This window comes from Panicum virgatum, chromosome 2K (assembly GCF_016808335.1).
Source record: "Panicum virgatum strain AP13 chromosome 2K, P.virgatum_v5, whole genome shotgun sequence".
Lineage (NCBI taxonomy): Eukaryota > Viridiplantae > Streptophyta > Magnoliopsida > Poales > Poaceae > Panicum > Panicum virgatum.
In genome coordinates this window covers 4,455,124-4,526,290 of record NC_053137.1, presented here as the reverse complement: position 1 = coordinate 4,526,290, position 71,167 = coordinate 4,455,124, and the positions used below count along the sequence as shown (strand labels likewise).

The window sequence follows — 71,167 nt, the reverse complement described above, 5'->3', positions numbered from 1 at the left end:
TCTCTTGCTGAATTTTGTAATAATTCGGTGAACCATATTTGTGGCAACGTTAGCGATGATGCGAGTGTTTGGCATTCACGTTTATGTCATGTTAATTTTGGTTTGATGTCTCGACTTTCCAGCATGTGTTTAATTCCGAAATTCACCATTGCTAAAGGTTCTAAGTGCCATAGTTGTGTGCAATCAAAGCAACCTCGGAAGCCTCACAAGGCTGCTGAGGAGAGACACTTGGCACCTCTAGATCTCATACATTCTGATCTATGTGAGATGAATGGTTTGTTGACAAAAGGTGGGAAAAGATACTTCATGATGTTAATTGACGATGCGACTAGATTTTGCTATGTTTATTTGTTGCGAACTAAGGACGAAGCGTTAGACTACTTTAAAATCTATAAAGCTGAAGTTGAGAATCAACTAGAGAGAAAGAACAAGTGTCTAAGGTCAGATCATGGTGGCGAGTATTTTCCCAAAATATTTGATGAATTCTGTGATGAGCATGGAATTATTCATGAGAGGACGCCTCCCTATTGTCCCGAATCAAACGGGATTGCCGAGAGGAAAAACCGCACGGTGACTGACTTGGTTAACTCCATGTTAGACACAGCTGGTCTTTCTAAGGCATGGTGGGGGGAGGCTGTACTGACTTCATGTCATATTTTGAATAAAGTTCCAAACAAGAATCAAGATCAAACTCCATATGAGATGTGGAATGGGAGAAAACCATCACTTTCTTATCTGCGCATGTGGGGGTGCTTAGTGAAAGTTAATGTGTCTATTCCAAAGAAGTGCAAGTTGGGACCTAAGACAGTGAATTGTGTCTTTCTAGGATATGCTCAGAGGAGCATTGCTTATAGATTCTTAGTGGTTAAATCTGAGATACCAGATGTGCATGTTGATACTATTATGGAATCTCATGATGCAATATTTTTTGAGAATATTTTTCCTATGAAAGATATGCATAGCAATTCTAGATTTTCGACAGAGATAACTCCTCAACCTGCAGTACCTATCGAGTCTTCTGAACAATCCGATGAACATGAGCATGTCCTAGAGGAGGATGACAGTGAAGCTCCTAGAAGGAGCAAGAGACAAAGGATTGTAAAATACTTTGGTGACGATTTCACTGTGTACCTTGTGGACAATACTCTCACGTCCATTGCAGAGGCATATGTATCTTCAGATGCAGATGATTGGAAAGAAGCAGTCCAAAGTAAGATGGACTCAATTCTTTCTAATGGAACATGGGAGCTCACTGAACGACCCTATGGTTGCAAGCCAGTAGGATGTAAGTGGATATTCAAGAAGAAACTTAAGCCTGACGGTACTATTGACAAGTACAAGGCTCGGCTTGTTGCTAAAGAGTACACACAAAAGGAAGGTGAAGACTTCTTTGATACTTATTCACCTGTCGCTAGATTGACCACTATTCGAGCATTAATTTCCTTGGCTGCCTCATATGGTCTTATCATTCATCAGATGGATGTTAAGACAGCTTTCCTAAATGGAGAGTTGGATGAGGAGATCTACATAGATCAGCCTGATGGATTTGTAATGAAAGGTCAAGAAAATAAGGTGTGTAAGCTTTTGAAGTCTTTGTATGGGTTGAAACAAGCACCTAAGCAATGGCATGAGAAGTTCGACAGAACTTTAACTTCTGCGGGCTTTGTCATTAATGAGGCTGATAGATGTGTGTACTATCGCTATGGTGGGGGTGGAGGAGTGATATTATGCTTGTATGTGGACGACATACTGATCTTTGGCACAAACATTGATGTGATCAATGAGGTCAAGTCCTTTCTTTCAAAGAGCTTTGATATGAAGGATCTAGGAGAAGCTGATGTTATCCTTAACATCAAGCTTATTAAGGTTGAGAATGGGATTACTCTTTCACAATCCCATTATGTGGAAAAGGTCTTGAGCCGTTTTGACTATATCGACAGCAAGCCTTCTCCAACACCTTATGACCCTAGTGTGATGTTGAGAAAGAACTAGGAATAATTGCCAAAGATCAACTGAGATATTCACAGATTATTGGTTCACTCATGTACTTAGCTAGCGCAACGAGACCCGACATATCTTTTGCTATGAGCAAATTGAGCAGGTTCATGTCAAACCCGGGTACTGATCATTGGCATGCACTTGAAAGGGTTATGCGCTATCTAGCAGGTACTATGAGTTATGGGATTCACTATTTTGGGCACCCTGCTGTGCTTGAGGGATATAGTGATTCAAACTGGATATCTGACGCTGATGAGCTATATGCCACGAGTGGGTATGTGTTTACCCTTGGAGGTGGTGCGATATCATGGAGGTCTTGCAAACAGACCATTTTGACGCAGTCAACCATGGAAGCAGAACTTACTGCTTTGGACACAGCCACTGTTGAGGCAGAGTGGCTGCATGAGCTCTTGATGGACTTGCCTGTGGTCGAGAAACCAGTGCCGGCCATCCTTATGAACTGTGACAATCAAACGGTGATAGTCAAAGTGAACAGTGCTAAGGATAATGCAAAGTCATCAAGACATGTTAAAAGACGACTAAAGTCTGTCAGGAAGTTGAGAAACTCCAGGAGTGATAAGTGTGACTTATATTCAAACAGACAAAAACCTGGCATATCCCTTTACAAAAGGATTATCACGGAATGTGATAGATAGTGCATCAAGGGAGATGGGTATGAGACCCGTATAAGTTGCCACAGTGGTAACCCAACCTATGTGATCGGAGATCCCGTGAATTAGGACCTGGGGAGAACAAGCTGATGATGAACTAAGGAGAGTAATGGTTAAACCCTCTCTAAGAAAAGATGCAATACTCTCAGTTGCTGTAAGGCAGGTTGGCTATTTGCCTTAATGTGTTTCTGTTGGTTCTAATGAGCAAAGGTGCTGTCCTACAGAGCATTCTTGAAAGAACACACCTATATGAGTTTGACTGTCTAACGTCACAGTCTGTGAAATTTGGGTGATCTCTAGTAAACTCATGAAGAGACCAGGGAGTACGACGTATATGCTCCACCCGCGGAGAAGGCTACTGGCAGCCATGTACTGGTTATGACTTTGAGCGAAACTTGTTCGCACCAAACTTGCAATTCAAGGCGTAGTCTATTGTTCAAGTTGTGGATAAGTGTAGCTTGGAGCTCTAGGTGAGAGTTCAACTTAACAGTCCTCACTAAAACACTGGTATATCAAACAGTAGTGAGAAACAGGCAAAATCTATAAATGGGTATTTGAGATCTGGTGGGGGATTGTTAGATTTATGGGCTTGGCCCATATAAATAATCCTAATAAATCTCAAAGGCCCATTAGTACTAAGAGGAGGTACACCATCTATTAGTCCCGTATTGCTAATGGACGAGGGTGTAAGGAGGTTTTCTCCCTTTAAATACGGATCACCTCCCTCATGGAAAAAGTGAACCATAGATCGCTATACGTGGAGTCACTAAGGTTTGGGAATTCATAAGAAGATTTAATCTGAGTTAGCGTTTTGCCTCCTGTCGTTGCTGCGCCGCCACCGTAGTCTTCTCCATCCCGAGCGCCGGCGTGCACCGGCGAACGGGAGAGCAGGTCTCCGGAACCGCTCGCTCTTGTGATCCTGCACCGGGAGAGGGTGAATAAGATTTTTGGGAAGCGCTAAGCGCGACTGCTCATCTTCTTCGCCACGGCTCGTCCTCCGTCCAAGTCAGGAGCTGCGGCGTACCGTCGTCTGCAACGCCGGTTGCTGCGCTCCGTTCGAAGGACCGTCTTCGTCTCGTCTGCACCTTTCGTCTTCCCGGCGGCTCCCGCACAGTACGTATTTTGTGATCAGATCTGTTTCATAATCATGTTTTCTGAGATCATGGTTATGATATACGTACTGTCTAGTATGTTAGAGTCATACATGCTAGGTTTAATTCTCGTCATGATAAATCTAGTTCGGAATTTAAACTTACAGTTGTCTATTTTTCCAACATTTGAGTTTGTGGAAGCTATCTGGTTGGCTCAACTTTGATGGCAACAGTATAGGATTGGGAAGCATAAGGGAACAGAATGTTGGCTTGCAAGGCATCTGCGCCTCAGTTTCTCTGAAGCAGCGTGCCAGAAGTAGAAGCGTCTGTTTGGAAACGCGAGTAGAAAATGCAAGTCGGAGCTATGAGCAGACAATTTTCCGGACATCAACTTCTTGTCCTGTTTGTACTACTTACCAGGAAGAAATGGGTGCTCGATCCTTTCACAGAGATTGTACATCTCATCATGTTGTTCCAATTTTTGCTTCTAGTTTGGACATTCGAAATTAATAAACCTTTTAATTCCCAGGAATAACCTAATACAATTTCATCAGCAAAGATAATCTAATACAAATCAGCTCTTCTAGTAGAGTATAATACTATATGACAGAGTTTGCTCTTGTCCACTCTCATGTTTTCCTGAGTGGACAAAAATAGGCTGTGAACACGAGTGTGATGGGAAGCAGAGTACGTCTGCAATCAGCTTGCTCTTCTCTAGGGCTGGCCGGCGTGACGCTTGCGGCTTGCCAACATAAGCTCCTCACAAGTCACGAGCAGTATGATATGATCTAATCGACATACTCTGTTTGCTTTTACTTATGAGCAGAATATGGAGATTGACATAAACTCGATGCACAGCTTGCTTGTAAACATATCTATTGACACGAAAGATCGACACACCAAGTTCGAGAGCACTGTTCGCCAAGCTCAGACTGCAACTGCTTCAAACTGAGGCGTGCCTGTCAATTTGACTTGTAAATTGATAAGGAATTAGCAAACGTTAAATTCGAGAGCGTATCGGCTGGATTTCCGAATAATCCTCACGCAGCGTATCGGCAACAGCTGCCGATACAGAAAATGACAAAGCGATCGAGATAAACTAGTATTAAAGCGATATGAAGGAATCGGCAAAGCGCTGCCGATGCGAGAGACAGCGAATCGGCTGGATTTAACCGATACGAGCACAGAGCGATGTAAAAGCCATGAAAGTATGGATTTAAACAAAGCTATGCTCAAAATAGATTTCATGGGCTTTATAAGATCTAGAACGAGAACAAAGGGTTTTACAGCCGATCAAATGTTTTCTGAGTAGGATAGATTTGATAGAAGCTAAAAAGATAGGAAAAACCTATAGATTTAGCAAATATCGATAAATTGTGAATAAATCTAAACGAAGTAACAACGATGCACCGGTTGAATTAAAGCTTAGATTTAATTGGTAAAAACGAAAGCTTACCAGCAAATCAAGTCGCTCGAATGTGAAATGCCATTGATCAACAAGAAAGAAGTCGCAGAAAAGGGGTTGGCGAAGTCACCGAAAAGAAAATCAAAGTTGCAAAAAATTGTAAAGGTTTGTTGTATTGGATGTGTATCAAACTTTCTACAATGACCAGGGACACATATTTATACCCTGTGCTAACCAAGTCGTAGCCAATTACGGCAAATACATACTTGACACAAAAGAAAAACTCTCTAAGCAACAATACTTCTTTCCAAACCAGGACATGTTAAGATACGTTCAACCTTATCTTCTCTCCGGTCAACAGAGTCTTCAATCGGCAATGAACCATTAGCCGACACCTTCCAAACCAGCAATCCATTTTTCCTTTTAATATTCATCTTGTCGCGTGTCAAAAAATGGCATCAATAATATCGATGGTTTCAGTTCTGTTTAATTATGAGCTTGGAAGCATGCAAGGTGAATGTGCACACTGAACTGAGAAAGGAGAGAAGAGGCATGGGTGTATTGAATTGGATTTGCATGTCGTTTGCCTTTTTTTCTGTTTTTCACAAAAAAATGTCTGTTTATTTGCTTGCTATATATGGTGTCTATTTTTCTTCTCTTCTAATTTATAGGTACTACTGGTAAATGGAAATCATTGTCGCAAATGAAATACAGCTACCCTTCTGTAAAAATTTATCACTCATTTGTGTGTTGGTTGATATTTCAAAGATTGTGTCGCTCTCCATGTTTCCAAGTATGATCTAATAATACACTTGGCTACACAACTTTTTTCTGAAAAGTGGCTACAAACATTCATAAGTTCATATCATTGTAGGTCTGTTTGTTTGCTGAATAGTTGGCGGTTGTTTCTCTGCAAATGTCCCGGTGCTGATGGAAAATGTCTATAACCACTGTTGTTGGTAGTTAGGCCTCGCGGAACAAGGGTCCACCCACGGTCCGCATCCGCAGCAAAGCCTGGGGGCACATAGAGGCGACCATGCCCACTGAGGTGATGTCAACTTATATTATATACCTCTAAACCCTAGCCAACTTGCCACACATCTCCCCCGGTCCGCCGCCTCCCCACTCCGTCCACTGTCCCGCCCGCCGCTCCCCTCCCCACTCCTCCACCGTCCCGCCGCTCCGCTCCCCACTCCTACACCATGTCGTCGCGATGATCGGGGTCCTCCGTGCCCGCAGCGCCTTCGCGCACCGCGCGGCGTTGTGCTCCGTCTCGTCCGCCTTGGCGACCTCCCCCCACACCAGATCGCCCTCGCCCTTACCTGTTGTTGTCTCGTGTCTGCTGCCCAGGAATTTCTGCACGATGCCGCTCCCTCTTGTTCACCTCGCCGTCTTTCCCCTGCACCGGCTCACCCTCGCCCTCACCTGGTGTTGTCCCGCGTCCCCTTCAGATTTGTTTTCACGCCACCTTCCAGTCTGACCAAGACAGAGCTTTTCACATATAACAAGCTGGAGGAGGTGAACGGCCAACGGGCGATGGAGGCGCAGTCAATCCGCGAGTAGCTCAATAGGATGCAACAAGAGCTCACATCAACTTCCAAATTGATGGAGTAGGTTTAATAAAAAAATTCTGCTCTTTTCTCCATTTTCATGAACTCTTATGTTTAAAATCTGAATATGCAGGACCCAGACTTCCCAGACAAAGGATCAGGTGGGCGTGACAGATGTAGTCACTGCTGCGTGTCTCGGTGTTGTGATTGCCACCTTTCTGGTGATCATCTACAACTTGGAAGTTGATGTACGCGCAGCTACCGAGAGGGCGACAGCAGCGGCCGAGAGAGTAGCCTTGTCGGACAAGTCCAACTCAGCAAGCAAGGCATAGTTTTTTTTCTTCAGGATGGCCCCTAACTCTACCTTTTCGAAGTGGAGTAAATTATGTTATGTGTTTTTTTAGTTCTAATTATCAAAGTAGTACTTACTTGGATGTGCTGCTAGTATGCGCTATCTTGAATTAAATGGAGTCTATCTCCTTGAATTTATATGTTTATAAGGAATCTGAGCTAGCAATTTAGTGGTAAACTTCTCTGTTTTCATATGGAATTTGTCGATTCGGAGCTAGCAATTTGCAATGGCATAAACATCCAAATGTGTCAGCTGACAATTACTACATAGGGTTGTTAGAGTCTTTTGCTAATTACATTAGTTCCTAACTTAGTTTTCTAGCTACAGTTAATAAGGATGGAGTAAGTAACTATATGGTTCAATTGGGAGGCTAATATTTACAAGAACAAGACTTTGTCACAACACAATAATACTACACAAGAGCATACACCCTTCTCTCTGCTCTTTCCTATCTAGCACTACCTCGTCTTATCTACCATCATAATGGATGAACGTCATGGTAAGGGAGGGTCTCTATTTATAGGCTAAGGGGACCATGGTATTAAGACAAGTATCCCCTTTCTGAAGAATTTTTAAATATTCTAATATTTTCTAATTTTAATTATTAGTATTTCTAGAGTGCTCCATAGAAAATATCTCCTTCTTGCATGGTGAATAATATTTTAAAAGATTGCCTTGCTCTTTTCAACACTCCTCCCTCAAGGCAAACTTCTCTCTAGAGATCGGGACGATGCCACATGTGTCCGGCGCTGGTTCCCCGACTCTGCTGAACTTGTAGGAGGTTGGAATGATGGCATGTGTCTAGCAGTTGCCATCCTGCTGAGGGGGCCGATGCCGCAACACCCCGTGCGCGGCCAGCTTAGCAGGTCATCGGGTGTGACCACCGGTCCGCGGGTACTTTTCTTTGGGGTGCCCATGGTAATTGATCCCGATAGTAGCCCTCGAGCCTGTTCACAGCTCGGAGAGTGGCATAGAGGCTTTGCTTTGCCTTTGTCTTGTTCCTCCCAACGCAGTGTGTGGCGTTGGGTCGATTTCTTCTACTGGGTTCGCAGGAGTATGTGGCGGAACCATCCGACTTAAACTGGCTTAAGAGCGTTGAATCATTGCCGAAACAGTAATTTCTTGTAAACGCACTTCAAACAGTTTAAACCATGTAGTCCGTCGAGTGTCCTCGGGACGACCCAAGTCATCCACGTATAACTTGAATCTCAACCATACATTAGGATCGCTTCCTCGAAGGGAGAGGATCCCCTTACATTTTACATAAATACTAAAAGGTACAGATCTCTCTCTGAAACCCATGTTTCTCTCGTTCCCTCGCCTCTCTTCCTCATGAAACCCTAGATTGGGGGGCATGGCCGGCGGTGGCAGGGCGGGCGGTCCTTCTAGCACCATTGACGGATGCGGCGCAAAAGGGGCGTGGTGTCTTCGGGCGTGGCGGGCAGGGGCTCGGCGGCCAGAGGCGCGGCAAGTAGGGGCTCGACGGTTGCCGAGGCCGCGGTAGGCAGGGGCGCGGCAGCCAGAGGAGCGACGGGTAGGGGCTCTGTGGCCGCCGTGGCCGCGGCATGCAGGGGCGCGACAGGTGCGGCGGCCGGCTGCCCTTCGGCGCGGGTGGCAGGGGGCGTGGCTCCCGGCTGCCCCTCGGGCGGTGGGTGGGGGCTCCGTGGCCGCCATCGCCGCGGCAGGCAGGGGCGACGGGGCTGCAGGGCAAATGAGAAGAAAACTGACGATAAGGGAAAATTCTGTTGATTAGTAGGCTCCTTTCTGCTTCCAGAGGCAAATTGGTCTTTTCACTGGCCACTTCACGACATTTGAGCAACAAACTGACAACAATGTTATTGGAAGAACGAAACTAAAATTAATGATCATATGAGGCACCGAATTTTTTTTAGGGTTAAGGAAGGAATTAAGGTATCTTCTGATGTCATACAAGGAATTTTCTCTTACCTCGTTACCCACCCCTACTAGAAGTAATGACAATAACTCATCTTCAGTTCTGACCACAAATGCGATGAACCTGCTCTTCTGCACACCATGTTCTGTGCGTGTGTTTCCATCCTCCTAGCATATAAGCAAAGCAGAAGGATGATAGTCATGCTGGAAGTGCTGCAAGGATTGCATTAGGATGGAAGTGATGTGGATAGCAACTAGTATTACATAGGATTGGGAAGCGTCGGCAAATGTGATGTTGGCTTGCAGAGCATCTGTACCTCTGATGCGATGAAGAATCGTTCCACTAGTTACCTTGTCTTCATAGGAATAGTGGATGACTGGGCTGCAGCTGCAGCCAACAGCCGATCGGCAGCAGTAACCAGCTTGGCTGATTCTTTGGCAGAAGGCGAAAGGAGGATTACTAGTGGGGTTAGGCCAGCCGAACAGCTAGGCTAATCATCCCATCCAGAATCAGACAGCAGCCAGCTGGATTCAATGCAGCCGAACAGGGCGAGTCCATACAGACATTCATCATGAGCACACCCTTTATCTCATTCCATGCAACTACGCTCGGAGCAAGCCGTTTTCCACTCGGAAGTCGGAACTCTAAGATACTCAGGCGCTATGAACTGCTCTGGGAGGTTGCTTAAAAATAATAAAACAGAACAATCCTGAACGAAATGTAGACATTTCCATAATGAGTTCGTGACAACTGCAAATTCGTGGGTTGTTCAGTATTTGCAACCTCTCTGCGGGGGGGGGGGGGGGGGGGGGGGGGGGGGGGGAGATTATTTAGCTGCATTGTAGTGTGTAGTAGCGTCCAGGTGCTGATTTGGAGACTGCAGCGACAACAACACTCAGGTATGTGTTGCCCATGGCTCTCAAGCACGACGAGCTTTCCTGTTGTTCCCATCTCTATTCTATCTACTGCTCGGGTGAAACAATTGGCAAACCGGAAAGGCTGTGCATGTATTCAACCCATTACGACTTTTAGACTCGTGTGGTTGGTTTTTCTACTGAAAAACAAGACTCCAAGCTGCAAGCGTCGTAGCATTCTTTCCTTCTTCTTTGTGTTTATTTCTCCAATTTTAGTTTTTTTAATTTTATTTTTCATTTCTTTTTCCTTGTTCTGCTTTGTATTTATTTTTATTTTCTCCTCTTTTCATTCTAAAGCTCGTACACAATTAAATGTTCTGTGACGTTGAACCATTATTCGCTTTGTAAATTAAATTGTTCAGCGACGTTGACTCACTTGTGCGTCATACATTATTATTTGTTCTTTATGTTTAATTTTTTGTTTGTCAAAATAATTATTAGTTCATGTAGTTAAATTATTTGTTTCCAGAATTCGAAATTAATTATTTAGTATAAAAAAATTCTAAATAATATTGTGCAAATGTAAGCTAGTGTGGTCCTGTTTTGAAGATCTTGTCATAAAAAGGAGAATGGTGCCATCCAAAATTAATTTGGATACTCAGTTTAATGCTTATAATTTTTTTAGTTTCGAAATTGCATGCATGTGGGTGATGTCATCAGCTCAGTTCTCCTTACATCTTTTGTCTTTAAATGGGCCTGTTAGGGCCCAAAACACCTATTGGCTCGTTGCTTCAGGTGATGGTTCACTCAACCAGGTGTTAATTGGTAATCCTTAGGTGCCCCCAACTCTTTTTAGTTTAAAATTTTATACTACTTTTTAAAATGGAATATGATCAGAAAAATAATATAAAATTTTGAACTAAAGAGAGTGGGAGGAGCACCTAAGGGTCACTAATTAGGCCAGCTCAATGGGAGTTTTATGGATGGTTTCATAGCATTAAATATCATCAATTTTGCTGACAATGTAAAGAGAGAAGGATGTAGTTTTATGGAATGTGAGGAGAATTTTATCACCATAAAATTCATCTGACAAATTTCAAATATAAACAACTGTAGCATTGAGACTAACCTAAACTCCATCCTCAAAACAGCCCATAAAACTGTTTGTCAATGGGTGTGGTTGTGCGTCACTTCACTCAACCATAAGCTGAAGTGACGTACAACCGCGCCCATCGGCAAACAGCCCCCCGCGAGAAATAGAAACGATCAAGTACTAGTTACGGGCCTACATCTATGTGGAGCCCAAAATGGCCCAACACCAGACCCCAGGACAAACAAACAACCCACCGACTCCTATGTATCTTCCGGGGTGAAAAGAGTAAACATCTTCCACTTTAAAATTTATGCGGTGGACGAGACGAACGGTTCTCCTATCTCTCACTCCTACACGCTCAGATATCCATATCGGATTCAAATCGGCTGCAGTCGCGGTCTTCGACTGCAGCCGGCAGTCGACTCATCTGCGCCGTCCGGTTGCAATCCAACAGCAGCGCCTCAAAACTCCTCTCGCGGGCCGCGTGCTGGGCCTTAGCCCAATAAGACTACAGCCTTTGCCAATGAACGGCGATCTGCTCAGCTTTTTAGCGCCAATGGTCGCTGTTTTGGCGCCGGAGCTCGTCCTTTTGGCGCTATGGCGAGCCGCGAAACGGCAATCCTCTGGTGCCGAGGGCGAGCTGTGAGGCAGCGATCCCCTGGTGTCCGTGGTTGTTCGTCCTGATAGAAGAAGAGGTATGTAATCTGCACTCCTTTCTCTTCCTGTGTGTTCATATTGCAATGGTGGTGTTCTAATTTAGTCTCTTTGCTCGTCCCTCTCGTTAGATTGTGTTGGAACTGGTTGAGTGAAACTTCTATTTGCTTTCAACGAAATGAAATCTGCACATCTGAGATGGAAGAAAATAGGTGTGTAATGCCATGGTTGCTGCTTCTTCCCCCATGAGATCAAACAGATTTTAGTTGTTCCAATTATCACTTGCCTTTTGCTTGTAGGGAGGACTTGCTGCCTAGTTCGTTATCTAAAGTTGGCATGGAATTCAAAACTATAGATGAAGCTTGGATGTTTTGGATTAGCTATGGAGGCCAAAAAGGATTTGAGGTTAGAAAAAGGTACGCAAACAAAAGGAAGGATGAAACAGTTAGGTCCTGCAGATACGTTTGCGCAAATGAGGGTCACCGATCAGAAGATAAAAGGGGTCATCTAACAAAGTGTCCAAGAGCTGAAACTAGAACTGATTTGTCAAGTTCGCATAGGTGTTGTACTGGACCAAGAGAAGGGAATTTATAAAGTGGCCGATCTGGTTTTGGAACACAACCACATCCTTCATTTGCCAGAAACCTCGCACTTGATGGCTTCTCAAAGAAAAATTTCAGAATTACAAGGTTTTGAAATTGAGACAGCTGATTATGCAGAAATTAAGCCTAAAGCAGCACATGATTTGGCTAGTCTCCAAGTTGGTGGCTCATGTAATCTCAGTTACACTCTTCGTGACCATAAGAATTATTTACGGGGCAAACGCCAATGGAAGATGGCATATGGTCAAGCAGGGAGCATGCTCATGTATTTTCAAGATAAAATTGCTGAGAACTCGTCATTTCAATATGCATTGCAGTTGGACGAGGAAGAACAAATAGCAAACATATTCTGGGTTGATGCTAAAATGCTCATTGACTATGCTTATTTTGGTGACGTTGTCAGTTTTGACACTACTTTTGGAACAAACAAAGAAAGCAGACCATTTGGAGTATTTGTCGGGTTCAATTATTTTAGGGAAACAGTGGTTTTTGGTGCTATTCTCTTGTACGATGAGACATTTGAGTCCTTCAAGTGGTTATTTCAGACCTTCATGAAAGCACATAGTGGCAAGCAACCTAAAACAATCTATACTGATCAAGATTCTGCAATGGGAAAAGCAGTTAAGGAAGTATTTTTAGAAGCATGGCATGGTTTGTGCACTTTCCATATTATGGAGAATGCTGCTAAACATCTAAATGAAGCCGACGAGGAAGAATCCAATACTTCTCCCAAACAAAAAGCTGAAGACAACGAGAAAGAACCGAGTATTCTTGCAGATTTTAGTGCATGTATGTTTGAGTACGAAGATGAAGAAACATTTGAACAAGCATTTAACACCATAAGGGCAAAGGCGAGCAAGCAAAGCTGGTTGGATATTATATACATGGTTAAAGAAAAACGAGTTGAATGCTACATGAAGGATGTGTTTGCATTAGGCATAAGAAGTACACAATTGAGTGAGAGTCTAAATAGTGAACTGAAAAGGCATTTCAAATCTGATTTTGATATCATTCGATTTCTTAAGCATTTTGAAAGGGTGGTGGAAGATAAAAGGAAAAAAGAGCTAGATGCTGAATTTGAGTCAAGGAAGAAAATACCTAGAATCAAAATGAAGACACCTATGCTAATCCAAACTAGCAAGCTGTACACACCAATTATATTTGAAGCTTTTCAAGGTGAATATGAAAGGTCCATGGTAGCATGAAGGCAGCAATGAATATCTTGTAGCAATTGGGAGTCTTGATGAAAATTTTACATTTGAGAAGGAGTACAAAGTTACTGGTGATCCTTTAGAGCAAACCAGTACCTGCAGTTGTGGGCAATTTGGTAGAACTGGAATTTTGTGTGGCCATGCTCTAAAAGTCCTTGATTTGATGAATATCAAATCACTCCCAGAACAATATATTTTGAAGCGTTGGATATGAGAAGCACGTAGTGCAACAGTGTATGACAACCAAGGCAGAAACATAGTTGAGAATCCAAGATTAAATGATATGCTTCGCTACAAAGATCTGACTCGAAAATTTCTCAATTTGGCACTTCGGGTTGCCAGTCATCCACGGTGCACCTTGCTAGTAAACAACACACTTGATTCTCTTAGCAAGCAAGTTGATGAAGAACTCAATGCTTGTATTGGTACTATGGATCCACTCACTGTTCCCACGAATGTTACTCCTCCAAGTGAGGTGATTACAGCTCGCCTAAAGAAAAAGAAGGTGCAGACAAAAACCTCTAAGCGCAAAAAAAAGTTGGCTTGATAAGTTGCACAAAGGTACAAAGAAGGGAAGTAAGAAAAAGGGGAAAACATATGTGGTATGTAATAACACAAAATATGTTTGATTCTCTCTAGCTGTATTCAAGGGAGAAAGGTTCACTTGTATCTAATTATTTGATTCTCTTTCACTAGAAGAAACAAGAAATTGCAAAAGTGGCATTGGATGATGGTGCTGCAGTCCAAAATATTTCCCCTAGTACTTCTTGTCCCAAGGAAGGGATGTCCGAATCATACATGGCCATCAATACCTTCTCTCAACTATTGAAGGTAATATTTCAAAATAATGATCAATGTAGTGATGCACAAAGTTTTCTGTTAATTTTCTTTCATTTTGCAGGGAGCAACAACCGATCATTTTAATGTTGAATTGTAGTACTCAAGTTTGGTTTTGGAGAATAGCTTTTGGTCCTATGTTTCAAGTGTAAAGTTCAGTATGTGCCTTTGAGCTCTGCAGCCTTTTGTCTCTGTTTTAGTATGCCAAAGAGGCCTTTTGTTTATATTTCAATATGCCAAAGAGGCAGAAAATGGGTACAATATTTTGAACTCTGCAACCTTGTGCTCATTTATATGATAGTACAATTCAAAACACAATTTGCCATCTATGCAATTTGCAAAGTCATTGCTGCTTCCTATACAATCAAAACTTGCCCAGTTAGCTACCACACGCACAATTCACAGCACACATTCAAGCAGGATGTACAGAACACACTATATCTGGAAACTTCAGCTTTGTAGCCGTGCTCTCGTGGTCTGCTGCTCCACCGGCTCGGGCACTCGGGAGATCCACTGGCGCGGGCGAGACATGAGCCACACGCAGGGCACCGCAGCAGGCCGCGGCCGCTGCAGCCGGGGCGCGGCACCGAGGTCCAAGTAGGGGCTCGGCCGCCAAAGCGTGAGGAGAAGGGGCTCGGCTGCCGGGGCGCGAGGAAAAAGGGCGCGGCCTCGCGGTCAAGCTCCGCCAATGCCAATCCCAGGCGGGGAGCGCCGGGCAGCTGCAGCCTGCTCCCGGGGCGAAGAAGTTTGAGAAGAGCTCAATCTGCATTGAGGAGACGAGAAAGACGACGGTCGATGGTGAAGGGGAATAGGCGAGGTTATGCTTTGGGCTTAGATGGGCCTCTCTGATTGCCTGCTGCGCGGCCTGCGAGAGGAGTTTTGAGGCGCTGCTGTTGGATCGCAGCGGGACGGCGCAGATGAGTCGACGGCCGGCTGCAGTCGAAGACCGCGACTGCAGGCGATCTGAATCCCAGATATCAGGCCATCAACTGGCTTGGACCCGGCGCACAGCACGTGCGACATGGGAAGCCATTGATGTGTAAAGCCCTAATGGGACATATTCTACCGTCATGAGGTTTCAAACTTCAATTTTATTTCTCTCTCTAATGCTTCATCCAATTTCAATTCCGTTTAAACCATAATTCTTCTTTAAATTTTCTTCACAAAATAAGATCTCATATGCCTATACTTTTATTTTCTAATAAATTCAACAATATAATTATTCTAGTTCAACAGTTTAGATATACTACTTCAACATTCTAGATATACTGTACCAACATTATCGGATAACATGTTGAACTAACTTATTAGAAATGTTAAATATATTGTCAAGAGATATTGAACCTACTATAAGAAACTGTTTAATAAAAGAACGTTGAATATTACTAATACCATACCCCACGTGATGATATGCTTGTACTTTTTTTTATTAGCCACGTCAGTTCGCCTGGATGTGCCCTGCTAATCAACTCATAATTAGTCTAGACTCCGTATGCGCTGCCTATTTGAATATACAACATGTGGAAGCTGTTAGTGAATTAAAGATATATACACCTTCGGAAAGACAAATAGAACTCCCCACCCGCCCCACCACCAGACCAGAGTAGGGGTGGTAAAGAGCCAAACATTTTAAACTACAAAATCTAAGGACTGGGCCGTAAAAGAACCGGACTATAATTTTATATAATTTTAAACTAAAAAAAATAAAAATTTTGTTGAGATGTGAACAGACCACTAGAACCATAACTCATTACCACCCCCTCGACCCGAACCACCAGCATGGCGCTCCGCGCGCTGCTCGCCAGGTGCTCGGCGAAATGTCACCGCCGCGCCTCCGTCCCCCTCCTCATCTTCCGCAGCCGCCCCCTTCTCCAGCCTTCGCGGCGCCGCCCCCTCTCGTTCCACACCCGCCTCCCTCTCCCGACGCCTCTACCCAGATTCGCCACTGCACGCGGCGCGGGCGTGGGCGCAGACGCGCTCCCTGGCGAGCGACGCCGCGCGGGGCGGCGTCGGCGGGCGCGACGACGACGACGAGACGCGGGAGTGGGCGGTGGAGTGGGAGGACAGCGAGGACGACGGGTACGACCCCGAGGTACGGCCACGCGCGGTCCTACATGCTGCCGTTCTAAATCCTCTCCCCCAGGTTGCAGCGGGTTGCGGAGCGCGGCTCTGACCATGGCATCGACTTGTCCTCCAGATCGGGGACGGCGGGGACGGCGGCGGGGTCGTGCTGCGGGACGTCAAGTGGGGGGAGCGCGCCCTCGCCGCAGCCCAGGAGGTCCTCGCTGGCCACTTCGGGGATGACGTCGCCATGTTCGCCTTCAAGGTCTCGCCCAAGGGATACGTCTACGTGCGCCTGGACAAGCTCACCAACAAGTCAATGACGCTTTTCTTCAAGGCTTTAGCTGGTGTTCCACAGGCATTGCTTGGTCTCGTTTATGCTACTTATTGTTGTGCTTGCCCATGGGCGGTTCATAAATTGCACGATTGTGATTCGGCAGTGCTCCTACCCACTTTTCAAAAATAAAATAAAATAAATAAATTGCACGATTGGGTTCATTGTCACCCAATGCAGTTGACGGCTAGTTCTCTCCAATTTAGAGTTTGTGCATAGGCAGTTAAGAGTTTGTGTGAATGGAGTTGGCTGTGACCCACTGCAGCTAGCTAACACATAAGTTATATCCTTAGTCAGCAATTCACAGGTTGGGATTGTTATCTGAGAGTGCCCAATTTGATGCCTTGAGCATTCTTGTCCTCTCATTAATCATGAAATTTCGTGTTGCTGTTAGGATACAATGATAATGTTAGTCGTTAGCAACTTAGAATTATAGCATGTTCTGCATGCTTCGGTCTATCTGTTATTACTTATTAGCTGGTACTGTGATTGCATCTCTGTTCATTTGTGATCGTCGTGTCATGCGTTGCTGTATTATGTTGCTCTTAAATCTGTAGCTAGCACCAGATTGTCTTTATAATCAGTCCTGATCATCATATTCTTTCCCTTTTCTTGTGGGAATGTCAAAAGGTATGGGTGCCCTGATATTGAGGAAATAGAGAGCTTCAATAGGCTCTACAAGCAGAAACTGGATGAGATCATTGAAACAGGCGAAATACCCCTGGACCTTGCAGTTGAGGCAAGCTACCTGAACGAATTTGTAACCCAATTGATGCATTTGCAGCTCACTCGTACTTGCAGAAAAGTACTGATTGCTTTGGTCACTGCAGGTATCATCACCAGGTGCTGAGAGGCTTCTGAAGGTGCCTGAGGACTTGGATCGCTTCAAGGACATGGCTATGAGGGTGCAATACCTTGTCGAAGGTGATAGCAACCTTGACTCGAAGCAGAACCTACTGAAGGATGGCATCTTCTTGCTTGAGTCAGTTGACACTCAGGCTGACCACTGCGTCTGGAAGCTGGCAGATGTCAAGGAGAACAGAGCCGAAGCTGGGAAAGGAAGGCCACTGAACAGGAAGCAGAAAGACTGGAGGCTACAAACTTCGTTCACGTCAGTGAAGAAGGTGACCCTGTACTTGGACTCCAACTAGCAACGCCTATAGTTAGAAAGGTTTAGACTTCCAAACTATCATAGTCTAAGTCATGCTTGTTCTTCAGAGTTAAGAAAGAGCAGCATTAAGGCTGTGTCAGAATGGCGTGGCATAGTTTTTTTTTTTTTTTTTTTGTAGAGGCAGGTTGCCTTGTATGGGATCACAGTCTCATCTACTGAGATTGACTTGTTGAACTCAACATCAGGTATTTAGCTAAATGAACATCCTCCAACTCTTATTGCTTGCAAATTGGAATGAGTGTGTTCTAACTGTAACAAGTACAGAACAAGTATCCATTCTTATTCACTATTTCAGTCGTACATGTTTTGCAACTCTCATCACAAGTGTCTTTTTTTCTGCTGCAAGTCTGAACTTTCACAATTGACATCAAGCACCTTACACAGTCAGGCTCCACGCCGGCTCCTCTTGAGAAACCTTGCTGGACTGAACGGCGCAAGGTCGACGATCTTAGCTTTACCATCGAGGATGAGCTCTGCCAGGGCCGCGCCGGTGGCTGGATGTCATGACTACAACGGAGTCAAGACAAGGCGTCACCTTTGTATTACGTCTTCGCAAGTAGATTACGTATTCCATTCTTGTATCGCTGACCGGTGGGTCCAGCTTCTGTAACCAAACTCAGACTTAAACCCAACGGCGACGAACGCAGGGGACATGTTTTGGAATTGAGAAAAGAGAGACTACTCAAGGGTGTCAGGGTTCATCGCCCGGCCCGAACCCTACCGAATTTGATCTCTCTTGTGATCTCACGCTGCTTGATCCGAAGTAGCCACGGGTGTATCAAGTGGTATCAGATTCAAGCTTTCCTCGGCATCTCCTTTGATTCGTCGCCCACCCCGATCCGGTCGCCTCCACCCTCACGGAGTCGCCGACCTGCTCCGCCGGGAATCGATCGATTCCGGCGTCCCCGCCCCGCCATCGACTTCCAGTCGTCGGCGGCCACCGCATATCGCCGGTTAGCCGTCCCGGCGCCGTCGACCACACCACTTCGCGCCGCCTAGGTTTAGTGGGATCGGGCGATCGCGTCCTCGACTTGGGATTCCGCTTCCGCGAAGTCCGGATCTGCATCACGGGCGCTACGTCGACCACTTCGGCGCTGTGCGTGGGTTACCGGTGAGTGATTACTGCATTCCGTCGGTCTAGTGGATCTGCTCGGGCCTCGCTGAGGTGCGTCAAATCGAGCAGCACTCCCTTTACTTGCGGTGTAGTCACCACGGCGCCCCCTAAGCCCTCCGTGCAGACCCAAATTCTCCTCAATTCAATGGAGGAGCGTGCTCAGGCAGAGGATGCGCACTGGGATAGTGTCATGGAAAGCCTAGATTTGTTGTTTACCAAGGTGGCAACTATGGAGAATCGCCAGCAGCGCGTGGAGACACAGTTGGAGGTTTCAGCGCGGGTCATGGAACAGGTGTTGCTGGATCAACAAACATTAGCCAAACAAATGGAGTCCACAGGTAACGCAGTTGCTCAGTTAACTATCAACCAGATGAGATCTCGACAGGACAGACCTCCAAGCCCAGCCTCTAGTGACAGTACAGGGGAGATTGCCTTTCGTCAGCGGCAACACACACACACTGGGGGTACAGTTCCACAGCCTGGACGTGATGTTGTTCCACCACACAGAACACACCACAGGGACAGAACTGGACAGGGAGAGCAATATCATTCTAGGCATTATACACCCAAGATGCAGTTCCCTTCTTTCACAGGCTCTAACCCAAGTATCTGGAGGGACAAATGTGAGGACTATTTCAGAATCTTCAATTTACCAGAAAGTCTGTGGTCCACATATGCTTCATTACATATGGATGATAAAGCTGCCAAATGGCTCAAGGTCTATAAACTGAAGAATGGGTTAGGTGATTGGTCAACATTCATTACTGCAGTGGAACACAAGTTTGGCAGCAATGATTATAGGGAGTCTCTCAACCAATTGTTGGAGTTACAACAACAAACTACCCTGGAACAATACATATCAACATTTGAAGATCTTCAGTACCAAGTGGCTATGCACAATAGTGTGCTGGGAGAAGTGTTCTTTACAACACAATTCCTTAGGGGTCTGAAACCAGAAATAGGCAATGTAGTCCAATCCCAAATACCTGAAACATTGGACAGGGCAATGCTGCTAGCCAAAATCCAGCAACAGGTGGTGGACAAAGGGAAAAAGAGATGGTCCAAACCAGGGAACAATTACAAAGCAGCCATTCCTACTGTCAAGCAGGATGTGAAGGGTACTGCTACAACTAGTCCACTATGGAAGGAAAGGCAAACAAGAGATTACCTGAAAGCCAATGGGTTATGCTTTTATTGCAGAGAACCTTATGACGCAAATCATGCCAAATCTTGTACCAAAAGACCCCAACCCCAACTGAATGCCTTATCAGTTAATGGTTTGGATGCAATCCTAACAGAGGAAGTAGTACAACAGCTAGAAATGGAAGATAACCTAGCTTCAGAGTTTTGTCAATTATCCCTTAATGCATTAGCAGGGACTGCACAAGGGGAAGCACTTGTGGTGAGAGCCTTAGTACAAAACAAGGTTATGCTAATCCTGGTGGATAGTGGCAGTTCTCATAGTTTTATCAATCAACAATTTGTCCAGCTATTGAACATTCCAACACTACCTATGCCTGCACAACAAGTGAGATTGGCTAATGGTGACACATTGACAACAAATACCTGGGTTCCCAAACTGGAATGGTGGAGTAATGGATATACAATTCAGACTACCATGAAAGTTCTGCAGATGCCAGCTTATGATGCAATTCTAGGCTATGACTGGCTGAAGGCCAATAGTCCTATGCAGTGCAATTGGGCTGAAAAGACTCTGCAATTCCAACATAAAGATCAACAGGTTACACTTCAGGGTATTAGGCCAGTTGAACATGCTTTACCTGAGGTATCTATCACACAAGTGAGAAAGTGGGTGCATGGGAATGATGTCTGGGCCATGGTAGTGGTAGAAGAAGTACCTACAGCACACACTATAGAGCAGAACACTGTTATTCAGCAGCTGTTACAACAATACCAAGACGTATTTCAGGAGCCCCAGCACCTTCCACCACATAGGTTCTATGATCATCATATTCCTTTACTGCCAGGGTCTGCTCCTGTAAATTCCAAACCATATAAATATTCACCTCATCACAAGGATGAGATTGAGAGGCAAGTGAAACAGTTGTTGACTGCAGGATTGATCATCCCGAGTTGTAGCCCTTTTGCCAGTCCAGTATTGTTGGTTTTGAAGAAGGACGGCTCCTGGAGATTTTGTGTAGACTATAGGAAGTTAAATGACATCACAGTTAAGAACAGGTTTCCCATGCCTTTGATTGATGAAATTTTGGATGAATTAGCAGGGACAACATACTTCACCAAACTTGACATGAGGTCTGGTTATCATCAAGTCAGGATGAAACCAGCGGATGAGTTCAAAACAGCATTCAAAACTCATCAGGGCCATTATCAATTTAAGGTAATGCCTTTCGGCTTGACCAATGCCCCAGCAACTTTTCAATGCATCATGAATGAGATCTTAGCCCCCTTCTTGAGAAAGTTTGTCATGGTGTTCCTAGATGATATTTTAATCTATAGTCCAGATTTTGAAACTCATATCCACCATCTCACACTGGTTCTGGATAAATTGAGAAAGAATCAGTTGTTCATGAAGACAAGTAAATGCTCTTTTGCCCAAACCAAATTGGAATATTTAGGACACATTATTTCAGATAAAGGAGTTGCTACAGATCCTAGCAAAATTGAAGCAATGATTACATGGCCAGTACCCACCACAGTAACAGCTTTAAGAGGTTTTTTGGGGTTGACTGGATACTATAGAAAGTTTGTGCAACATTATGGGTTGATAGCATACCCCCTTCCACAGCTTTTGAGAAAGAAACAATTTCAGTGGAGTGCACAGGCCCAGCAGGCTTTTGAACATTTGAAACAAGCCATGGCTAGCACCCCTGTACTTGCTTTGCCAGATTTCAATGAGCCGTTTATAGTCGAGACAGATGCTTCAGATGTGGGGATTGGGGCTGTCCTCATGCAACAAGGTCAGCCTATAGCATACCTCAGCAAGGCATTGGCTCAGCAACACAAACACTTGTCAATCTATGAAAAAGAATTTCTAGCATTGATTATGGCAGTCGAAAAGTGGAGACAATACTTGCAACATCATGAGTTCATCATTAGGACTGATCACAAAAGCCTGACTTATCTTAATGAGCAAAACCTACACTTTGATATGCAAAGAAAAGCAATGAACAGGTTGATGGGACTTCAGTTCAAAGTGGTGTACCGGAAGGGTAAAGAGAATGCTGCAGCTGATGCTTTATCAAGGGTTGGACATCTCTTGGCCATTCAAGCAATGTCAACCATGCAACCAATATGGATTCAGGAATTGCTGAATTCCTATGCTACTGATCCCAAAGCACAGCAGTTACTAACACAGTTGGCCATAGCTAGCCCGAATGCCAAAGGTTACAGTTTAGACAAAGGAGTGATCAGGTTCAAAAACAAACTTTGGGTAGCCCAAAACTCATCAATACAGACCAAGATTATCGCTGCTTTCCATGCTAGTGCTATTGGTGGACACTCGGGGGTTCAAGCAACATACCACAGAATCAACAGGTTGTTTCACTGGAAAGGACTCAAGGTGGCAGTGGAGGATTTTATCAAACAATGCCAGATTTGTCAGCAGGCAAAACACTTGAACACAAGCCCTGCAGGACTTTTACAGCCACTGCCCATTCCAGAGGGAGCTTGGCAAGATTTATCAATGGACTTTATTGAGGGACTGCCAAAGTCTGAAGGTTACACAGTGATTCTGGTTGTGGTGGACAGATTTACAAAGTATGCACATTTCATTCCAATCAAGCATCCCTATACTGCTCACACCATAGCACAGTCAGTCTTTGATAACATAGTGAAACTACATGGAATGCCTAAAACTATTGTCTCAGACAGAGAAAGTGTTCACAAGCATCTTTTGGAGAGAGGAGTTCAAATTGTTGGGTACACAATTGATTTTCAGTTCAGCATACCATCCACAGACAGATGGGCAAACCGAAAGGGTTAATCAATGCTTAGAGATGTACTTGAGGTGTGTGACTTATGAAGCACCACAGAAATGGAAGCAACTACTGTCCCAAGCTGAATTCTGGTACAACACTTCGTTCCATTCTTCTATAGGCTGTTCTCCTTTCCATGCACTCTATGGATATGACCCAACTAATGGTTATTTACAAGTGCCTCTGGAGACAGGCAGCTCGATAAATGAGAGGGTACAAGAGTTACAGAATCAAGCTGTTGTTCTGAAAGAACAGTTGTCCAGAGCACAAAACAAGATGAAGCTGCCGGCCGATAAACATCGATCTGATAAAGAATATCAGGTGGGGGAGTTAGTCCTGCTGAAATTACAGCCTTATGCCCAGTCATCCTTGGTTAACAGACCTTATCCAAAGTTGTCATTCAAGTACTTCGGACCTTACAAGGTCACCGAACGGATTGGTCGGGCTGCATATCGTCTGAACTTGCCGGAGAATAGTCAGGTTCACCCGGTGTTCCATGTGTCCCAATTGAAACCATTTTTGCCTAACTACACACCTGTCTTTTCTGTACTTCCTAAAGTTGCAGAGTTGGACAGTCAAGATCTTCTCCCAGAGGCGATCCTGGAGCGTCGACTCGTCAAGAAAGGGGGCAAGGCAGTGCCACAAGCGCTCGTCAAATGGTCCAAGCTGCCTGCTCAAATGGCTACGTGGGAAGATTGGTATGTTCTGAAGGAGATTCCCGGAGGCGCTTGCTGCAGGTGCAGCAACTTCTTGAGCCGGGGGAAATGTCATGACTACAACGGAGTCAAGACAAGGCGTCACCTTTGTATTACGTCTTCGCAAGTAGATTACGTATTCCATTCTTGTATCGCTGACCGGTGGGTCCAGCTTCTGTAACCAAACTCAGACTTAAACCCAACGGCGACGAACGCAGGGGACATGTTTTGGAATTGAGAAAAGAGAGACTACTCAAGGGTGTCAGGGTTCATCGCCCGGCCCAGGATGCCCCAGCAGCTGTGCCCGGTGGCCACATAGCACCCCTTCACCCCCGGCATCTCCCCGATGACCGCCATCCCGTCAGTGGTGCACGGCAGGTAGCACGCCTGCTCTGCCACTACCTCTGCCCCTGTTATGGCAAGTGGAGCCAGTCCAGGGCCCACGCGGTACTGTAGCGCGTGAACAGTACCGCGTGAACAGTGCCGGGAATAAAGGATTAGTTGGGTTTGTTAGGAAGGAGATAAGTTAGATTGATTCGGTTAGGATATTGCTTAGGGGTCAAGTCAGTTGTCTCTATAAAAGAGACTATCAAGTATCAGTTAGAAGGAAGCAAGAAGAACCCTAAAAGTAGTCAGAGCCTCCAAAGGGAGGGCGACGAACAGGTTCTTCGTGCTATCCCTAGATCTACCATAACATTTGGTATCAAAGCCTTCTGATCCTGCCGCCTACCACCACCTTCACCACCGCCACCGCCTTCTTCTATTCCTGTGACCACCAAGGCCACCCAATCCCACCCATCGCTCCGGTTTGATCTGGCATGGCCCTCGCCACGCTTCATCGTATGGACACCACCCTTGATTCAATCTCCGAGAGGTTGGATCGCATGGTGCAGCTGATAAAGGAGATGACCATGGGGATAGATGCATCCATGGCTTCGCCGCCAATACCTGCATCACCGACGCCGCCTACTGACGTGCAGGCTCCATCTACTCCATCCCGGCAGGCGACGCCAGCGATCTTCGCGCCATCGATGCCGACACCAGCTGCACCACCCACCGTCTTCGATCCGCTCGTGGGAGGGGAACAGCAGCCCCTGCTCCGCCTGTCGAGGCCACCCTCATCGGCGCGGATCCTCGCCGGCGGCGTTTCCGCCCGTCGCGGATCCCGTTGCCCCACCCGTCGCGGTGCAGTCCGCGCTCCTCCTCGGGCCGTCCGTCATCCGTCACGGCGGATCCATCCCCGCCTGTCGCGCCCCCATCCGCGGCGGTCCGCGTCCATCCGCGCCCGTCGCGTGCCGTGCGCGTACCTCCGTCCGTGGCCACCTGCACGCCGTCCACGCGCGCCTCCGCTTGTCCGCGGCCGCCCGCGCATCCGCACGCGCCTCCGCCCATCCGCGGTCGTTCGTCCACCTGCTGCCGCTGGCCATGTCTGCATCCACCGCCATGGACTTGCTCGGTCTACTCGACGGTCTACTCGCGGCTGGATCAGTGGTGGCTCCACCAAGCACTTTCTCTGCATTGGCGTTCCAGCTCGAGCTCGGCGTTCTCACAGACATCATCGCCAAGAACGTCACCGTCAACAATTTTCCATCAACATCTGCAGCCATGTTCACCCACCACAGCTCGAGGACGAGCTGTCTTGGAAGGGTGGAGTAGTGTTATGGCAAGTGGAGCCAGTCCAGGGCCCACGCGGTACTGTAGCGCGTGAACAGTACCGCGTGAACAGTGCCGGGAATAAAGGATTAGTTGGGTTTGTTAGGAAGGAGATAAGTTAGATTGATTCGGTTAGGATATTGCTTAGGGGTCAAGTCAGTTGTCTCTATAAAAGAGACTATCAAGTATCAGTTAGAAGGAAGCAAGAAAAACCCTAAAAGTAGTCAGAGCCTCCAAAGGGAGGGCGACCAACAGGTTCTTCGTGCTATCCCTAGATCTACCATAACAGCCCCCTCTTCCTTCTTCAGCTGGCTGGACACCTTCCCGGCAATCTTGTGCAGCATTGCAATTGAGTTGCACCCGTGATCGTTGCCGGATCGTCGGGCGGGTTCTCATCCTTGGTCATTCCACATATGTATACCTCCCCTGAATTCAGAGAGACATGAACAGCAAGGACAATGCGAGCAAATCACGCAATTCAGATCTGCAATTCTTCATGAATTCGGCAGGTTAGGTGGCGGCAATGGCGTACCCGTCGGCCGTGGGTACACCTCGGGGTCGAGCATCTTGGCGCCAGGCTCTGGCTGGTAGCTGAGGAAGAGGCAGTGCGGCGTGATGTTCTCGGGCTCGCGCGGGCGCAGCACGATGCTGTGCGCCTTGACCCCGGACACGTCGAACACCTCGCTGACTACCTCGAGCCGCCCGGACCACGGGCCGAGCGCGAGCACCACGGCGTCGGCGTCCACCACGCCATCGCGCCCCTTCACGGCGACGCCGGCGGCGCGGCCGTCCCGCACCACGACGCGCTCCACCTCGCCGATGACGACCTTAGCGCCGGACGCGGCGAGAACGGCCCTGGTGAAGAGGCCCGGGTGGACATGCGCGGTGGTGTCCGGGGTGCCGAGCTCCCGCGGCGGGGCTGCGGACGCCGACGGGTCGACCCAGGCCGGGGGCATCGGGTGCGGCGAGGCGGGCTTGGGAACGGAGGGGACGCGGACGGAGAGGGTGTGGACGGGGCGGTAGCCGTAGGCGTCGGCGCCGCCGAGGTCGGCGGCGAGGCGGCGGTGGAGCGCGTAGGAGGCCCGCGCGAGCGCGGAGAACCCCGGGGTGGAGTCGCACCAGTCGAGGGCGAGGAAGCCGCCGGCTTTCCCCGAGGCGGCGCACGCCGGGGCGCACCTCTCGACGAGGGTCGGGACGGTGGGCGACGCGGCGTGGGTCGAGAGGAAGTAGGCCGTGCACGCGCCCACCACGCCGCCGCCGCAGATGACCACGCGGCGGGGCGGGGCGGCGGCGGCGGCGGCGGCGTGGGGTGGGGGCGGACTCAGTGGAAGCCTCGAGGCGGAAGTGTGTGGATTGTCGAAAGAGTTGTGTCTGTGCACGCGATGTAGGCGGGCAACTGGTTCAGGCGGTGGAGGCACACGTTGGCTCTACCTCCACTGAATTCAGGCTGATAACTGAATCACAAAACCCATACTGGTTCAGGTTCGATCAATCAATCAATCGGATTGTAGCGGCCAATGCCCAGCACTAGTTTGCACAGAAAACGCCAGCTGTTTAGTTCCCAAAATGAAGATTTTTGACGTCAAATCGACTGTTTGACCCGGCGTCGGGATGATTTTTCGGATATTAATTAAAAACTAATTTAAGAACTCACCTGGAAACCGTGAGACAAATCTTTTGAGGATTTTAAACACATCATTAACACATGTGGGTTACTGTAGCACTTATGGCTAATTATGCACTAATTAGACTAAAAAGATTCGTCTCGTCGTGTACATTCAAACTGTGCAATTAGTTTTATTTTTTTAACTATATTTAATACTACGGGCATGTGCTTAAAGGGGAGGTAAAAATTTTTGGGCGAAAATTTTTGGTAACTAAACGGGCGTGATGAGATTTTCATCAATGCCAGATCACTGAAGTATGCTGACAACATTAGATGGCAGCTTGTCGGCATCATGAGTAGATTGGGCTCCAAGATGTGCAGCCCGGACTTTAACAGCCCTGCGTATTATGCTAGTATCAAGAAAGCACTGGTTGCAGGGTACTTCACCCAAGTCAACCAGGTTTGTTGTTTTTGTTGCTGTTGTTTCTAGTGTTGTTTTTTTTTTGGGGTGCAGAGTGTTTGTCTGCTCTATTGTTGTAACCCTTTGTTCTTCACCAGACTGTCCATCTTCACCCCTCGAGCTGTATGCCTGTACCGTAAGCCGGAGTGGATCATCTACAGCGAATGCATCTTGACCTCCAGGACTTTCATCCGCACGGTCACTGATATCCCTGGCAAATGGTAGGTTGCTGCGAACAGAACAGAGCGGGTCAACCATTGAAGATTGAATTCCATCTGATGGAGAAGTTGACGATCGTGCCATATTTGCAGGCTGATTGATGTAGCCCCACGCTATTTCGACCCGAGCAATTTCCTGACGCGCAAGGCGAAGCTTGTTGTTGAGAGGCTGCACGTCGAACTGGAGAAGGGAAAAAAGAAGAAGAAAAAGGGGGGCCACGACCATGGCAAGAGGCTTGATCTCATCTGACGCTTTCTCGCCTTGTTGCTCTGCTTCCTAGTTGAGCTGCGGTTGCATGTACGAAGAGGGATTAGGCATGGTCGCCGTTTTGTAGAAGCAGAGCATTTCGCCAAATGTTGCTGATGCATCCGTCTCCTGTATATATTTCAAGGATCAAACCTTTGAAAGGATCATCTGAATCTGGGAATGAATGTGGAATTGTGGATCATCGTTGTCGACGATGTAAATGGTATGAATATTTTCTGACCGTATTCGAATTCGATCCGGTCTGGAAGGGTTTTTATCCGTCCGTATCCAATTCCGAGTATCCAATATCCGTAACCGATTCGTATCCGAATACTCAAAAATTACATTTTTATGATGTCGATATCCATTACAATCTTATCCGATAAAAACTAATACTATTCGTATCCGACTCCGTATTCGAACACAAATGTGAAAACAAATACGATATCAGTGATATCCGTCCGTATCCGATTCGTTTTCATCCGTAGTTGTCGTCTTGGTTGCAATGGAATTGGCTTGGCCAGTATCCGTATCCCACTGACACCATGGGCCCACGTAATTAGACCCCAGTTGCCAGTGTGTGTGTCAGCGTGCGTGATCCTCCGCACGCGCAGTCGGATGATGAAACGCTCCATCCCCGCGGCGCGAAAATTTCATTTCCGCCAAAACCCTCCCCAAATTCCCCGTTCCCCGGCTGCCTTCTCGCGGAAGCCAACCTCGCGCCCGCGGCGGCGATCGGCGGCGCCATGGTGTTCCTGCAGCGCAGCCGCCCCGCCAATCTCCGCAAGCGCCCGCCCCCGCCGCCCGACTCGGAGCCCCCGGGGGTCGCCGGCGCCGACTCCTCCGCTGCCGTCGACGCGGCGGCGGCGCTGCTGGCGGACGCGGGCTGCACGCTCCTCGTCCCGCCGCACCAGGCCCCGCCGCTCCCCTCGCCGCACGCCTTCGCGGCCCGCCTCGGGCGCGCGCTCTCCGCGGACCCCTCCGCCGCCCCGCGCCTCCTCGCGGGCGTCGCCGCCTTCGCGGCCGCCTCCCCCGCGCGGCTCCGCCAGCTGCTCCTCCCGGCGGCCCCGCACGCGCCGAGCCTCGCGCGCGCGCTCCTCTCCGTCCCCGCGCTCCAGCCGGGCCTCCTCGCGCTGCTCCTCGAGAAGCTGCCCGAGCACTTCGACGGCGGCGGCGGGGCGCTCGACGGATTGCCGCTGCAGGACGACGTGGGGAGGCTCCTCGTCTCGCAGTTCCGGTGGCTGGACTTCCTCGCCGACGCCGACGCCTTCGTCGAGAAGCTCGTCGAGGTGCTCTCCGTGGCCCCGCCCAGGCTGAAGAAGGAGATCATCGGCTCGCTCCCGGAGATCGTCGGCGACCAGAGCCATGCTGCCGTGGTCACCGCGCTGGAGAAGCTCCTGCAGGAGGACTCGGAGGTCGTCGTCACCGTGCTCGGCGTGCTGTCGGATCTTAACCTCAACGAGGAGTTGCAGGAGCAGGTAATGCTGGCACATTTTCTTCTGCCTGTTTTGGGTTGTATGTCTTCCAGGGAACTTTGTTTTGCATATATGATATTGTGATGTGGGCTGAACAATTTTCTTATGCTCTTGTGGAACACTTTGTAGGCGGTGACTGTTGCAATATCATGCATTCGGACAATTGCTCCGGACCAGATGCCACATTTGCTCAGGTTCTTGTTGCTGTCCGCTACACCAGCCAATGCTGGGAGGATAATATTCCAGATCCGCGGGCAGCTGAGGTTTATTGGTGTTGTGGATCCACGGGCTGCTCGAAGCAAGAAGCTGAAAGGGAAGGCATCAGCGAATAGCACTGATGGGGCAATACTTGATACACTGAGATCTGGCCTACGGTTTAAGAATGTAAGTTATTTGAATCTTCAATTCTTCAGTTTATTTATTTTGCAGCAGAGTACAGTACTGTATGTTGAAGCTTAATCTTGGCCGTGCATTGTTGTGAATAAATTATGCAGATTCTTTGTGAGGCTTTCTTGAAGGAGCTGAAGTCAGTTGACCATCCAAAGGATCACAAAGTGATTGATGTTTGGCTTATAATGCTCATCTATGCCAATGGTGGTGCTCTGCAGAAGAGCGCAGAGAAAATATTGAAGTCCAAGATTTTGCGGGGATGCATAAGAGAGACACTGTTTGATCAATGCATTCGTGGGAACACTGAATTGGTCAAGGTTAGTTCTTCATTTTATTGCAGTGATGGTACAATAGCAGCATATGATTGACTATTCATGCTAGTTCAGAGTCTGAATGGTACATGGCTTAACTTGAACCAGGAACATTTCATGTCGTTCCTCTCAGTGAGCGATTACTTGTTGGCTTGCAAGGAACAGAAAGCGAGAGAGTTTGCATCCTATTTGTTCACAGCACTGTGTGAAGAATTCACTGATACGTATTCCAGACAGGAGGTACTCCTTGGCTGCCAATACCTCTATCTGTCATGATCATGGGCTAAAAAATTGAGAATGTCTTATATATGATGATGGCACAATATACTCTTTGATTTCTGAAACATTCAATTTTGTAGAAAATTCAGACAAGGTGTGGTGCAAGTACGAATGCATAATACATGCCTATGTTCAGATCCACCATATGAAAAATACATTAAAAAACATGGTACTAAGCACATGGCGTGTCTTAGTGCTCGATGGAATGTACTACTTAGCAATACTTTAGGTAGAAGAGTGTTAAGAGTTGATGATGAGGAAGTCATTTGGAAAACTGCTTACAGTTGAGGAACTTAGTTTCATCTAAAATTTGTGCTCATGACTTGGGTCATATTCAGGTGTTATAGAAGCAAAGAAGTAAGTTGTGCGATATGTTTTATGTCCAGGTAGCATAGGCTTGGGAGGGATTCTTTAGTTGCAACCTGGTACTACTTTCAGTTTGTTGTACCTTTTCTTTGCTCCAAGTGGTTGGCAAAAACCATAGAATTTGGAGGTGATTTCTTACGTGTTAAGCCGAAGAGATTTAGTCCATGCAACTTTCTTGGACACGGAATTGATTATCCTTGATTACTAATTATCTCCTATTCTGTGCATTTTATCTGTTCTTCGTTTACTAATGAGTATGCCATTTTTTGCAGCTTGTTGGCTCATTGGTCGCTCATATAGGTTCTGGGGTCAGCTACGAAGTTTCTTCTTCTCTGGATATCATGATTTCTCTAACATCCAACAACTCCGAGGAGTTGATTCCTATATCTTCACATATAACTGGTAATATACTTTCCTTTGTATTTAGTGCTTTTCATTTGCTGAACAGGCACATAAACTTTTACGCTATAGGAATATTGGACTACTTGGAGAGTTTTCATGAAGATAATCTTCGGAAGGTTTGTGATATAGTTCATTTCTTTCTCCTAATCTACCAAATATAATCCCTGACTAATAATCAATGACATAATTTAGGTTTATGATATCTTCTGTCAACTGGCACTAGCTGCCGGTTTCAACACTGGTTCAGGTGGCTCTTCTGTAGCTAATGAACTTCTAATGGTGGTGAGAAAGCAGGTATGACCATGTTTATTATATAGGTGGCACATTCTTCCAGTAAATATGGCTTTCAATTGCAAAATTACAATGTGTAATTGTTTCCTGTACTTGCCTCTTACCTTTTAGGTTAGCAATCCAGATATGAAGTATAGAAGAATGGGAATAATTGGAGCTTTAAGGATAGTTTCAACTATTGCTAATGTTGATGTCAATGATACTGTGAACTGTTCGTCATCTCAGGTTTGTTTTTAGTATGATGCAATTATAGGATAAATGGCAATTTTTGTGTCAAAACTCAAAACTACAAGCCAAGTGCATATTTATTGTCTGAGCTTATGGGCATTATTCAAATGTGCATGTGAATGCCAGCATTCATATGATCACAAATACCATAAAAAATTTATTGCTGAAATTATTTAAGCATCCTGAATACCTTGTATTGGTAGTTATCAAAGTGATAAACAGTATAATATGATGAATATTTTTAGAAAATAACAATTTTGTACAAATAAATGAAATAATTAAACCACTCATTATTAGATGGTTATTAGGTTGGTCCAGAGCATCATGAAAATAACTAACAAAATAGTATCCTATATGTCATACACATGCTGAAACGAAGGATGAAATGTTAGGCATGCATAGACTATACACCTGAACTGGTTTTTGGGATAAGAAACCTCACTTCCTGCATCAAAAACTTCTCAGCATGATAGCTGCCTTCATTTTTTTCATTAATTGAAATTCTAATGCTGTATTATTTGCTTGGTTTGGTAGCAACCAAATTCTGAGGAGGCCCTGGAACTGTTGAAGATGTCTGTTAACTCCTGCAAATTTGTGACATTGCCCTTAATTTTTCTATATGATGAATTAGCTGCTTTACTGGAGAGCAAAGTTCTTCACTCTGCAATTCTTGACTGGTAGGTATAAAATGCTAGTGCATGCTAGGTATTTCTTCCTATGTATTTTCTGCTTGTTTTGCTCATGCAAGATAGCATTTTTTTTTTCCGACTGGCCCATTCAGGGTAGGAAATTATGTTGCAGAATTCGACACACCTTTTCTTGCTGATCTAAACAATGGTGAACTATCAGAGAAACATTTGTATGATGGCATAGAAGGTTAGTTAAATGTTTTTATAGTCCTTTTTGTAGGACTCCTACATTTACTTTAATCATAAGATTTCAATACTTACAATAAGCAAAAGCAAATGTAATTGTTGACTCCTTGTTTACAGGTGAATTATGGATGAACTTGGATGGAGATGTCTCTCCAATATGTGTAAATATTATGCCTCTAGCCTCCACTTTGCCACAGAAGTAAAAGATCTTAGTTATTAATGGTCATTATTTGGTAACCCATTAGTTTCGAAGAACCTGCACTAGCTAAATTTACTGATATTATTTTCGCATATTGCAGATCTCAACCCTGCTTGCAGATCCTTCCATCCCAATTTTCACTTTTAAGTATGGTAAGTGTAATAATTATGTAATGTTACATGTCTTATTTGCTGACCTGGTGACCTTACATTCTTCTTGCTTTATACCAAAGATTGAACGTTTAGGAAATGAAGGCTCACTTGGTGGAATAAATGCATTACTTGGCTGTCCTTTGCACCTTCCCTCAATCAAGGTTAAATAAACTTCTCTTTACAATTTTTAAATTATAACCATATCTACTTTCGTTTTGTAGTTCCAAGCTGCTTAGGGTGCAGAATCCTTCCAACTGTCACTTTCTCTGCACTTAAATGGTTTCTAGTGGCAAATCGCAAATGATTTAGATCAAAAGGTAGTTTGCGAATTTTTCCAAGAGACTGGAAGTGCCAGATCTTCGCGTAACTATTGTTGTCAAATGCCAAGCAATTAAGGCCCTTTTTTGTGACTGCTGACTGATCCACTCCAAGTTTTGCACTCTGCTTAAAAAAAAAATCCACGGTGGAGCAGATCTGCCAAAAAAGAAAAAGAATCCACAGAGCACATCTTTGCCTGCTCTCCAAACTCACACTAGGAGGTCTCGCTGCTCTAGAAACTGGAGTTGGGTGTTTGGGACTGCTCCACTAAATACACGGCGGAGTTTGGAGTTGGAGCAGTCCCAAACAGGCGTTAAGAATGGCAGTAGCAGCTACTGTCTCGAGGTGTTTACCTAAAGGCTGTTTGCATCTCTGTTCACTCTTGTATAAAACTTTTTCACTGGTCACTGCTTTCCAATACATGTGTCATTGTTTGCAGTACATAATTTTTTAAATTCATTTTGAGAGTTTTTCAACGATTAAATAAAATAATAACTTCTAATGTATACAACCGACAGCATTTGGATGGAGCTAAATGGGGAAATTTGTCAGGATTGCAGAAAAAGGCAGTGTGCCATTCACTGTACTACGCAATTAACTGGATCAGGGAGTTGGTGAGTGGTTTTGTGTGCTACTTTTTTCAAACTGCATGATATATTGATATCTATGCCTATTGTCTAATACTAGTGGCATCAATGCAGCTTAATGCTTTCAGCACACAGGTTGCAAGTAGGGTTGATAATCTCTCACAGAAAGCAAGGGATGAGACAGCAGTAAAACTTCTGAAGCGTCTGAGAAATCTGATGTGAGTGTACGCCCACAGTTACTGTGCTTGAATACTCTTAAAGAATACACATTCATAGTTATACGCATTCCAGAAAACATCTATAAATGGGATAGAACCATCGAAGCCCCATGTTCACTGATGTTACCTGTTAAGGCATCACCATCCCTGACTGAAAATAGGCCCTGTTCCATCTTTGTTGTCCAATGTTTACTGTGCTTGAATACTCTTAAAGAATACACATTCATAGTTATACGCATTCCAGAAAACATCTATAAATGGGATAGAACCATCGAAGCCCCATGTTCACTGATGTTACCTGTTAAGGCATCACCATCCCTGACTGAAAATAGGCCCTGTTCCATCTTTGTTGTCCAATTTCTTAATATTAAATAGGAAATGAGAATTTAGTAGATTTCACATGTTCTTTATCAACTGTTTTTCTTTACCTGGCTGGCGGCTGCTGGCTGCTTGAACAGAATATTAGAGGGTTTAATGTATAAATGTAAAAAATGTACCCTCTGGTTTCGTGGCATGAGATATGTTGATAAAATTGTGATGACAAAATTTTCCATGCAGATTACTTGAGGGCTTGCTGAATGCATTTCTTAAAAATTATCCTCTCTCTCTTCCTGAGCTGCGATATCTTGGGGATTGTTCTGGATCAACTAGCACCAGCAAATTCAACCTTCCAAAGAAAATGGGAGAAGAGAGCATGGATGGCACATCTTCCAACAAAAGACAAAAGGGTTGCAAGGACAAGGCAGCCTCAGAAAAGATGAATCCTGATGATAAACTCAAGCAACCTACACTACTGGATGCTTTCAAAAGAGCAGGGGTAACAGTCAGTCAAACGACAAACAAAGCTTCTTCTCAACCATCGTCAAGTGGAATGATGTCAAAGGATATTGAACAAGAGGCTAATGATCCTGGTGAGCTTGGGCTTGTAGATTTAATGACGGCACCAGTTCAGCTGGATATGCAAAGATTCAAATTCAGAACTCTGCATACAAGATGCTTGTCATTGTTGAACTATTCAGAGGTATGTATTTCTTCAGTTCAAATTTACTGGTAGATCAGAAAATGCACTGGGCCGTCTCCCCGTCAAGAAAAAGAAAACCTTTCTTTCTAGCTTCATTACCATCTTATGTTCACTGAAAAGAGTTGATGCACTTTTTGCAGTGTCAAGATTCATCTTGTTCTTCCCTTGAAACTGAGGTACCTTACTTCATTCCTGCTAGATAATTTGTCTACTACAATCAACAACAACAACAACATAGCCTTTTGTCCCAAGCGAGTTGGGGTAGGCTAGAGATGAAACCCAAAAGACACAAAGTTCATGGTTCAGGCACGTTGATAGCTAGTCTCCAAGCGCTCCTATCCAAAGCTAACTCCTCAGAGATATCCCAATCTTTAAGGTCTTTCTTAACCGACTCCTCCCAAGTCAGTTTAGGTCTACCTCTACCCCTCTTTACCTTATCAACACGCTACCCCACTACGCACCGGCGCCTCCGGAGGCCTCCGTTGGACATGTCCAAACCATCTCAACCGATGTTGAGTAAGCTTCTCCTCAATTGGTGCCACCCCTACCCTTTCCCGAATAGCTTCGTTCCGGACTCTATCCCTCCTTGTGTGCCCGCAAAACCACCGTAACATCCGCATCTCTGCTACACTCAGTTGCTGGACATGTCGCCTTTTTGTGGGCCAACATTCAGCACCGTATAACATCGCCGGGCGAAAAGGACAGCGATTCGCCCGGCGATGTTATACGGTGCTGAATGTTGGCCTACAAAAAGGCGACATGTCCAGCAACTGAGTGTAGCAGAGATGCGGATGTCTACTACAATATGGTTAAATTATTAATATGTGCCCCTTTTTTTGTTTTTGCAGCTACATATATATCTATATCTTCTCCGTGATCTGCACAACAAATTAGATAATCTAAATCCTGCAACCAAGCCTTTTCTTAATACTTCTCAAGCAAAATGTCCACGTGTTCATTGCCATGACAACACACAAGAATTCCTTGACAAAATTCAGCCACTATTCTCAGTTTTAAGGAAGCATCTAGATGGAGCAGTTTCAATGATCAGAGATGGTAAACATCCTTATTTCCTAATTTCTGCCTCTTATTCATTTTGTAGTGTTTAATTTTGTACTTATAATCCTACCTCTCCTTGCTTTTGATCAATAACATAATAAGCTACCACTACTCTGTAGAATCAGAGAGCTGCACAGATAATTGGAGTTCACATTCATCTTCAGCTGGCAACCCAGACATTCCGTATGTGGTGGTCTCCAAATCATCAATCACAACTGCAGTATGTAAGGAGATTCTTGGCTGCTACAGGAAGGTTGTTGTTTGAATGTCTTTTCTTTCATGGCAAGGAGGGAAGAGATCTAGAGCTAAAAAATTTGCTAATGCTAACATGTCTGGTGCCTTTTGTAGTTAGTGGCCATTCCTGATCTGTTGAATCAACCAAACATGTCAGTTCTGAAGCAACTTTTACAGACTTTGCAGCCAACAGAAAATTTTGATGGTATTCTTTCTAAGTTCCAACCATCTCTTGCTCCTAACAATGTTGATTATCTATACTGCGGCGCATGTAAAATGTTTGAGGATATTATGGATCCAGGTAATTAGCTATTTAGTTTTGTGCCCACAGTGTTTGGAGATTATGCAACCTTTTCGCCTAATTTTTGTTCTTTAATCTTCCTACAGTTTGCTCGTTCTCATATCTTCTGTCTTCTGATGTGTTAATTACTATGCAATCAATTGTAAATTCTGTTGTCGTGTTGTTGGACGAATCTGGGGAATCAAATCAGAAGAAGATACAAATAGGATGCTCCAAGGCGATCATTCCCTTTCTGCGAAAGCGTCTTGGCCAGTCAGCTCATAAGCTGCTAACCGCGGATCAACCTAGTGAGCATGCTGAAAATGGATGGCAGAGTAAAGTAAGCTAAAGTTTCTTCCTAGCTTTTAATGTGCCACCCCCTCCTATCACAAACACAAGCACTTCAGCATATTGACACGGTCTAGAAGGTGCAACTTTGACCATCAATTTCTGTAAACATGTATTAACTTAAATAGAGAGAATTATACAGTCTGAAATCGATTTTCATGATGAATCTTTTGTGACATCAAACTTATGTTGCCAAACTATTTATATCTTTAGCTATTGATGGTGGAAGTGAAGGCAATGATAATTGCGTATATTGATTGATGATTAGGGTTACAAAGGGTGTCATTATATAGAGCAATCTCAGGTAGGGTTTATAGAAATAGAATCCCCTGAGATTGCCTACCCTATCACCTAGCAGGCTCGGATGAGCCGCCCATGGGCCTGGGCGTGAGACATCCCAGGCCAAGGATACGCATGACAATCTATTTGTCTAACAGGAAGCTAAACAAGTTTGATTAAGGACAAAACTAAAACAACTTGTATTTATGATTAAAGGGAGTATGTGAGTTGACAAGTTTGTAGCTCCTAATATGTTCCCTGTTTTGTCTGTCAGGGTGATCTTATACAGAAGATATTGCAAATATACTTAAGAAATAGTGAATCCACTTCAGATCTGCTTTGTGAGCTTTGCAAAGCATTGACTCAGGTGAGCAGGCCATCTCTGCTTCTTGAATGATGCTCTTAGAGACATCTCATTTAGAAGATTCATGTACATATGAATTAAATAGTAGCACTGCCTTTTGCCTTAGAAGACTCATAGGCGTCTTATTCCATATTTTAAGGCACCTTTGCTCAAAACAAAAGGTACCCAGGAAGCGTCAAATGGTTTTCCAACATTGTGTTCTTCCACTATCCCCACTTGGTACCGTGTCCTAGTAAGTATCTGGTATTTAATGCATTTTATGAAGTATCCCATGTTCGTCCTCTCTTCTAATATTTTGGTCACTAATGCAGCATGAGGAGAATACTGGGACTTTAAACAAGACAGTAAGAAGCACATGCTCTAGATTGGCTCCTCTTTGCCCTATCTTGTGTTCATAAATATAAATCTGCTGTGTTGCCTGATGTTGGAGCAATTTCCATTCTATTGTCTAGATCAAGCAGGCCCTTAAGACTAGAGCATTACCAGAAAGCGGATCAATCCATACTATTCTGGAAGAAATTCAGAAATCAGTTGAGGCGTTTGTTTATCTAATACAGATGTGCAAGACCCATGAAAAGGTTAGCTGCACCATAATGATGCTTATGTATTGGGCTGCTGGATGAAAGAGACACTGCTTACACTAGTCGTAACTCATAAAACAACAGGTTTCTATGCATGCAATGGCAGTTAAACATGGGGGAAAGTATATCGACACATTTCTGAAAGGTGAGGAATTGTGGCTTGATAAGTTCACTATGTATATATGCCTTTACCTGCAAACATGGTGTTGGCAACACCAATTTTTGTGTATCTTCATCATGATGTTTAACAACAGAAAATATTCGATTTACCATTTCCGTTTGCAGCCTTCAACTTCCTAGAGACACAGTTCAAGGAGCATAATGCCATTATACTTGAAATGGTAAGAGGTTATTTACTTTTTACTTATGGTCCTTGTTGGTATCATTGATGCATTACAGTGACTGCTTAATGTTACTGATGAAATTATGCTTATACAGCTAAAAGAACTTCAGAAAGCGACAAGAACAATCCAAACTATATGTTCAGAGGCTAAGGTACAACTGACATAATTCTGTGCATCATGTTCACTATCACAAGTTTTATGCTCCATGCTTACAACAGTACCTCAATCCTGCATATAGGGTTACAAGCGAATGATGATCACAAGCAAAGTACCTCCTGCAAAGAGATCCATGGAAAAGTTCTTGTTCCAAGTTAAGGCGCTGCTACACAACTGCTCCACCGAGAAGAAATTCTGGATGGGTAAATCTTGCAGCCTCGTTCGCAATATTTGCCTAGTTATCCAGGAAAATGCAAGCTGGAAACAAACAACGTCGCAATCCAGACCTGTGATTTTGTATGCTACAACCTACAAAGCTATGCCAACCTCTGATGCCTCCATTTTGTGACAGGCAACCTGAAGCACAAGGACATGCACGGTCATGTGGTGAGCTCTCAGGTGTATGGAAGCGTGGATGATGAAGATGAGGAGCAGATGGAGACCGACTCGGACACTCCGGCAGACGAGAATGACAACACCATGGATGAGGATGCAGCAGAAGGGAGCAATGATGTTCCAATGGAGGAAGAATAGCAGCATAGGTACCAATCTGTACATATACCTCTTGCTGTCCGCTAACCTAACCTGCCCCAAATTAACCGAGCGTGTGTGCATATGGTGTAGAAAGGTGAAGTCCCCTTCAGAATCTAGGTTGCAACGTCATTTGTATTGTAGCATAGAGTAATCAGGATCATGTAAGTAGTCAAGACACTCAGATGAACCATGTTCTGTCGTTTTTTTCTACAGCTGCTTACACAGCTAGATAGCAGTTTGCTACCATATCTTAACAAAATCACACGAACAACTCATAAGCACACGCACATACACGGGAACAAACAAGATCACGAGGACGGAGCAAAGCCTACTGCTGCGTTCTGCCGGTCCGGGCTGGTCCCTTCGGATGAGGCGATCAGATGGCCTTGGCGGGCGGTGCGGTGGAGGCGGAGAGGTCGCCGAGGAGCGGCTCGGTGGCGGAGGCGCCGGCGTTGGTGGTGGTGGTGGCGTTGGTGGGGGAGTCCGGGTCGTAGTTGGGGTCGAGCGCGCGGTCCATGGCGCGGCGGCCGGTCTCGAGGCAGGGCTTGCAGGCCATCTCGATGGTGATCCAGCCGAGCACCACCGCCGCTATGGCGATCACCGCCGCCGTCACCGCCCCCATCCGCCGCGCCGCGATGGGATTTTCTCCCCCTCTTGCTCAGCGTCAGCGATCTGATTGGGGTGGTCTCGTGGACGCGGATCTGGAGTGGAGTTTGGGGGTGCGTGGAGTGTGTGCCGAGGAGGGAGCCAGGCAGCCAGTTGAAGAGGGACAAAGGGGCCGTTGCCGTGGGTCCCGCGTGTCAGTGAACCAGTAATGCGAGATAGAGCAGCGGCAGCTCCAATGCGGATCGCCGTTGTCCTTTTTCAAGCTCCTCGTCGGCCAAATCGAAGCGCTCCCCAAAGAAAATGAAATCAAAAGATCTTTCGTCGCTGCTTGCACTGCGCACTCTATACACAAATACAACCAAGCTTTGGTGTCTCTTACATGCTAGAAATTTAGCAAAAAACACAGGTGACCTCGATGAGCATGGATGCAAACATTTGCTGCGATGACACTACTACGTATTATCATCAGGTTTTAGAACTCGGATTTCGGTAGGCTTTTTGTGTTTCTTACATGCGGATTCGTGATTTTAGTTATGTGAGTTGGGCTGTTGATGCTTGGCCCTTGGGCCTTGACTGGCTCTTGGGCGTAACCAGAAGTCACCTTCTTATAGCCCATGTGTCTTCACGTGCGTCCAGCCCACGTGACCTGTTGGGCTGCAGCCCAGTGGCCCAGCTAATTCACTTATTTTTTTTCGTGCTCTCTGTTCGTTGCTGCAAAGAGCATCAGATATAGGCCCTGTTCGTCTCAAAAAAAAATATATATATATATAGGCCATGTTTGGGACTGCGAGCACCAGCAGTGCGTCGCTTATACGTGAACGTAGCTCGGACGTCACTTACGTGATTTTTCTGCGTGCAATTCAAACTTCCGCATTTTGTGTTGCGGGCGTTCCGCGAATGCGCGTCCGACACGAGGCGTTCGGCAGGATTATTTACACGTTTTGTGTTTAAGCAATGCCACCGCTGTCCCAAACAGGGCCATAGAAGTACAGGGCTAGGATAAAGATCAAGCCGATGGACCATCTCTAACTTTTGCGATGTCTGAGTCAAAGCCAATGAAAAGTTACGCTACTGTACACATCAGGCATTGACGTATCAAGTTGCCGTACCAGCATGCATTTGTTTATTGTTTGAGTAGCTGGTAACTGAGTTTTGCATGCATTTGTTTATTGTTTGAGTAGCTCTCTACAAATTGATCACTTGTGGTCAAAACTTCCTGCTCCTTCTGCAAGGGTCAGATGGGTGGATAGATCGTTGACTTTACCAGGTTACCGTAAGCGCGTGTAATGAAGCGTACATGGAAGAACACAGATGACTACAATTTCTTCTTTGATCAACTTGTTCCAGTAGTAGTCATTACATATTCATCCTTTGAGACTTCCATTTGCTGAAGTTACTTGGTCAACCCATAGAATCATTGATCAATGTGGCAAAATCTCAATCACCCAACAAACATCATCCACTTGTACAATTATTTTTTCCACCGTATCCAGCTTAACTTTAATTTGGCTGGTAGTGAGCGGCTGACCTTATTGCATTCTACCTGTGTGACGCAGCTGATGACGTAACCGACCATGCACACAACAACTCTGACAAAAAATGTACCTGCTCGATCTGACTGTCTGACCTTTGCTGATAAGCATCCACACCCAGGTCAGAACTTCTTGGAGTCCGTGTAGTGATCGTGCTCCATTCTTCCTGTGTGTGATCACACGTGGATACATGCTTATATCCACATGTTTTTTAGTGTAGACACACTAGAGACAGCAGCTTAATTCTGATACCGGTCCTCTCTGCGTCCCATTGGTCCAAGGGCAGCATGTGCTGTGTATCTTCTGCACTGCACTGATCTTATCTAAATAAAGTGCTGCTGATGCAGGACCTTATTACTAGTTAATTTGCTCCAGAGTTCTTTCCCACCTGCATAAAAACGGGCCATTATTTGAAAAGCACAAAGATATTTTGGTCACTCACTGTCAGAAAAGCATCATGTAGACTGGATTAGAACGAGAAATTAGGTCGGGCAGCAGAACTTTCCTTATTATTATGAGCTTTAATTCCGCTGGTGCTGGTGGTATGATCGAGACGATATGCATGTTCTTGTGGTTGCTCCAAGAGTGGAAAAGAAGGCCGCCCTTGCTGTTCCTGCGTGTACTTTAATTTCCTGCATGGACGACCTGATGAGGATTCGATTGGGAGAACAATAACCAAGTGACCAGCAGCAATCTGCATGTACAATTCCACCAAAAACTTGCATGCATGTGCAGGCCGATCTCGGGTCACCTGGGTCTTGTTAAGGTATGCGTACACATACATATGCATATACTACTACCTCTGTTTTTAAATATATGATATTTTTGTTCATTTGACATTTCATATTTTCTATGAATATTTATGCAAATACAAACACATGCAAAGTTAAATCTAAAATCCATTTAATTATAGATCTAGTGGTACTTATTTTACTTTACTTAACTAATTGAGTAAATTTTTAATTAATCAATGATATCATATATTCAGGTAAAACACACACACACACACACACACACAGACTCAATGTACGTTGTCTAGATACATGCATCGTGCATGCACATCTTAGACGCATGGATACAGTCTACTAGTAGATGTAGATACCTACAGATGCATATGCGAGGGCGTCTCGACCAGCTCGATCCGGTTGACAATTACGGATCCGTCCATCTCAGAAAATTCCTGACGATTCTTTGCATATACATGCATACACTGCCCATGGCTGTACAGCTCAGGCGGCGCCGTACGTTCAGGAAATGCAACAATAATAATCCACAATTACCCATGAGTACGTGCAGAGAGATCAATGAATATTTTTAATTTTATGTGCTGGTCGGCCGGTCGTGACTCGTGAATTTCGTGTGGCTGGAGAGTTTATTTGCAGCCGTGCGCTACGTTACACGTACTCACGTAGTGCATTCTATACATACAGAGAACGAAAGAACGAATGCTACCCACGGGTTTGCATTGGGGGAGGCGGCACACTGTTTCTTTCGCTTGATGATGGCCGGCCTACCTCCCACGTAAGCAGTGACACAGCGTGTTGTGTACATTTGTACGTACACGATTCCGTACTTACTCGTATATTCACATATATATGTAAGTATATACCTTGTGCTAATGGTGCACTCAGAGTTCGTAAGCAAAACTGGGGTGTTTGCTAAAGTTTTTTAATTTAACTAAACTTTAATCCGCTCTACATTTTTTTAAGGGTATAATCCGCTCCACTGTTAGCACTTCTGTTTGAATGAACTAGTGCTAAATTAAAATTTAGTACTTTCATCTATTAGCATTTGGATCCAACCAGAACGTAAGCAAGGGCGTTCGCCTTTATCAATACTGTCTATTGTAGTAATAGAATTGTGATCTTGCCCTGACTTGATCTGGTCATCTTCCAATTGATGATCAGTACGGTCTACTAACACCGATAAATAACTAAATAAACAAATAAAAAGGGCTCGCTTGCTTTAGAGTAGTACAAGTACGTCCAGCTAATCCACAAACTAAATTATGTTGTTACCATTATCCTGCTGGGGCATCTTTTACCGAAATTAGGCTGTTCGCACTGGTGTACTATCTGCGTTCCTCTAGTATCTAGATAGAGGAAAAATCCTCTGCAGCGGCATCCTCTAAGATGTTCTCTATCATATAGGATCATCTCGTTTTCCCTATTCCTAGGGAAGTAGAGGACCTCCTCTACCGGGGGGTGTGGCGCTCGAGCCTGGCCGCGAGCGCGCATCCCGCGGCCTCCGCCCGCCGTAGCCATCAAGCCATGGCTGCCCCGCCGCGGCGAGGATGGAGGGGGCGCCAGGGAGGGAGGAGGACCGCGCCAGGCGGTCGGCGTAGGGAGGGAGGAGCGGCGCGCGGCCATTGTTACCCCGCGCGGAGCTCGGCGGTGAGGAGGGAGGAGGAGGAAGCAGGGGAGCTGCGCTGCGCCACCGCCATGGAGGTCCGCCTAGGAGGTCGGGAGGCCGCCGCCGTGGGAAGCTCGTGTGTGGCCCTGCTCGCCCCCTGCTCGCCATGGCCCTCCGCGCGCCCCACCATGGCCTTCCGCCGCCTGCTCCCATGCTGCCACGCTAGCCTGCTCCACCGCGCCGCCGCCGTGCCGAGGATGGGGGCGGAGGGAGCACCGCCGCCGGCCTGCTCCGCCACACTGCCGCCGTCCGTGCCCGATCCGAGCGGATCTGCGCCAGGAAGGCCGGAGGCGGAGCCCAGAAAAGGGGCGCGGGGTGAAGGTGCCGGCCGTCAGGTGAGAAAAGAGGAGGGAGGCACTGCGGAGGCCCCGATGGCAGCGCGCACGAGTGGGGAGGAAGCGGCGGCGAGGAAGACCGGAGGAGGTGGCTCGAGTGGCGAGGAGGCCGGAGAAGGAGGCGACGACAGAGGAGAGAGCAGGGGAGGATTGGAGCTCGAGGGCCGCGCGCCCGCCGCCGGCCGCTCCGCTATGGACGCACGCTGGAGGAGGAGGCACCATGCCGCGCCGGCCACCATGCCGGCTCCATCCCACAGCCCTCCGCCCGCCCGCGGATAGACAGCTTCCCTAGAGAGTGAGCGTGAGGCCTGGGCCACCGCGGCGAGCTAGTCCGCCAGCGTGACGTGCCGCGCACCTCGTGCCATGCTCCTCCGCGCACCTCGTGCCATGCTCCTCCGCGCGCCAGCGGATGAGAGCTCCGAGAGCCGGCATGGGGTGGCGCGACGGCCCTGGCGAGCGGCGGCCCTGCGGAGCTCCAGCGGGCCATGGCGAGCGGTGGCGGAGGGAGGAGGAGCCGAGGGGGATTGAGAGAGAATGTCGGCGGAGGAGTCCCTCGGGATATATATAGAGAGAGAGTGCGTGGGAGGAGGGAGGGGCGTCGGGTAAAGAATAAAAAACTGATGTGTGGGTCCCGCAGTGGGTAGTTAGTATAGAGGAGAGATTTAGAGGATGGATGGGTGCAGAGAAACTGGGTATAGAGAAGAGAATCTGGATGACCAGGACAAGAATATTTTTTTAGAGAGTAAAATTAGAGGATTATGAGTGTGAACAGCGGGAACAAAATTGTCAACGACCAACGCTCACGCACAGGCGCGCTGGCGGGCCCGGGGTGCAGTGGGCGGAGTTTTGTGCAGGTGCATGGCATGCCGCCATGCATGCAATCAGATTCTTCCACAAACTACCGCAGAATATATTTAGAATCCAACCTGCTTTGCGTTGACATTCTCGTGCATCCACATGCATGTGCGCTCAAAAGCCACTACAATGTCATTTCTATATATGTTCAAGCCCCGAGGCTCCGCGCACGCCCAGGCAGGACTGTAACATCACTGTTGCAAATCATGAATTAAGTAGACACATTAGATTCGTCTTGCGATTTACAATCTATCCGTGTAAAAAGTTTTGTAAATAGATTTTATTTAGTATTCCATGCATGTGATCAGATATTCGATGGGACATTTTTTTGGTAAAATTTTCCAATCTAATCACGGCTCTAGTTATATACCTATATATTTCTATATATGATAGCCCCGAAGGGCGACGGCCTACCGATAGGTCCACGTCGGCCAAAAAAAAATTGGGCCATCCTATCGCGATCCGATGGCTACGGATGAAAGAGAATCTTGCTATTTCGGAGTACTAAATAAAATCTATTTACAAAACTTTTTGCACGGATGTGTTGTAAATCACGAGACGAATCTAATGAGCATACTTAATTCATTATTAACTCATAATTAGTGGTTACCGTAGCATCACTGTTGCAAATCATAAATTAAGTAGGCTCATTAGATTCGTCTCGCGATTTACAACCTACCCGTGTAAAAAAGTTTTATAAATAGATTTTACTTTGTATTCCATGCATGTGCTCAAATATTTGATGTGATGTTTTTGGGATAAATTTTTTGAATCTAATCACGGCCCTAATTTCTATATATGATAGCCACGAAGGTCGGCGCAAGGGCAGACCGGACACGTCAGTAAAAAAGATTCTCACCATTCGATCCTAAATTGATGGTGCATGTGATCGGCCGTGCCATCGTTATCTTTGAAGCCTTGAGACACGAATGGTCCATGCATCAGCTCTCCATTCGGTCACTGCAAAATATGTGAATTTAGAACTCTCGACCGGTAATTTTCATGGCCTCCGAATGAGTGTGCGCTCTACTGCAATGACGGCAGTGAAGCTAGGCCGGAGAACCACGCGGCGAGTTTGGGCGGGCCGCCGGGCACGCCTTCGACGGGTGCGGCAAGTTTATGCCGTCACCGGCGGGCGACCCGGCCTCGCTTTGGTACGCTGCGGTGCCGCAGGTCGGGCATGATAGCTGCGCATTGCATGGTGAGATGCCCGAGGACCGCTCCCGGCCGCCTTCGACGGCGAGATTGAGACGTCGGATTTTAGCTACTATTTTTTTTTATCTTTTTTACTTTAAAAATAAATGTCCCATTTCTATCTATATATATTCATTTGTCTATACATCAAACCTCTATATAAACTTATATTGCCAAACGGAAACAAGTAAATAAATTACGCGCGCCAAGGCGGGCGCAAGGCACTCGTACCTATACTAAAGTGCCAAGATTTGGGTTCGGTGAGTTGTGGCCCCACGTGGGACCTATGCACTGTTCATGCGTGTCCCACATACTATTTAGGTGGGGCCCACATACTATTCAGGCGGGACCCACGTGAGACCCAAGTACTATCCAGGCGGGACCCATGTGGGACCCACGTACTATTCAAGTGGCACCTGCGCACATTGTTTGGTGGAGCCTACGGTTCTATTAAGTGGGTCTATCATTCAAAAAAATATCTTCCTTCCATTATTTCATAATATAAAATATATTTAACTATTTCCTGCATATAAAAATAATAACTAGACTTTGTATACTACATTCATATGTGACAGTCCTACTATTTTTTGGGTGCAGTGGGCACTTCATAAACACACAAAATATAATTGAACTATTCATTCATTGCTAATCTTACTTATTTCCCTAGAAAAATCAATAATTAATGTAACCCAATCCATCAAATATACCTATTAACACAAAAAAAACAATTTCTAAGAAAAAATTATATGTACCTCCATACTAAAATGCTTGGGATTTGCGCGCTCTCAGACTCTGAACTACGATGCCGCTTTACTGTAACTTTTAGATTTGATTTAATAAATCGATGTAATGTTGCTTCGAATATAGTAGCGGATAATATATTTCCATTACTACTTTAGATCAATATTTTTGGTATAAGCGCGCGTACCGCGCCAACCTGACGTCGGCCAAAAAAATTTCGGCCATCCGATCGCGATCTGATGGCTACGAATGGAAGGGAATCTTGCTATTTCGGAGTACTAAATAAAATCTATTTACAAAACCTTTTGCACGGATGTGTTATAAATCACGAGACGAATCTAATGAGCATACTTAATTCATGATTAACTCATAATTAATGAACGGTTACTGTAGTATCACTGTTGCAAATTATGGATTAAGAAGACTCATTAGATTCATCTCGCGATTTACAACCTATCCATGTAAAAAGTTTTGTAAATAGATTTTATTTAGTTTTCTATGCATGTGCTCAAATATTCAATGTGACGTTTTTGGGGTAAAATTTTTGAATCTAATCACGGCCCTAATTTCTATATGTGAATGCCCCGAAGGTCCGTGCAAGGGCAGACCGGCCACGTCAGTAAAAAAGATTCTCACCATTCGATCCTAAATTGACGGTGTATGTGATTGGCCGTGCCATCGTTACCTTTGAGGCCTTGAGACACGAATGGTCCACGCGTCAGCTCTCCATTCGGTCACTGTAAAATATCTGAATCTAGAACTCTCGACCGGTAATTTGGTGGCCTCCAAATGGGTGTGTGCTCTACGGCAACGACGGCACTGAAGCTAGGCCGGAGAGCCACGCGGTGAGTTGCGGCGAGTTCATGCCGTCACCGGCGGGCGACCCGGCCTCGCTCCGGTATGCCGCGGTGCCGCAGGCCGGGCGTGATAGCCGTGCAATGCATGGTGAGGAGATGCTCGAGGACCGCTCCCGGCCGCCTTCGACGGCGACATTGAGACGTCGGATTTCAGCTACTATTTTTTTTGCCTTTTTTGCTTTGAAAATAAATTTTCTATTTCTATCTATATATATCCATTTGTCTATACATCTACTACAAACTTCTATATAAACTTATATTGCCAAACAGAAATAAAAAAATAAATTACGCGCGCCAAGGCCCGCGCAAGGTACGACGAGAAATTACAAATATGGGCCAAAAGAGTAGGCAGCAGCAATGCATGCTGCAGCAGATAAAACAGAGAGGCGGTCACGAGCGAGCTCGAGAGTACACGTGGACGCGCACGTGTCAGCACCTGCATGCGTTTTTTTTATAATATGCATGTGAACAGGAAAGGTGCAGTGTAGATTGGTTGATTATTACTCTATCCATCACTAGATAGATAGGTTAATTATACGTATAAAGGATGCCGATGCAAGCTAAGATCGAGTCTCCGTGGTGTTTTTTTTTCTATCTTATGAATGGAGAGCCATCAGTGGCCGGCGATCGATTATATTGGCGGTGGATTAGGCTAAAATGATCTGCAATTTGGAATAAGGATTTGGAATGGAGTGGGTAATGAAATTTGAAACGAATTATATATTTTTTTGAAACGAAAGTGGGTAATGAAATTTGAACGTATATAGATTTTGATGGCCGTTACATTGACAGAAACATCAATTGTTGCCAAACACAGTACTAATAATGTACATACTTCGTGGCGCTGCTATCATTGGGCGTGCCTAAAATATAGTACATGCGTATCTTTTTTTTGAGATGGTACATGCGTATCTTTTCTGTGGACAGAATGGATGCCTCCATTGTCCTGTTAGCCGGATCATTTTGGATCTAGAAACCTCCTCTGAGAATCAGAAGCCTGGCCTTGCTCCTCCACATGGAACCCTAGCGGGGGGGCCATGCGCACTCCGCATGGGTGGAGACCCGTGCTTGGCTTGGCCCTCCTCTCCCCGGTAATCTCGGGCCACTGGCGTGGCTTGGCGACAGGGCACACAATACTATAACACACCTACGTGAGAAAGGGATTTGCTCTTTTGCTGCTACTGTTCATCATTTGACCTCTGTCTTCACCCAACCGTCTCGATTTGGACACTATTTATTGTATATGGTTCTTAATTTCCACATACGTACATGCAGAGATATACAGGATGAACACCTCGTTGTTTCCGTGACATTGTGCATTGACACACATCTTTCTATACTTGATTGGAATGATTTTTATCCCATTCACTCTATTCATCTGTAACCAGCCAACACTGATTTCCTCTCACACTAACCAGACCAGCCACCAGCCACAGCCAGCCGAACAATTTGCAAGATTTTTTTTTCAATTTTATTGGACCTACTAGCTAGCCCCTTCTACTCGTGAGCCCCGGCCCTTTGACCACGATCCAATCCAAGCAACCCAAGCTGCCATGCTTTGCTTGCTGGATGGGAATGCAGTTGGAAATAAGGAACCACAATGCTCATCCGATCCGTCCAATGTATAATAACGAACTCCGATACAAAGATGTATACATATATCGGTATTTTCCGATATCGAATCCATCGGGATTTCAGTGCACAAAGGATACATATAGATGAAATGGTCGATGCAATTCCGCGCAATGAACCCTCTAGAGAACATAAAGCACAAATAGTCTATCTAATGCGCTTCTTTTTTGAAAAAAAAACACAAGTACGTAGTTGTCTAATGCAAGAAGGAGCACGCACTGTTGGTCGAGGACAAATAAATGATGGGGCCGTGTGTGTAAACAAGTGGTGCTTTTTTCATGGGGCGCGGCGAGCCGGCGGCGCGCGCCGCCGGCGACCCTTGGTGTTGCTCCAGGGACACCTTTAGTTTTGTCCACCACCAACCGCAGGATCGAGCCCATATGTCCACATGCACTTGCAAGGCCGCAGCTCACACTCGTAGCCTCGTTCACTGCCAACCAATGCAATGAAACTCCACACGTCGTATATAAGCTTGCATTGCTTGCCTTTGAAGGAATATAGTATAGTACCAAGCTAGCTAGAGCAGACTTAGCTCTTTGATGATGTGGACACAATCTTGCACAAGTTTATATATATATATATATATATATATATATATATATATATATATATATATATATAGGAGCAAGATTCCCTTTGAACATTCGAGTATATGTTTCTGTGTATGGATACTAGTAGATCCATCAGGGAGATTTTAAGAGCCAGCAAAAGCGGCAATGGTGAGCTTTTGGCAGCTTCCAGATGATTTTGTCTTGCACTGCAAGTTCAGTGCCAGAGGACTACACAGTAACATTGAGAGTGTGGTAGAGCCGGACTTCTCCTAAAATGGTTTCACTAGTAAAGCCAGAGCTGTTGAAGCTAAAAAAAATTGGCTTCAGTTGGCTTCTAGTTGAGTACATATACTAAATACTAAAGCTCCATGACTTGGAGTTCCGTGAGTCGTGGCCCCACACGGGGCCGTGCACTGTTCATGCAGGCCCTACGTGGACTGTGCACTGTTCATGTGGCCCATGTGGGACCCCGCGCACTGTTCATGCGGGTCCCCACGTACTATTTAGGTGGGGCCCACATGGGCCCCACGTACTATTCAGGCGGGACCCACGTGGGGTCCACGTACTATTCAGACGGGCTCACATACTATTTAGACGGGACCCACATGAGGCCACGGTTCTATCAAATGAGCCTCTCTATATTAAAAAATTATTATTATTTCATTATTTGACAATACAAAATATATTTAACTACTTCCTACATATAAAAATAATAACTAAATTTTGTATACTACATACACATGTAATAGTTGTACTACTTTTTGTGTTTGGGTTCCCTCTGTAAACTCACAAAATATAATTAAACTGTTCATTCATTTCTAATCTTATTTTTTTCCTACTAAAGTAATTAAAAAGCTCCATGAATTGGAGCGATTCCGTGAGTGGTGGCCCCACATGGGGCCCGTGCACTGTTCACGCGGGCCTACGTGGATTGTGCACTGTTCATGTGGGCCCATGTGGGACCCCCGCACTGTTCATGCGGGTCCCCACGTACTATTTAGGTGGGGCCCACATGGGCCCACGTACTATTCAGGCGGGACTCACGTGGGGTCCACGTACTATTCAGACGGGCCCACATACTATTCAGACGGGACCCACATGAGGCCACGGTTCTATCAAATGAGCCTCTCTATATTAAAAAATTATTATTATTTTATTATTTGACAATACAAAATATATTTAACTACTTCCTACATATAAAAATAATAACTAAATTTTGTATACTACATACACATGTAATAGTTGTACTACTTTTTGTGTTTGGGTTTCCCTCTGTAAACTCACAAAATATAATTAAACTGTTCATTCATTTCTAATCTTATTTTTTTTCCTACTAAAGTAATTAAACTATACCGACTGACACAAAAAAATAATGACTTTATAAGGAAAAATTATATGTACCTCTATACTAGAATGCTTGAGATTGGTGCGCTCTCAGACTCTAAACTACTATGCCGCTTTACTGTAATTTTTAAATTTAATTCAATACATCGATACGATGTTGTTTCGAACACAGTAGCGGATAATATCTTTCCATTAATATTATCCATATACTATTTAGACGGGACCCACGTACTATTCAAGCAGATCCCACATACTATTCAGACGGGACCCACATGAGGCCCCGGTTCTATTAAGTGAGCCTCTTTATCTTAAAAAAATTATTTTTCTTCCATTATTTGACAATATAAAATATATTTAACTACTCCCTACATATAAAAATAATAACTAAATTTTGTATACTACATTCACATGTAGTAGTTGTATTACTTTTTGGGTTTGGGTTTCCCTCCGTAAACTCACAAAATATAATTGAACTGTTCATTCATTCGTAATCTTACTTTTTTTTCCTACAAAAGTAGACTATACCTACTGACATAAAAAAATAACGAATTCCTAAGAAAAAATTATCTGTAGCTCTATACTACAATGCTTGAGATTGGCGCGCTCTCAGACTCTAAACTACTATGCCACTTTACTGTAATATTTAAATTTAACTCAATACATCGATACAATGTTACTTCGAACATAGTAGCAGATAATATCTTTTCATTAATATTTTAGATTAATATTTTTGGTATAGACGCGCGTGGCGCGCCAACCTGACTAATTTATTTTAGTCAGGGCTTACAAAACAGCTTCACGCTATAGTGCCTCAATTTGCACAAAACAGGTGAAGCCGAAGCTGAAGTGAGCCTTCCCAAATAGGCCCCAGGCCCGAATGCTTCTACCTTACATATATGTCCGCCACACGTTCGCAACGCCGTCTTAGTGTTCCATTAGTCACCACTTTTAAGGATTTCTCACTTCGTCGACTCTTTGATTCAACCAAATACTTCTTATTGGCTACAGTAATTAAGGGTCATCAAATTATTGTATCGATTTAGGAATCTAACTTAGTTTTATGACATGCATGATCGATTGATCGGTGAAATCAGTCCTATCGATATTGGGTTGTAACTAAAATTATACTAAATATTTTAGTTGGTCCAATCAATATTTTGACGTGCTTTGGTATATGATTTGAGAAATTCGAGAACCGAGGAGGTTTTGGTGGCTAGCTGCTCCAGCTTTGGAGCAAGCAATCCGGATTTATTTAAATCTCATCGGACACGCTTTTGCTAGAGTAGTGGGTGGTCTGAAAGTGATCGTGCTCTACCTTAAGAGGAGGAGAGGGTGAATTAGACACTCTAAAATCTTAACCTATGGCTCCAACTAGACTGCACAAAAACTTAATCTAGAACAAGCTATCTAGATATGCAACTATAGTTATTCTAGTATGAAACCCTCATTCCAAAAGAGTTTAGCAACCTATAGCCAATTCTATTAAGATACTACTCTATGAAAGTAAAGGCACAAAGATTGCAATATGAAATACGGAAGCTTAAAAAGAAGGGATGAGAGGAAGCAAACTCTCGACACGTGGATTTATTCCGTGGTTCGGATTGCCACAAAGACGCCCCTACATCGACGTTGATGAAGCACTCACGAAGAGTATCGCTTCCCGGCAATCAAGTCTCTTCCGTGAACACAATCACGATCACCTTGATCCCGCTTTCCACTAAGGAGCTTGCCTACAAAGGAGAGGGGCTCCACGTCCCCCGTACAAGGTCGTCGTCGCCATTCCACACCAAGCCGAATGGTCGATGGCGTGCTGGTGAGCCACCAAATGCTCCAAGAGGCCGGCACACTGAAAAACTTGTTGGTTCACTCTAGAACCGGCCACAAGGCACAACACCTTGCTCTCACACTCACTAAAGAGCTAATCCTAGTACTAACACTCATAAAGCTTGTGCTAAGCCTAAGAATTTGATCAATATGCACTTGGGTTGGCTTGGATGTGTTCTTCAATGTGTATTTGATCTCTCTAGTCTCCAGCAACTCCAAAATGCCCGGGGGATGCCATATATATAGCCCACAAACTCGAAGTAGCCGTTTGTAGCCGTTGAGGGCATTTCTGCGTAAGCATCGGTCTAACCGGTGCCTAGTCATCTGTTTATCCGGTCCCTAATAGCTTGAACTAGCCGTTGGTCCTTTCTGACGAGTTCTGCAGCTGAAATATGGTACCATCGGAATATCTGATGGTAGCATCGGTTTATCCGGTGCTAAAGAAACTTTCTGGGACAAAAAACATGATCGACAAAAAACATGATCTCTAGACAATAGTACGGTGCATTGCACCGATGTTTTTTTAGTAGCATCGGAATTTCTGGTGCTTATAGGAATCAGTTTCAAGGTGCTTCGTATTTTGGCCATAACTTTTTACTCCGAACTCCGATTTGGATGATCTTGTACTCTTTGAAAAGCTTGTGAAATTATCTACAAGATTCTGCTAAAGTCTATCTCATTTGACCAAATTTTGAACATCAGAATAACCAGTGATAGACATCGGTTTAACCGGTGCCACACAGAAATTAGCTTCTTCGTGTTTTGACCATAACTTTTTACTCCGAACTCCGATTTCGATGATCTTATACTCTATGGAAAGCTTGTGAAATTATCTACAAGATTCTGCTGAAGTCCATCTCATTTAAGCAAGTTTTGTGCGTTGGTTAAACCGATGCTTGTCGAATAGACCGGTGCAGGGTCATAGGAAGAACCGGTGCTACTGATTTTTGCATAACTCGTCCAATTCAGCATTTTCTTGAGTTCTTTCTTCATGTTTTGCTTTGCTAAGGTATTTTTACTACATCTTTGAGATCTAGAAATATTCACTCAACAAACTTATTAGTTCCATTGAATGCATTGTCAATCGATCACCAAAATCACTTGAAATGACCTTAATAGGGCCATGTTCGTTACACGGTCCAACCGGGGTAGAATGCCTCACTACTGGAAAAAGGCCCTTAGGCACCGGTTGAATAGGGCCTTAGGTACCGGTTTTTCCAACCGGTACCCCGAAATCGAGACCAAAGGCTTTTGGCTTTAACACCGGGTAACACAACCGGTACCAATGGCATTCATTTTTGTCAAAAATATGCATGCAGTGGTGGCTGGGATTCGAACTTGGGACTTCTTGCGTCATGTGCACCTTTCTTACCATCTGACCTACACATCACTTGTGATGGGAAGAGAGATATTTTCCTTTTGAAGTAATCCTTGGATGAGCCTTAGGTACCGGTTGGTAACACCAACCGGTACCTAAGACTCATCCGTATGTACCGGTTGATGGTACCACCCGGTACCTATGGTAAGCCTTCGGTACCGGTTGGTGTTACCAACCGGTACCTAAGGCTCATCCATAAATTCTATCAACCCCAAAAGTACCGGTATGAAGATGAGCCGGTACCTATGCTAGTATAGGTACCGGTTCATTTTGATACCGGTACTTTTAGGGTGGACCTGTGGCTTGTTTTCTACTAGTGCCTCTGGCCCCTCACACACATACAATTTTATTATTCAAACAAGTCCTATATATTAATCTCAAACTTTCTTAATTAGACTGAACAATGTGGATACCACATTGCTTTCTTAAGTACAAGTTGCACATAAACACCACATTCATACCCACATAGTCGAAGTAATTAAGATGCACTATCCAAGGATGCACACAATTTTTTCTAAAAAATATTCATGTGCCGCATTCAAATTTAAACGACCATAGCGGGTAAAGGCGTGCCACCGCACCACAAGGGTATTTTTAACAATTTCTCATGATGCAAAGTAAACCTGCTGCTCTACATTGGTGCTCAAAGTCACAAAAGCATCGTTACATTGGCCCTATTTGGATTCATGGGTTAGAGTTAGAGTTGGCTTTTTTGAGTCCATCTAACCCAAAAATATCCAAACAGGGTGGGTTAGAGTTGGTTAGATGCATCTAACTCACCCCAAAAAATTATCCCCTCCAAAGGGTGATTATTTGGGTTAGAGTGGTGGGCCCCATGTTTTTCTCTCTCTCTGGATCCCTGTGTGCCGCACGCTGCCACCCCTATCCGCCCGTCCGCTCCCCCCTCCCCCGCCGTCCCTCTGCGCCCCCCCCTCGTCGCCCCTCCGCGCACCCCTTCGACCTCGCTGTTCGCTGCCGCCCCTCAAAGCCTCGCCGTTCGCCGGCCCTCCGAGCGCCGCCGTCCGCGCCCCCCCTCCGAGTGCCCCCCCTCGGAGCGGCACCGTTCGCTGGCCGAGCGCCGCGCCCCAAGATCCGCCGCCCTGGCGAGGCTTAGCTCGAGCTCGAACACAGATAAGGCGATCCACCACGCGGAGCTCCTCCCCCCGGCTCCGGTGAGCCACCACGCGGAGATCCTCCGCCCCCCGTGCCGGCCAGGCTCGCGGCCCGCTCGACGTCGAGCTCCGCTCCGCCATGCGTGGGAGGCCATCTGTGGGCAGCAGCGGCGAGGGGGAAGCCGCGTCCGGCGGTCAAGGAGCTTGAGCCGGTTCCCGTCGCCACCCGAGGACGCGGCGACGCCGTCGTCGAGGTTCGTCAACAAGGTCAGGGGCGGGCTGCCCCCGGAGATTAGCGCAGACGAGGAGGGCGCCGCCGAACGCCGCGACTAGCACGGCGGCGAGCACCCTGCTGTGGCGTGAGAGAGGCGGGGGAGAGAGAGGGAACTTTGGGAGATAGATGGGGCGGCGTGGGAGGGAGAGAGGAACCAGGGAGGAGGGCACACAAAGCTAGCCACATCAAATCCTGCTGGAGAGAGACCAAATAATTGGAAAAGTACATTTAATCTAACTCTAACCTTTCCATCCAAACATCACTTTAGTTAGAATTAGTTCTGAGTTAGAATCTAACTCTAACTTCTAACCCAGTTAGAGTATCCAAACAGGGCCATTGTTGTACAAGCGTGGGAGTATCTCCTAGTAAGTGCTTATTGGAATAATTCTGTGAGACACTGTAGCAAGCATCAGGTTTTGGCCGATTGACTCGACCTCTATGTGGCTGGTAATCCTTCCAGGTATACGCAGATCAACACCAATCGGAGCTGAGTGGCCCAGCTCACCTTTACACCGGGAATCCCACTTGCCGACATTCCACTCGCGACTACGATGATGATGACGACGACGACGACGCCGCGAGCGCCACTGTCATCGTATCGTCCCTCTTTGCAATTTGCAAATCGGAGAGGAGAACGCACGTCATTAGTTACGTAACCCAGCCGGTGCAGTGGTTATTTAGCGTGCGCGTAACACGTGATCAGGCGCGTCATTAAGCTTAACCTTGCTTCGCAAATACGCAATTTAGTGGCAGGCACTTTGTTCGTGAGGTCAGTAGAGACAGAGAGAGAAGCGTGCCGGCTTTGTTAAATCCCAGCACGCAGCTAGCGCGTGCATTTAAACACTCGACAACTTAGTCCACCGCTGGTCAAAAAGAGATCATTTTTGCTCTCTTGCGATCAGCGTACGTGCGTGTTCATAAAGAAATCCACTTCAGTTTTCATTGCTAGCAGGTGAGGGCTGTTTGGAACGCGGGAAAACTTGCCAACTTGGTATTTTTGCGTTTCAAATAGGACCGAATTGACGTGTGAGAACTGTCAGTCGTAATGATCATATCATAGTGGAATCCGGACTTATACTAGTGGAAAATGGGACTAACTAAATTATGCATAATGTCACTTTGGGCCGCCTGTTTGATCCAGGGGCTAATTTTTAGTCATCAGCGCTAAAAATTAACTCTATATAATCCAAGGCTAAATATGGACTGAAATTAAAATTAGCCGACACCCCAACTAAAGTTTAGCCCAATAGCTCCAAACCTAGTTAACGAGGGCTAATTTCTGATAGTAGAAAGCAAAATATCAAAATATCCTCGTCAAATTCTATCATCTTGCATCGTGTGCATAGTACATGGTATAAACAACTTTTCACAGTATAATAGGTGAAGTTCAGTCCAAGCATCCAAATAGGACAAGACTAATTTTACCCAACTAAGATTTAGACATCTAAACTTTAGTCACCCCTTTTGGATAGAGGGACTAAAAGGGGACTAAGGAAGAGAGAAAGGAGAGGGAGAGAGGAGAGAGGTAGAGCCAGACACATGGTCCACGGAGGAGAGAGAGCACTTCAGTCACTTTTAGCAAGCCTTCCATGACTAAGAGCAAAACTAATAACTACGTCTGCTTGCCGGCGTATCGAGCTCCAGCTCATCCGAGCTGCCGAGCTCATGGGTGGCGGACTCCACCAATTTTTAGTGCAAAACTGCGACGTGGAAGTATGAGAGTGGGAAAAAGGTTGGCACCGTACATTTCGCCCGCTACAACAGTGCTAGCGTCTCACAACTCACAAGTCGCTTGTTCTTTTCTCTCTCCTACTTCCTCTCTGCTCCTCGTCGGATCTCGCCGGCTATCCGCCGACTACTATACTTGCTCTAATGGACTAGAGAAATTTTAGTCCCTTTTAGACTGTGACTAAAAGTGACTAAAAAAGGGTGACTAATTTTAGTCACCCCGGCCCCATCCAAACAAGGTCTTAGCCATGGCAAATTTTAGTTTTACTCCATCCAAACAGACCATTTAACATTTCTCTTTATCAAGTGAGTCTACTAGTTGGTGGGGATGGCAAAGAACGATTATGCATTGTGCAAGGTTCAACAAGTCAGCTCATATTTGGATGCCTATTTTTCCTTCTTAATGAAAACCCGTCTAAGCTAGTTGCAATTTCTCCTCAACTGGGGGCCCGTATTGTAACATCCCGTAATTTTATGGAATGTTATGATCTTCAAAAGTACGAAATTTCAAAAACTTTTTGTGTGGAAGTGTTAGTAACTAGGAACACTTAAGGGATAATGCTATTCTTTCCCAAATTCTTAGAATTTAAACTATAACTCTATCACAAGGACCTAAATGTTAGTGTGCTACATTTGGATTTGGAGTTTATTGCCTCTACTTGTTTCAAATTCGTTTGGATGGTTTTTGGTTGAATTGTGTGGTATTTGATTTGAATTAAAACCATTCAAATCAAATACAAAAGCTAACCTAAACCTCTAACTGAAACGGGCCGAAACCCACCTATCCTAGCCAGCCCGACCGACCTTCCCTTTCTCGTTCGGCCCAGAAACCCCCTCCGCGGCCTGTGACGTGTGCGTCTCGCGCGAACGCGCCCGCGAGGCCCAGCTGACCCTCCGCGCCGGCCCGCTACCGCTCCTCTCGCCCGTTCGCCGCCGTGAGCCACTGACAGGCGGGCCCCACCTGTCAGCTTTCCCTTCCTCCTCACAACCACCCGTGCTCCCCTGCTTTTTCCGCCGCGGCACTCCGTGACAGCGCGCGGAGCGCGACTCCCGCCGGCCAACTGCCCTGATGACGCCCGCGTCTGCCCCCGCGGTCGGCCCCGATTCCTTGCCGCACGCGCTTCCCCCTTTCCCGTCGCGCACGAAAGCCCGCCGTGGAGTCCTGATGCTGCCACGCGTCCGCTCGGCGAGCCCGTCACATCCGCACCGTTCCCCGGCGTCCGAGCCACCCCTAACCCTAGTGCCTCGCCTATAAAACCCCCATGGCCCCGACGCCAAAACCCTAGCCACCCAGGGAAATTCCCCTTCCACCGCCGCCGCCAAGAGAGGGGAAGAAGCAGAGGAAGGAAGGAGAAGGTGGAAGGAGCCGCCGCCACCGGAGCTAGCCCGAGCCGGCGCCCCGCACCCCTGCAACGATGTTGCAGCTCGGCACGGCACAGCCTCGGCCCGCCTGCACCGAATCGCCACCGCTCCGAGCACATCTTCCTCAGACCCGACAGGTGAGCGTCGTTCGCCCTTTGCCCAAATCCCTGCTCCGGTGTGCTTCAGCCGCTGTTGAGTCGCCGGTAGCGTGCCCTAGGAACCCCGTTCTCCTTGTTTGTGTGCCTGCAGGAGCCTGACGAGCCGCACCGCCGTTCACCCCGCAACCCACCGTTCCCCTGTCCTAGCGCCGCCGTGCCTAGCGCGCGGCCACGCCGTGGCTCGGGTAAACCCGATGCCCGCACGCGTGCGCACGGCCACGGCCAGACCACCAGGGCGACGCCCTTGCTCGCCCTGGAAGGGTCCTCGCCGATTCGCCCTGCTGGCGTGCCATGGCGCCGCCGCGGAGGCCACTCGCCTTGCCCCGTTCTGCCGCCATGGGCCCGCCATGGCCTTGCCTGGTGTCCGCTACGTGTGCGCGCGTACATGGGAGCCCGAGGGCAGGCTCTTACCCGCCTCGGCGCTGCAACCCCCGCCGTAACCTGACCAAGCCGCCACCGGCCCGCCATGGCCTCTCCACGACCGCGCCGGCGTGCGAGCGTATGAGATCGGCCCAGAGCACCCTTGGCCCTCCTGACCTGTGCGCATTCACGCCCGAGCCAAGGCGGAGATTTGCTCGCCTGGACGTCGAACCGCAGCCGCGTGGCGCCGTTGCCATCGTGCCGCCGATGCACCGTCGCCGCACCCACGCCGCGACGTTGCGTTCGCGGCATGGCGAGCCTACCCAACACACACAAGAAACACACGCACACACGCGCTAGAGTTTGCACCGGATCGAGAGGAGGCCGCACGGGATCCAGGAGTCACCGACAAGTGGGCCGGAGTTGTCAGCCGCAGCGGGGAGAGAAGAAATAGAAAAAAAGAAGAAGGAGGAGAGGACGGGCCGAGTTCGGCCCAAAAGGCCACAGAGGAAGAGAAGCCCAGGTGGACTTTCGGCCCGACAACGCGAGTTTTCTTTTTCTTTTTCACAGCACTGACACACGGGTCCCACCTGTCGGTGAGACCCGCTGACTGACCGGTGGGCCCCCTGAGACCAACGACCGCTGACTGTTGACTGGGTCAACATTGACCTGGTCAATGTTGACGTCAGCATGGGCCATGCTGACGTCATCATACCCGAACCCCCTGATGACGTCATGCTAACGTCAGCATGCCACGTGGCTTTTCCAGTAATGCTTTTAGGCTTAGAAAATTGATAATAAATCAACCGTAGCTCCGAAAATTATGAAACCAGTTTCATAATTCTTCTAAAATCATGACCTACGCGTTAGAGTAGGAGTTGCTGTGATTTGGATATTCTTTTGAGGAGTTTTGTACATCTTTGCACTTGGACCCTTATACCTTCCCGTAATTACGAATAGGACCTGACGCCGAGGAGCAGACCGGAGGCTACGACTACCCCGACTTCCAGGAGCACAATGAGACCCCAGGTTCACGCCCATCCATGTTTTGAATACCTATTAGGCATTGCTTGCTAGACATGCTACGCCCCCAAATTGAGTGTTGAGATGAGCTTGCATAACCATTTATTACCGTATTCCTTGTTTCCCATGTTTATCATTTGTTGATGTATGCTATTGCTACTATGTGTGTGTGAGATTGGGGTATGGGAATATATATATGGTATAGTCCTTGCGTGCTGGAAGATGCCTCCACCTATACAGGAGTTGGGGATAGGTTACAACGGGGCGAGCGGACCCTTTCTCTGACCTTAGGGTCGGGAGCTGTGGGTTGTGTGTTGGGCACAACCCTATGAGCACCTGTGATGGGTGACAAGCACCTGTGGCGGGTGCAAGGTTGTTCCCGTGGGAACATGAGTTGAGGAGTTGAGGTGGCGATACCTGTAATGGGTGCCGATCGCGAACCGTGTTTACGGAACGCAAACTATGGACGAAGACGCTCGCCCTAGTGACGAAACTATGTCAAACGTGCACACCACTTATCCTTTATGAGGGGGGACCCAGCCCGGGCTAGCTACGTGCGGCACCATTACTGCAGGAGGAGAGTGTTTCAGTGTCAGGGGGAGTGGGCAGGACCCTTTAGCCCCAGATCGCAGGATCCATGGAGATTCCATTCTAGATAGCTTCACAGCCCCGGGCGACCTACTGTGGGAGGACGCGCCCCAGACCGGGAGTAGGATGGTGTCGGAGCCGTTAGTTTCGTTGACTGGTGCCTCGGAGATAGTCGGAGTTGCTTGCCGGCTGGATTCGGGGCGAGTGGGTACAGGTGTACAACCCCTGCAGGGTGAAAACTATACGTATAGCCGCGTACTCGGTCACGTACAACCCTTGATCTGGCACCACACTGTAGTTAGATCCACATATACTCTTCTACCTTCCTCTAGTCCACTTTCCTGCTCGGATAGCAGCTGAGGTGCGGGGAGAGGGAGTTCCCGCACCGAAGTTGGGTAGTTGTTGTAGTGGAAGTTAGTTGACTAGGAGTCCGGGTGCCGGAGCTGCCCGCGTCTGAAGGTGAATGTTTGACTTGTTATAAATGCTTGCATAGGAAACCATAGCCTTTTCCTTGGCATTGTTTTTACCTTAATGCATCCACATATTGCTTCATGCTGATGGTGACGTGGACCTATCCCATCCTTGGGGATAGACTGGATAGATGCAGGGTATGACTCGGAGTATGATAACAACGACGACGGGTGGTAAGACTGAAGGCGTGCTACACTCAAGGATGCCTGTTGAGAAGAAGATTCCCGGAGGAGGACCAGCATGAAGTCTTAGTTACCGCTACGTTTTCTGTTTGCACCTCCTTTAGCCCATCGGGCTTGTACTCGGAGATTATTACTTTATCCCGAATGCTGTAATAAGTTAAACCCATGAATGTTCTGTAATCGCTGGTATGACTGTGATTTCTACCTGAAATGAGTTCTGTATATGATAGCGACTGATCTAGGTACTATCACGACGATACAGGGAGTCGGGTTGCCCTTTCGGGAACCCGGTTCGTTTCAGTTGGTATCAGAGCTATACTTGACTGTAGCACGAGCCCTAGAATGGTCGTTAGTTTAGGAACGATCTAAAACTACTCTGTCTACTCCTATATGCCCCCTTGATCTATAAATAACTACCTTTTCACTCTTACCACCTCCTTCATCTAACCATCTCACCTTTTGCTAACACCTTCTTCTACGTTTACGCGCAGATGGACAAGGTCGAGGAGATCGAGCAGCTGTTGAGGCAGTGTCTCCGCCACGATGAGGAGGCTTACCAGCTGCACCGCGTCGAGGCTTTCGAGTGGTTCGAGCGAGTTCTCGGGAAGGCCGACATCTCCAAGGACCGCGTCAAGTTCGCCATACAGAAGGTGACTGAGGGAGAACCAAGACAACCTCACCCAGCTACTCCGCACTGTCGCGTACTACCGCGACAAGGCCGACCGTCTAGAGCAGACTTGGAGACTGACTGATGCAGTGAGGGTGTGCGAGCTACAGGAGTTGCAGGACCAGCTTCCAGAGGGGAGTAGGACCAAGATCCGCAAGGAGAACTTCGATCCTATCCCTACGGACTTACACCTGCACCGTTGCCCCTACGAGAGCCTGCGGCCAGCGATCGAGATCCCAGAGGTTCTACAGAGTCTGAAGACCGTCGGGGATATCTTTCCCCTCAGCTACCCAGAGGAGATCAAGAGGGTGCTCCCGTTCCGCAAGCGCCCCCGTTCGGGATAGAGTGTGTGAGTAGTAGAGCTAGAATAAGGTAGGTGTAGAGTAGCAGCCGCCGATGTCCCATTCCGGCGTGAGAGTCATGAGTAGTCTAGTGCCGAGGACCAAAATGCCGGCAGTGTTGTCATGATGTGTCATGTAATCGTTAAGAGTCACCCCTTTTGAGTTTCTCACGATGTATCTCTCTAGAGCGTGAGTTGGGTGTGCTATCCAAGGGTTAGGGTTTAGCCTCGGATAAGCACTGGTGTCTCTTGTACCTCATGCATGATTGACTGAGTGTTTGGATCTTATGTTGGTGCTTTATGTTATTGTTTCGTTCTTCACATTGATTGTATAATTATTAAGTTTTATATGACCCTTCTTTTTGAGTGACGTTCATTAAACCTTTTTAACCTTCATTTTTGAAAGATGTCGATCCGTCGGTCCAACCAGATCATGGCCCGATTCGAGGAAGCCGCTCGTAAGGAAGCCGCTGTCGCCGCACGTGGCCGTGGACGTGGCCAAGGACGCGGACGTGCACCCGTGCCAGCACCGCCTGCGGGGCGTGGCAGGGACGCAGCCCCGGCTGCCCAAGCCCCTCAACAGTACCAAGGGCAGGTAGAGGGAGAAGGTGACGAGGACGAGGAAGTCGACGAATAGATCGAGGTGGAACCACCACCGCAGCACCAACAGGCGCTGCCAACGCCACCACCACTGCCTAACCTCGTTGAGGTCATGGCAGCTTAGACTCAGTGGATGCAGCACCTGACCCAGCTCGCCGAGCAGGGGGTTCAGCACAGGGGACCACACCCCGCCCCCCAGGAGGAAAGCCTGCACCGGAAGATCGAGAGGTTCATCCGTCTGAAGGCGCCGATGTTCAGCTACTCGGAGGACCCGATGGATGCCGACGACTGGTTCAGGGTCATTGAGTCGAAGCTTGACCTCACCGACTGCAATGACGAGGAGTGTGTCGCCATTGCCGCGCACCAGCTGGAGGGACCCGATAAGTCCTGGTGGGACAGCTACTGCGACTCCCATGCAGACCTCGCTCACATCACCTGGGAGGAGTTCGCTAAGGCATTCCGCGACCAGCACGTGCCGAAGCAAGTGATGATTCAGAAGGCCCAGGATTTCCGCAGAATGGTCCAGGGTACCATGAAGGTGGAAGAGTATGAGCGCCACTTCATGAAGATGGTGCGATACGCCCCCGATGACACCAACACCGATGAGAAGAAACAGTTCTGGTTCCAGCGTGGCCTGCACCACGGGATTCGCCAGCTGGTGGCCGGATGCGAGTTCCCCACGCTCCGCCACCTGGTGAACCGTTGCATCGCTGCGAAGAAGGAGAGGCTTACCTGGGAGGATCGCCAGTGCAACAAGAAGAGAAGGGCTGACCAGCTAATGCGTGACTACCCTTTCCAGAAGAACAGGAGTGCACCACCACCCCCGTCCAGGAGCAACTACCGCTCCGGCTCCGTCCCACCAAACAGGAACTTCGGAGGGGGAGGCAACCAGAACAACTACAACAGGGGACCAGTTCAAGGTGGAGGAGGCTACAACCGCTTCCAGCAGGGGCAGCGAGCTAACACCGGTACCGCTCCGGTTGTTTGCTTCACCTACCACAAGCCTGGCCACAAGTCGTACGACTGCCCCGACAAGAGGACCCAGACGCTTGCGCGCGGCCCAGCACCCGTTGGCCGTCCTGCGCAGATGCCTCGCACCGCCGACCATGGTCGCCTGAACTACATGACTGAGGAGGAAGCCTGTGAAGCGCCAGAGGTGGTGACAGGTATGTACCTAGTCAATGGTGCAAAAGCTTTGGTATTGTTCGATTCTGGAGCGACTAGCTCCTATGTTTCTACCAAGTTTGCTACACAAAACTCCCTCCCCATGACCATTAGAAGCCGACCCATAGTAACCAGTTCCCCACTGGGAGATCTTAGGTGTACCCTTGAGTGCAAAGGGGTGAGGATCATGATACAAGGAATGCCTTTCATGGCTGACCTGACTGTACTGAAGTCAGAAGGGATAGATGTAATTTTGGGAATGGATTGGCTAACCAAACATAAGGGAGTCATCTCATGCTCACCTCATCTTGTAACCTTAGAACACCCCAGTGGAAGGAAAATAGAGGTAGAACCCCTAAAATCCCGAGAGGTACCTCGGATGTACCACCTAGATAGATCAGAAGAGCAAAAACTACATGATGTACCAGTAGTATGTGAGTACCCGGATGTGTTCCCGGAGGAGTTGCCAGGACTACCGCCTGACAGGGACATCGAGTTTGCGATCGACCTAGTACCAGGTACAGCTCCGATCGCTAAACGGCCCTATCGGATGTCGGTGGAAGAACTGGTAGAACTAAAGAAGCAGCTGAAGGATTTGCTAGATAAGTGTTATATCCGACCAAGCGCTTCACCATGGGGATCACCAGTTTTGTTCGTAAGGAAGAAGGATGGGTCCATGAGAATGTGCATTGATTACCGCTCCTTGAATGCGGTAACCATCAAGAACAAGTATCCGTTGCCAAGAATTGATGATCTGTTAGATCAACTCAAGAGGGCCAAGTTCTTTAGCAAGATAGACTTGAGGTCCGGTTACCACCAGATGAAGATTCGCCCCGAAGACATTCCGAAGACAGCTTTCGTGACCAGATACGGCCAATATGAGTTCACTATTGTGTCCTTTGGGCTGACCAATGCTCCGGCCTACTTCATGAACATGATGAACAAGGTGTTTATGGAAGAATTGGATAAGTTTGTCGTGGTCTTCATTGACGACATTCTAATCTATTCCGAGACCGCAGAAGAACACGCAGAGCACCTGCGGATTGTACTCGAGAAGCTAAGGCAGAACCAGCTATATGCCAAGTTCAGCAAGTGTGAGTTTTGGCTAGAGAAGGTTGCTTTTCTGGGACATGTCCTGACAGCCGAGGGTGTTGCAGTGGACCCCGCTAAAATAGAAGCCGTAACAGAGTGGCAGCAACCAAGAAACATCACTGACATCAGAAGTTTTCTCGGATTGGCCGGGTACTACCGCCGATTCATTGAAAACTTCTCGAAGATAGCCAAGCCAATGACAGAACTGCTCAAGGAATGGTGTACCTTTCGTCTGGTCAGAGAAGTGTGAAGCTAGCTTTCAAGAACTCGAGTCCAAGCTTACTACTACCCCGGTCCTTATGCTCCCGGACATCCGGAAGGACTTCGAGGTGTATTGTGATGCTTCTCGCCAAGGTCTTGGATGTGTACTGATGCAAGACGGCAAGGTGGTTGCCTATGCTTCGTGCCAGCTTAGAAAGCATGAAGAGAACTACCCGACGCACGACCTTGAGCTCACAGAAGTTGTGCACGCGTTGAAAATTTGGAGGCATTACCTGATTGGCAACAAATGTGACATCTACACCGATCACAAGAGCTTGAAATACTTCTTCACCCAGTCAGAACTGAATATGAGGCAGAGAAGATGGCTAGAGCTGATCAAGGACTATAATCTCAATATCCAGTACCATCCCGGCAAAGCCAACGTAGTGGCAGATGCGCTCAGCAGAAGAAGTTATTGCAATAACGTGATGGTTCGTGATGAACAGCCTGACTTGTGTGACGAGCTAGATAAGCTGAAGCTTGAGATAATCGAGCAAGGGCAGCTGAACGAAATGATCATCAAATATGATCTCGAGGACAGGATTCGTGAAGCCCAGAAGAAGTGTCCCGAGATTCTCGAGATACAAGAACTAATGAAGGAGGGAAAAGCAGTCGACTACAGAGTTGACGAGTAGGGAACCTTATGGTTGAAAGATCGCATATGCGTACCCAAGGATGAACAGATTAGGGGAGAGATCCTGAGGGAGGGACATGATTCCAAGTATTCCATACACCCGGGGAGTACAAAAATGTATCAAGACCTCAAAGACTGATTCTGGTGGAAAGATATGAGGACAGATATAGCCGAGTATGTGGCTAAGTGTGACACGTGCAGAAGAATCAAGGCCGAGCACCAACGTTCGGCAGGACTGCTCAAGCCTTTGGATATTCCAGTATGGAAGTGGGACGACATCAGCATGGATTTCATCGTGGGATTACCCCGTACCCAGAATGGACATGATGCTATATGGGTGATAGTTGATCGATTGACCAAGGTGGCTCACTTCATACCCGTTAAAGAAACATACAGAGTCGCCACGTTATCAGAATTGTACATCGACAACATTCTTTGACTGCATGGGGCACCCAAGAGTATAGTATCAGATAGAGGGCCACAGTTCACCGCCCGGTTCTGGCAGAGCTTGCATGAATCCATTGGAACCACACTAAAGTACAGTTCTGCGTACCACCCCCAGACAGATGGTCAGACAGAAAGAGTCAACCAGATACTCGAAGATTTGCTGAGAGCGTGTGTTCTGACCTATGGCACAGACTGGGAAAAGAGCCTATCATATGCAGAGTTCACCTACAACAACAGCTTCCAAGCTAGTCTCAAGATGTCACCTTTCGAGGCATTATATGGCAGAAAGTGCAGGACACCACTGATGTGGTCAAAGGTCGGAGAGTGACCCTTCTTCGGACCAGAGGCGATCGAAGAAGCAGCCGAGAATGTGACCAAGGTTTGGGAGAACTTGAAGACAGCCCAGAGCCGACAGAAGAGTTACGCAGACAAAAGGCGGTACGACCTTGCCTTTGAAGTTGGAGGTCATGTGTACCTGAAGGTATCACCACTTTGTGGAACTCGAAGGTTCCATGTGAAAGGGAAGCTTGCACCAAGATACATTGGCCCATATCCAGTAATTCAGAGGATCGGAGAACTAGCGAACAAGCTACAACTACCAGAAGAACTTGCCGGTGTACACCCAGTTTTTCGTGTGTCTCAGCTACGCAAGTGCTTCCGAGTGCCAGATGAAGCTATACCGGCAGAAGCAGTGGATTTGCAAGATACTCTAGAGTATATGGAATACCCGGAGAAAATATTAGACAGAGTTGTCAAAGAGACAAGGAGGACATCTATACCCTACTGCAAGGTTCTGTGGAGCAATCACACCGAACGAGAGGCCACTTGGGAGAAGGAGGCCGACCTGAAGGAGAAGTACCCGCACCTGTTCGAAACCCCGGTAAACCCTTAATCTCGGGGACGAGATTCTCGTGAGGGGGGGGGGGAGACTGTAACATCCCGTAATTTTACGGAATGTTATGATCTTCAAAAGTATGAAATTTCAAAAACTTTTTGCGTGGAAGTGTTAGTAACTAGGAACACTTAAGGGATAATGCTATTCTTTCCCAAATTCTTAGAATTTAAACTATAACTCTATCACAAGGACCTAAATGTTAGTGTGCTACATTTGGATTTGGAGTTTATTGCCTCTACTTGTTTCAAATTCATTTGGAAGGTTTTTGGTTGAATTATGTGGTATTTGATTTGAATTAAAACCATTCAAATTAAATACAAAAGCTAACCTAAACCTCTAACTGAAACAGGTCGAAACCAACCTATCCTAGCCAGCCCGACCGACCTTCCCTTTCCCGTTCGGCCCAGAAACCCCCTCCGCGGCCCGTGACGCGCGCGTCTCGCGCGAACGCGCCCGCGAGGCCCAGCTGACCCTCCGCGCCGGCCCGCTACCGCTCCCCCCGCCCGTTCGCCGCCGTGAGCCCTGACAGGCGGGCCCCGCCTGTCAGCTTTCCCTTCCTCCTCACAACAACCCGCGCTCCCCTGGTTTTTCTGCCATGGCGCTCCGCGACAGCTCGCAGAGCGCGACTCCCGCTGGCCAACTGCCCTGCTGACGCCCGCATCTGCCCCCGCGGTCGGCCCCAATTCCTTGCCGCGCACGCTTCCCCCTTTCCCCTCGCGTACGAAAGCCCGCCGTGGAGTCCTGATGCTGCCATGCGTCCGCCCGGCGAGCCCGTCACATCCGCGCCGTTCCCCGGAGTCCGAGCCACCCCTAACCCTAGTGCCTCGCCTATAAAACCCCCACGACCCCGACGCCAAAACCCTAGCCACCAAGGGGAATTCCCCTTCCACCGCCACCACCGGAGCTACCCCGAGCCGGTGACCCGTACCCCTGCAACGACATTGCAGCTCGGCACGGCACTGCCTCGGCCCGCCTGCACCGAATCGCCACCGCTCCGAGCACATCTTCCTCAGACCCGATGGGTGAGCGTCGTTCTCCCTTTGCCCAAATCCCTGCTCCGGTGTGCTTCGGCCGCCGTTGAGTCGCCGGTAGTGAGCCCTAGGAACACCGTTCTCCTTGTCTGTGCGCCTCCAGGAGCCGACGAGCCGCGCCGCAGTTCACCCCGCAACCCGCCGTTCCCCTGTCCTAGCGTCGCCGTGCCTAGCGTGCGTGCGCACAGCCACCGCCAGACCACCAGGGCGACACCCTTGCTTGCCCTGGAAGGGTCCTCGCCGATTTGCCCCGCTGGCGTGCCATGGCGCCGCCGCGGAGGCCACTAGCCTTGCCCCGTTCCGCCGCCATGGGCCCGCCATGGCCTTGCCTGGTGTCCGCTACGTCTGCGCGCGTACACGGGAGCCCGATGGCAGGCTCTTGCCCGCCTCGGCGCTGCAACCCCCGCCGTCGCCTGACCAAGCCGCCGCCGGCCCGCCATGGCCTCTCCACGACCGCGCCGGCGTGCGAGCGTACGAGATCGGCCCAGAGCACCCTTGGCCCTCCTGACCTGCGCGCGTTCACGCCCGAGCCAAGGCGGAGCTTCGCTCGCCTGGACGTCGAACCGCAGCCGCGTGGCACTGTTGCCATCGCGCCGACGATGCGCCGTCGCCGCGCCCACGCCGTGACGTCGCGTTCGCGGCGTGGCGAGCCTGCCCAGCACACACAAGACACACACACACGCACACACGCGCTAGAGTTCGCACCAGATTGAGAGGAGGCTGCACAGGATCCAGGAGTCGCCGACAAGTGGGCCGGAGTTGTCAGCCGCAGCGGGGAGAGAAGAAAAAGAAAAAAAGAAGAAGGAGGAGAGGACGGGCCGAGTTCGGCCCAGAAGGCCACGGAGGAAGAGAAGCCCAGGAGGACTTTCGGCCCGACAACGCGAGTTTTCTTTTTCTTTTTCACAGCACTGACACGCGGGTCCCACCTGTCGGCGAGACCCGCTGACTGACCGGTGGGCCCCCTGAGGCCGACGACCGCTGATTGTTGACTGGGTCAACGTTGACCTAGTCAACGATGACGTCAGCATGGGCCATGCTGACGTCATCATACCCGACCCCCCTGATGATGTCATGCTGACGTCAGCATGCCACGTGGCACGCCCTGCCACGTGCCACTGATTTCCAGTAGCTCCTGCGAGGAAATTGATAATAAATCCTTTTATTATTTCCAGTAATGCTTTTAGGCTTAGAAAATTGATAATAAATCAACCGTAGCTCCGAAAATTATGAAACCAGTTTCATAATTCTTCTAAAATCATGACCTACGTGTTAGAGTAGGAGTTGTTGTGATTTGGATCTTCTTTTGAGGAGTTTTGTGCATCTTTGCATTTGGACCCTTATACCTTCCCGTAATTACGAATAGGACCTGACGCCGAGGAGCAGACCGGAGGCTACGACTACCCGACTTCCAGGAGCACTACGAGGAAACCCCAGGTTCACGCCCATCCATGTTTTGAATACCTATTAGGCATTGCTTGCTAGACATGCTATGCCCCCAAATTGAGTGTTGAGATGAGCTTGCATAACCATTTATTACCGTATTCCTTGTTTCCCATGTTTATCATTTGTTGATGTATGCTATTGCTACTATGTGTGTGTGGGATTGGGGTATGGCAATATATATGGTATAGTCCTTGCGTGCTGGAAGATGCCTCCACCTATACAGGAGTTGGGGATAGGTTACAGCGGGGCGAGCGGACCCTTTCTCCGACCTTAGGGTCGGGAGCTGGGGGTTGTGTGTTGGGCACAACCCTGTGAGCACCTATGATGGGTGATGAGCACCTATGGTGGGTGCAAGGCTGTTCCCGTGGGAACATGAGTTGAGGTGGCGATACCTGTAATGGGTGCCGATCGCGAACTGTGTTTACGGAACACAAACTGTGGACGAAGACGCTCGCCCTTGTGGGATTAAGGACTTGACTTTGTGGCCCTAGTGACAGAACTATGTCAAACGTGCACACCACTTATCCTTTATGAGGGAGGACCCAGCCCGGGCTAGCTACACGCGGCACGATTACTGCAGGAGGAGAGTGTTTCAGTGTCAGGGGGAGTGGGCAGGACCCTTTAGCCCCCGATCGCAGGATCCATGGAGATTCCATTCTAGATAGCTTCACAGCCCCGGGCGACCTACTGCGGGAGGACGCGCCCCAGACCGGGAGTAGGATGGTGCCGTAGCCGTTAGTTTCGTTGACTGGTGCCTCGGAGATAGTCGGAGTTGCTTGCCGGCTGGATTCGGGGCGAGTGGGTACAGGTGTACAACCCCTGCAGGTTGAAAACTATACATATAGCCGCGTACTCGGTCATGTACAACTCTTGATCTGGCACCACGCTGTAGTTAGATCCACTTATACTCTTCTACCTTCCTCTAGTCCACTTTCCTGCTCGGATAGCAGCTTAGGTGCGGGGAGAGGGAGTTCCCGCACCGAACTTGGGTAGTTGTTGTAGTGGATGTTAGTTGATCGGGAGTCCGGGTGCCGGAGCTGCCCGCGTCTGAAGGTG

The 71,167-nt window shown here is 47.3% G+C and overlaps 4 protein-coding genes, 1 long non-coding RNA gene and 2 pseudogenes across 7 annotated transcripts; 5 read left to right on the top strand and 2 right to left on the bottom strand.

The window, feature by feature from the left end:
* The first annotated feature begins 12,397 nt into the window (after window positions 1-12,397).
* LOC120694973 (protein FAR1-RELATED SEQUENCE 5-like) lies at window positions 12,398-13,369 on the top strand. The gene has a single exon (XM_039978309.1). It carries the CDS (start codon window positions 12,398-12,400, stop codon window positions 13,367-13,369), a length of 972 nt encoding a protein of 323 aa, XP_039834243.1.
* A 2,586-nt stretch (window positions 13,370-15,955) lies between these two features.
* Window positions 15,956-18,050, top strand: LOC120662091 (annotated as a pseudogene).
* On the bottom strand, window positions 18,014-26,892 carry LOC120694972 (annotated as a pseudogene).
* A 365-nt stretch (window positions 26,893-27,257) lies between these two features.
* LOC120695860 lies at window positions 27,258-27,929 on the top strand. The gene is made up of 2 exons (XR_005683928.1): window positions 27,258-27,483; window positions 27,574-27,929. It is a non-coding gene; the product is annotated as an uncharacterized LOC120695860 (long non-coding RNA).
* A 460-nt stretch (window positions 27,930-28,389) lies between these two features.
* LOC120662066 (Fanconi anemia group D2 protein homolog) lies at window positions 28,390-39,246 on the top strand. Of its 3 annotated transcripts, XM_039941165.1 has the most exons (30): window positions 28,390-29,205; window positions 29,332-29,586; window positions 29,697-29,909; window positions 30,012-30,143; window positions 30,821-30,950; window positions 31,020-31,066; window positions 31,143-31,244; window positions 31,353-31,466; window positions 32,004-32,146; window positions 32,251-32,345; window positions 32,462-32,543; window positions 32,644-32,695; window positions 32,776-32,856; window positions 33,532-33,627; window positions 33,715-33,818; window positions 34,377-34,839; window positions 34,980-35,015; window positions 35,688-35,895; window positions 36,018-36,151; window positions 36,247-36,433; window positions 36,520-36,752; window positions 37,314-37,406; window positions 37,543-37,635; window positions 37,715-37,747; window positions 37,856-37,981; window positions 38,069-38,129; window positions 38,270-38,325; window positions 38,423-38,479; window positions 38,567-38,687; window positions 38,837-39,228. In XM_039941165.1, the coding sequence occupies exons 1-30, from the start codon at window positions 28,474-28,476 to the stop codon at window positions 39,016-39,018; spliced, it is 4,461 nt and encodes a 1,486-aa protein (XP_039797099.1). In that variant the 5' UTR covers window positions 28,390-28,473; the 3' UTR covers window positions 39,019-39,228. The 3 variants fall into 3 exon arrangements, with proteins under 3 accessions (XP_039797099.1, XP_039797083.1, XP_039797091.1); XM_039941149.1 differs by having other exon boundaries at window positions 30,821-31,066; XM_039941157.1 differs by lacking the exon at window positions 34,980-35,015 and having other exon boundaries at window positions 30,821-31,066; window positions 38,837-39,246.
* Window positions 39,167-39,834, bottom strand: LOC120662083. Its single transcript, XM_039941177.1, has one exon. It carries the CDS (start codon window positions 39,638-39,640, stop codon window positions 39,395-39,397), a length of 246 nt encoding a protein of 81 aa, XP_039797111.1. The 5' UTR covers window positions 39,641-39,834; the 3' UTR covers window positions 39,167-39,394.
* Window positions 39,835-43,597: 3,763 nt separating this feature from the next.
* Window positions 43,598-44,182, top strand: LOC120694971 (brain acid soluble protein 1-like). Its single transcript, XM_039978308.1, has one exon. The coding sequence runs from the start codon at window positions 43,598-43,600 to the stop codon at window positions 44,180-44,182; it is 585 nt and encodes a 194-aa protein (XP_039834242.1).
* The last annotated feature ends 26,985 nt before the right edge of the window (window positions 44,183-71,167 follow it).

What these genes read in the sequence shown, in the direction of transcription:
- LOC120694973 (XM_039978309.1), top strand. Translation starts at nt 12,398, where the DNA reads ATGGCATATGGTCAAGCAGGGAGCATGCTCATGTATTTTCAAGATAAA.
- LOC120662066 (XM_039941149.1), top strand. Translation starts at nt 28,474, where the DNA reads ATGGTGTTCCTGCAGCGCAGCCGCCCCGCCAATCTCCGCAAGCGCCCG. An exon ending in GCCTCCACTTTGCCACAGAA is followed by an intron (nt 32,544 to 32,643) that starts GTAAAAGATCTT and finishes CGCATATTGCAG; the next exon opens with ATCTCAACCCTGCTTGCAGA. An exon ending in AAAATGGATGGCAGAGTAAA is followed by an intron (nt 36,753 to 37,313) that starts GTAAGCTAAAGT and finishes TTTGTCTGTCAG; the next exon opens with GGTGATCTTATACAGAAGAT.
- LOC120662083 (XM_039941177.1), bottom strand. Translation starts at nt 39,640, where the DNA reads ATGGGGGCGGTGACGGCGGCGGTGATCGCCATAGCGGCGGTGGTGCTC.
- LOC120694971 (XM_039978308.1), top strand. Translation starts at nt 43,598, where the DNA reads ATGGAGGTCCGCCTAGGAGGTCGGGAGGCCGCCGCCGTGGGAAGCTCG.